This window comes from Lampetra fluviatilis, chromosome 55 (assembly GCF_964198595.1).
Source record: "Lampetra fluviatilis chromosome 55, kcLamFluv1.1, whole genome shotgun sequence".
NCBI classification, from domain to species: Eukaryota; Metazoa; Chordata; class Hyperoartia; order Petromyzontiformes; family Petromyzontidae; genus Lampetra; species Lampetra fluviatilis.
Window position 1 is genome coordinate 7655306 of NC_136329.1, and position 72089 is coordinate 7727394.

Consider the following 72089-nt stretch of genomic DNA (forward strand, 5'->3'; position numbering starts at 1 on the left):
TAGGGTACGGGTACCCGATTGCGACCTCTGGGATGAAGCCATGTTGCAGGCGCGGGTGGGTTGATTCTAGGAACTTGAATTGTGATAAGAGACAAGACGTTGGGAAATGAGTAACAAACGGGGATTCACCAGTGACTCACGGCCTACCCGTACCCGGCCGCACCAGGATCGCAAACGGATACCCGTACCCGGCCGGGTACGGGTAGCCGGGTATCGGGTAGGGTACGGGTATCGGGTACCCGGTTGCGACCTCTGGTATCGGTGGTGGTTGTGGAAGGCGGCGGTGGTGGTGGTGGGGAGTGCACGCACGGCAGTAGAGGTAGTGGTGGGTGGCGTCAGTAGGGGTGGCGACTTTCACTACAACGACGAAACATTTCGCTTAGAGCAGCAATACAATAGTATTTCGATTTAAAGCTTTCGTGACTGCAGGGATTAATCTTCTTGGTTCTTTCGGTAAAGTCACCACGTAGAAGGGAAGTAATAAAATAATAAAAATAAAACATAATACAATAATTCTCACGACGTTTCGGCCACAACGCAAGCAGCCGTCTTCAGGTGAAGACCAGGTCTGTCCCTTCTACGTGACTTTACCGAAAGAACCAAGAAGATTAATACAATAGTAGCCGGCAGTTTCTATCATCGTCATCACCTCCGATTAGCACAATTGGCTAGGTATGGTGCAAAACAAGTTCAACATACAGACACACATCGAGTAATACAGTGAGAGGCATTCTGTATAGACATCACCCACGGTGACTGCAGCGGGAATCAAAGTAACCATTAGCGTTACTTTGTTGCGATGGAGATTGTAAATTACAAAATAGATAAACAAACCTCCTAAATTCTAGATTTGAAGTTTTCGTGACTGCAAGGGTCCATACTCTTTGGTTTTTTCGGTAAAGTCACGTAGGTGAAAAAATAAAATTAAAATAAATTAAATCACGACGTTTCCACCTGAAGACGGAAGCTTGTGTTGCCTCCGAAACGTCGTGATTTACTTTACTTTCATTAAATTTTTTACCTGCGTGATTCTACCGAAAAAAAACAACCTCCTGAACACACGCCCGTCCCTCCACGTGAACATAAACAACAACATTATTTCCTCGACATCCCATCAGCCACGTGCACGGGCTTCTGGAAGTGCCTCGTTTCAGCAGCACCGATTCAAGACAACCGCCAACTCTGCTGTCCAGACACTCAACGCCGAGACTCTGACGAGACAGCGGATGTCGAAACCGGTTTCGAGCGGTTGCTCGTCTTGTAATCAATGCTGTTGAAATGGCACACTCCCAGTAGGACGTACGCGTGTGGCCGATGGGATGAGTCATCAATCCTTTAATATTTTACGTGTGGAGAGGTGTCTACGTGAAGGAGACACTGACCCGCTTGTCACGTTGAGTGGACGATTGCTCTGTTGCACTAAAACACCCCGCGTCTGGAATGTAGTGACTTGTCGCATGAAGCGTCACATACTATATATATATTTCCTTTATAAAGTACCACGTGCTACCATCTGCTACGAAGGTCCGTCGCCCGAAACGTTGCCTATGGTATTGATATGCTTGTGCACCACTGCCAACGCAGCAGCATCACTGGGCGCCGCGGTGGTGAGATGCGTCTCACTCTCATCATCATCATCATCACGGTGGCTAGGAGATGTTGACTACCTCGCCTGGTGTGCAGGAGGTCGTGGGTTAGATCCCGACCTTGTCGATGCCTGCTGCTGTATATTTGGAGTCTGCGTCTCTCTTTCTCATCATCATCACGGTGGCTAGGAGATGTTAACTACCTCGCCTGGTAGAGGTGGTGGGTTCCATCCTGACCCTGACGCCTACTGCTTTACATTTGGAATTTACGTCTCTCTCTCTCTCATCGTCATGATCATCACGGTGGCTAGGAGATGTTAACTACCTCGCCTGGTATAGGTGGTGGGTTCCATCCTGACCCTGACGCCTACTGCTTTACATTTGGAATTTACGTCTCTCTCTCTCTCATCGTCATGATCATCACGGTGGCTAGGAGATGTTAACTACCTCGCCTAGTAGAGGTGGTGGGTTCCATCCTGACCCTGACCCCTACTGCTGTACATTTGGAGTTTGCGCCACCCGAGGACAAACTAGCATTCGCCGCCGCACCTGGCTGATCGCCTGGAATTTTCCTCCAGTGCCATGCAGAGCAAGGGTTGGTGGACCGCACACAGATGGGTTATGAAACTCCCCCTTATACCCGTGGATGGGTGTCATGGAGGAGCCGTACCCAGCTCACTCCCTCCTACAGCAGAGTGCGTGGATTAATCCCCATCTGTTGCATCTCAATCCCTCGTACAGCAAAGTGTGTGGACTAATCCCAATCTGTTCCATCTCACTCCTTCATACAGCAGCGTGTGTGGACTAATCCCCATCTGTTCCATCTCACTCCCTCCTACAGCAGAGTGTGTGGACTAATCCCCATCTGTTCCATCTCACTCCCTCCTACAGCAGAGTGTGTGGACTAATCCCCATCTGTTGCATCTCACTCCCTCCTACAGCAGAGTGTGTGGACTAATCCCCATCTGTTGCATCTCACTCCCTCCTACAGCAGAGTGTGTGGACTAATCCCCATCTGTTGCATCTCACTCCCTCCTACAGCAGAGTATGTGGACTAATCCCCATCTGTTGCATCTCACTCCCTCCTACAGCAGAGTGTGTGGACTAATCCCCATCTGTTCCATCTCGCTCCCTCGTACAGCAGAGTGTGTGGACTAATCCCCATCTGTTCCATCTCACTCCCTCCTACAGCAGAGTGTGTGGACTAATCCTCATCTGTTGCATCTCACTCCCTCCTAAAGCAGAGTGTGTGGACTAATCCCCATCTGTTGCATCTCACTCCCTCCTACAGCAGAGTGTGTGGACTAATCCCCATCTGTTGCATCTCGCTCCCTCCTACAGCAGAGTGTGTGGACTAATCCCCATCTGTTGCATCTCACTCTCTCCTACAGCAGAGAGTGTGGAATAATCCCCATCTGTTCCATCTCGCTCCCTCCTATAGCAGAGTGTGTGGACTAATCCCCATCTGTTCCATCTCACTCCTTCCTACAGCAGAGTGTGTGGACTAATTCCCATCTGTTCCATCTGTAATAGCAAGGTGTTGCCCCCCACCCTCCCACCCCGCGCGCACGTCTGGGGTTTTTGTTTTTGTCTAGGCGCTCCGGATTCCTCCCCAACACGAATATAAACGCTTATTTAATTGTCTGAAAACATCGGAATATTTAGAGGACTGTGAGAGCTTGGGGGGTTGCGGTGGGGGGGGGACACAACCGTTGGTGTCGCCAGCTCCTCACCACCACGCGGCTACCGCGGCTGCTACCACCGCTGCCTTCCCGCACCTCGTCCGAGCGGGTCCCCCATCGGCAATTGCGAAGAGAGAGAGAGAGACGCGCAGTTTGCACCGACCGACGACGAACGCCGCCTCTGCGCACGAAAACCGACACGTCGTCGTCATCGTCTCAACGTTGTCGCTCCCTGAGTAGTTCCATGGCTTCGTCTTCGGGCAGGCGGGAGAGAGATGAGCGAGAGCTCGTTACCCGCCAAGGCACGCCGATGCCCCAGTCTGGCACGCCCCCGCGTAGATGCGGGCTGAATGATTACTTTTGCCAAACGTCAAGGGAACCGAGTAACAGAAGCAAAAACAAAAACAGAAAAATCCACGGAAACGGAGTCCTCCCCTTCGCCGCCGCCGCCGTCGTCGTCGTCATCATCATCATCGTCACTTCCCATCTCCCATGCTGCCCGCCCGCCTCTCCTTGCTCAAGGCGCCCTCTTTGCCACGGCCGCCCTTGCCCGCCCCTAGCAGCGCCCGCTCTCCCACTTCCTCCTCTTCCTCCTGCGCCTCCTCGTCGCCACCGTCCTCTGTCACCTCCTCGCCGCACGAGCGGCACTTCCCGTGCGTGGCCAGGTGCGGCGCCCGCGGTGACACCAGCAACGAAGCCGCAGGGGACACTGGGGGAGGAGAGCAACCTCCTCCACCACCTCCACCATCGCCATCGCCCATCTCTATTGCCTGCATCCGTGTCACGCCCTTCTTCTTCCTGCCGGCCTTGTCCTGCGCTTCTAAGACCACGACGCACCGCCCCGGAAGCACTCCGTTTGGCCGCCCCGCGCAAGCCGAGCTCCGGCTGCCACCACCGCAGCCACCGCCACCGCCGGAACCGCCGCCGTCACCGTAGCTGCCGCCGCGGGTGAGTTCGGCCCTGCCGCGGGCCGGGTGGCACGAGCAGTCGCAGCGGCAGCTGCAGCAGGCTGCGGCCCTGTCGTCGGGGGCCGAGCGCGTTGAGTCGCTCCGCACTGCCGAGAGGGGCGGCTCGCGGAGGTTGACATTCCTTCGCGTGCTGCAGAATAACGGCCCCAGCCAGTACTTGATGGGGATGTAGAAGAGCTCAATGAGGTTGAGGAAGAGGCAGATCTGGGCGGGGCGAGAGAGAGAGATGGTTACGTCGCGACTTAAGCAATGAGGAGCTCTGATTGTTTAGCGAGAAAGACGATCACGTCACGACTTAAGCACGTGGCTTTTACATTGAGACACTCTGATTGGTTGGTGAGAAAGACGGCGACGTCACGACTTTAGCACGTGGCTTTTAACATTGAGACGTGGCTGAATACACAGAGTGGCCAAAAAGTCAGGACAAGTAGGATTATTATATTGGGTGGCCCTAAATGAGGACAAGTAGGGTTCTTGTTATACAGATGGCCTAAAACTGAGGACGAGATGGGTTCTTGTTATACAAAATGACCTAAAAGTGAGAACAAGATGGGTTCTTGTTATACAAGATGGCCTAAAAGTGAAGACAAGATGGGTTATTGTTATACAAAATGGCCTAAAAGTGAGGACGAGATGGGTTTTTGTTATACAGGATGGCCTAAAAGTGAGGACAAGATGGGTTATTGTTATACAAGATGGCCTAAAAGTGAGGACAAGATGGGTTATTGTTATTATTATACAGGATGGCCCAAATCTCAGAATTTTTGGGGGCAAGTGCTCTTCGCGAGTAGCAGCACCTAAAAAGGCTGGCACGGCACACGAGAGGGTGGTTGGCCAGCACCACGCCCCAGCAGTGACGTCTACTACACACCACACCCAGGCACTCATAGGAATCGGGGGCCGAGTTGACCTCCGAGGAAGCCCGGCAGCTCTGAGCGAATGTCCGAGTGTCGGCATCTTGTCACCTCTCATGCACCCAGCTACTCTCGCCGTCGTAGCCGTAAGCCAATGCGGCGGGTTACACAACGACCCCCTCCTGACTCTCCCCCCCACCCCCACCCCTGTGCCACCCCCCTGGGCGACTGGCACCGACTTTGCACAAATGGCTGCCAAGAAGTCGGAGGCCACCTAAAAGCTCGCCGAACCGGTTAAGGCAGCGGCCGCGTGACGATGACTTCACGGTGCCGGCTGTTGCGTTACCTGCATATGCATGGGCTTGTGTGTGTGAGTGTGTGTGAGTGTGTGTTTTTCTGTGTGTTTGTGTCTCTGTGTGTGTGTGTGTCTAAAGGGGAGCGGTTAGTGCGCTGCTGCGCTGTGAATCCGGCGGCCCAAGTTGGATTCATAGCAGTGACGCGGTCCTGGGCCTCCCCTATGTCTATTCGGCCTCAAATGAGTACCTGGTGCGGTGTGTAGTAAACATCGCCACTGTGGAGACAAAGGCAGCCAGGCGTGGTGCTGGCCACCCACCACCCCCTAGTGTGCCACAGTGCCGGCCTTCATAGGTGCTACTCACTAACAGCACTTGCGCTAAAGAGTCTATTAAGGCTACACGGGGGGATCTTTATCTTTGCATGTCCGCGTGTTTCCCTGATGGCTGCTGATGATGGTTACCAAGGCTGCGTTGGCAGCGGGTTTAACGACACGACATTTATATATTTACACGATCTATCACAAAAAAACATCTATTATGGATTAACAACACACAAACTTGTGGAAAAACATGCAAACAAACATGGTCTGATAATAGATGACATTGTCTTTGAAACCGATTGGCCTACACCAGAGACAGCAGCCTTCTTTATGGCCTTGTCTCACCACCATTGTCAGACCAGAGAACAGTTCCAAAAGGCGAACAGCACATTATCAGAGCCTGCTGGTTTGCATGCTTTGCCACAAGTACGTGCGGTTACTGCGGGTGCCGCTCTGATGTTGGTGCCCGAAAACGGAAATGTCCGAAGTACGAATGGACAAACGGGCGATCTGACGGTCCGACGGACGGGCGATCGGGCGCTCGCACGCCGTTTGGACGGACGATCGGCCAATCGGACAAGCGAACGGAGAAAAAAAAGAGAAAATGGCCGATCGGAGACACACAAACGACAGCCGGTCAGACAGAGGCGGTGGCACGGATCCGCCGGACGGCCGGCCGGACGGACGGACAGACGGACGGACGTCCGAGCACTCACCCCGGACACCGTGAGCATGAAGATGATGAAGACGGTCTTCTCGGAGGGGCGCGACACGAAGCAGTCGACCGAGTTGGGGCACGGGGCCACCGAGCACTGGGCCACCATGGGCAGGATGAGGCCCAGGGGCGAGCAGAACCTCCAGAAGAGGTAGGCGGAGCCCACCTCGACGACCACTCGGCATATCACGCTCAGCTGGTAGGTCCAAACCAGGCCCCCCTCCATCTTGTCCAGGTCCTCACGGCCTGTGGGTGGGGGTGGGGGAGACATTGAGAAGGGGAACACGAGAAGAAAGAAACGCAAAACAGAGAGAGATGGAGAACAAGAGAGAGAGAGATGGATACATTGAAGAGAGAGGTGGATACACTAGACAAAGGTGGATACATGAGAGAGAGAGATGGGGAACAAGAGATAGATTCACACACTAGAGAGATGGGGAACACGAGATAGATTGACACACTAGAGAGATGGATACACGAGAGAGAGAGAGAGAGATTGATACACGAGAGAGAGAAGGGGATCACAATACGAGAGATGGATACATGAGAGAGAGATGGGAAACAAGAGAGAGATATTTTGATACACGAGAGATGGGGAGCAAGAGAGAGATGATACACGAGAGAGAGAGAAGGAGGTTCACAATACGAGAGATGGATACATGAGAGAGAGAGATGGGGAACACAAGACAAGAAATATGATGCTGCCAACAATTTCCCAAGCTCTGCGGGCCTCTATGTGGTGGCAGTGCCAGATTATCCCCGAAGCAAAAGTAGCTACAAATGCTACGGGCCCCGCACTTTCAAGGGCCCCGCGCTAAATGCTTTCACGCTATCAATTCCGGTTCAGTGATTCTGCACTTACTATAGTACTATACCGCCTTCAACTTTAATGAACGACTGGTTGTATAGCAAATGACAAAATACAATCACTTTACTATGCAAGTAAAAAATTTGTGTTTTAATATTTACGTGTTTTTTTTATGTATGCCCCCTTTATAACAACATTTGCTACAGGCCCCGCACAAGCTTCATCCGGCACTGCGTGGTGGGAGTGAACCGGGTCGCCCGGATAGAACCTCACGCGTCGCGAGCGGGTGACGGGTTGGCGAGTTGTGGAGGGGGGGGGGGGTCAGAGGGAGCAACGCTCGATCTCCCGCGGCCGTCACCTTTGAACTTGTTCCGGAATCGTCGCGCCGCCACGTGCATGAGCACGAGCATTGTGGGCGTGGACACGAGCACCAGCTGGATGGCCCAGAAGCGGATGTGCGACACGGGGAAGAAGTAGTCATAGCACACGGTCCTAGGGTGGGGGTGGGGCGGGGGGCAAGGAGGGACAGAGGTCGCAAACGGGTTTTGATTCCTTACCTGTACCCGTACCCGGCCGCCCCAGGGTCGCAAATGGGTACCCGTACCCGGCCGGTACGGGTAGCCGTTCCCTACCCGTAACCGTACCCTACCCGAAATGAGTGACAAACGGTTACTCACCAGTGACTCACGGCCTACCCGTACCCGTACGCTACCCGAAATGAGTGACAAACGGCCTACCCGTACCCTACCCGAAATGAGTAACAAACGGTGACTCACCAGTGACTCACTGCCTACCCGTGCCCGTACCCGGCCGCACCAGGGTCGCAAACGGCTACCCGGCTACCCGTACCCGGCTGGGTACGGGTAGCCAGGTATCGGCTAGGGTACGGGTATCGGGTACCCGGTTGCGACCTCTGGCGAGGACGTGAGGAGGGGCAGATAGACAGAGTTCAGGAGGAGGCGGGGTTGGGAGCGATGGTGGGCGACGGCTGTCTGGGTGTTTGGCGGGGCAACCTGGGCAGTTGGCTGGGCTAGCTCAGTGGTGGGCGGGGCAACCTGGGCAGTGGGCGGGGATAGTCCAGTGGTGGGCGGGTCTAACTGAGTGGTGGGCGGGGCCACCTGAGTGGTGGGCGGGTCTAACTGGGTGGTGCAGTAGCACAAATAACAACACTGGTTAATTGCGTGCCTATGCAGGTTACCATGTGTTGATTAACTGTGCCTAATCCAAGCGGTATTATGTGCTGCATGTTCTCCAATTTCCTCCCAAAGCTAAAACCCTCACACAAAGACCAAGAGCCCCCGTATCAGGTACTCGTTTAAGGCTGAGTCGACCTAGTGGAGGCCCAGGACCGGTTCAAATAATCGTCACCGGTGTTGGCCGTGAGCAGGAATCGAACTCGGGTCGCCGGGATTGTAGCACAATGTAGCGCTAACCACTACACTACCTTTCGATTTAAAGCTTTCGTGGCTCCAGGGATTCATCTTCTTGGTTCTTTCGGTAAAGTCACGTAGAAGGGAAGTAATAAAATAATAAAAATAAAACATAATAAAATAATTCTCACGACGTTTCGGCCACAACGCAAGCAGCCGTCCTCAGGTGAAGACCAGGTCTGACAGGGAGACGCTGTCTCCCTTCTACGTGACTTTACCGAAAGAACCAAGAAGACACTACACTACCGCTCCCCACCAAACTGGGATGCCACACACAGCAGCAGCAGCAACAACAACATCGCCCCTCAACTGCAAAAAAATAAACTTGGCAGGACACTCGTAAATAACAAAACACAGTCTTGGGACTCATTGCCTACCTTTCATATACTTTACACTCCTATCGTGTTTGTGTGTTCTTTGTTATTTCTGACCCCGTGCCCCAACTGGGACATCTGTGACTAAAAACAAGAGTTTCATTGATCATCCGATTGCTCCAGGATGAAGAAAAGATTAATCATTCGGATACATCTTCCCTGGACGAATAAGTAAATATAAACAGAGTCGTTTGTATTCCACTATGAGTTGGCCATTAATGATGCACGCTGCCAGGGACGGCTACCAACAATTGGCACAAGCATCTACATTGTGGAAAGTGTAAACCGGAGTACAGACAGTCCTCGACTTGTGAACACCCATACTTACGAACGCCCGCTCTTACGAACGCCACCCGCATTTACGAACACCACCCGTATTTACAAACGCCACCAGTACTTACCTGCACTTACCAATGCCCGCACTTACGAACGCCACCCGTGCTTACGAACGCCAGACTTACAAACGCCCACACTTATGAACACCCGTATCTACGAACACCCGTACTTATGAACGCCACCCGTGCTTACGAACACCATCCGTACTTACGAACGCCCGTACTTATGAACACCCACACTTACGAATACCCGTACTTATGAACGCCACCCATACTTATGAACGCCACCCATACTTACGAACACCATCCATACTTACGAACGCCTGCACTTATGAACACCCGCACTTACGAATGCCAGACTTACGAATGCCCAGCACTTACAAACGCCCGCACTTACGAACACCCTGCACTTACTTACGAACCAATTTCCATGAAAAAAAAGAAAAGGGCAAAAAAACATCAACTAAAAAAACCCTCCAAATTGCGACAAATAAAAGGCGGAACTATTTTGCTCAGAGGAGCAATCCTCCGCCAGATGCAGTGAGTCAGCCTCGTGGGGTTGGGGTCGTCATGGGGGTCAGGTTGAGTGATGCTTTCTCTGTGTGCGTGTGTGTGTGCCATGTATGTGTGGCGTGTGTGTGTGTGGCGTGTGTGTGTGTGGCGTGCGTGTGGCACGTGTGTGTGTGGCGTATGTGGCGTGTATGTGTGTGTGTGTGGCGTGTGTGTGGCACGTGTGTGTGTGGCGTGTGTGTGTGCCGTGTGTATGTGTGGCGCATGTGGCGTGTATGTGTGTGGCGTGTATGTGTGTGGCGTGTATGTGTGTGGCGTGTGGCGTGAGTGTGTGCCGTGTGTATGTGTGGCGCATGTGGCGTGTATGTGTGTGGCGTGTGTGTGTGGCGTGTGGTATGTGTGTGTGCCGTGTGTGTGTGGCGCGTGTATGTGTGTGGCGTGTGGCATGTGTGTGTGGCGTGTGTGTGGCAAGGAAGCGTGACCGCTGCTGCACATCGCATGCTCCCGCTTGCGTACTTGCATCCCGGCTGCCGCGTGTTGCACTCGAACTCCTTCTGCTCGTCCGAGTAGACCTTGTCCGCCACGGCGACGAGCACCAGCAGCCGGAAGATGAGCAGCACCGACAGCCAGACCTGCGCAGCGCACGCGGCGGACAGCGACGTCGACGATTGCCCGTTGAACAACGGCAATAGAACGTGATTGGGGCTACATAGACGATGCCAATTGGACAACGCCGATACCACGTGGTTGGGGGTACATAGACGATGCCAATTGGACAACGCTGATACCACGTGGTTGGGGACACGGACGATTCCCATTGGACAACGCTGATAGCACGTGGTTGGGGCTACATAGACGATGCCCATTGGACAACGCCGATACCACGTGGTTGGGGCTACATAGACGATGCCCATTGGACAACGCTGATACCACGTGGTTGGGAGACACGGACGATTCCCATTGGACAACGCTGATAGCACGTGGTTGGGGCTACATAGACGATGCCCATTGGACAACGCCGATACCACGTGGTTGGGGCTACATAGACGATGCCCATTGGACAACGCCGATAACACGTGGTTGGGAGACACGGACGATGCCCATTGGACAACGCCGATAACACGTGGTTGGGAGACACGGACGATGCCCATTGGACAACGCCGATAACACGTGGTTGGGAGACACGGACGATGCCCATTGGACAACGCCGATAACACGTGGTTGGGAGACACGGACGATGCCCATTGGACAACGCCGATAACACGTGGTTGGGGCTACATAGACGATTCCCATTGGACAACGCCGATAACACGTGGTTGGGAGACACGGACGATGCCCATTGGACAACGCCGATAACACGTGGTTGGGGCTACATAGACGATTCCCATTGGACAACGGCTGATACCACGTGGTTGGGGACACGGATGATTCCCATTGGACAACGATGATACCACGTGGTTGGGAGACATGGACGATTCCCATTGGACAACGCTGATAGCACGTGGTTGGGGGTACATAGACGATGCCCATTGGACAACGCTGATAGCACGTGGTTGGGGCTACATAGACGATTCCCATTGGACAACACCGATAACACGTGGTTGGGGGTACATTGACGATGCCCATTGGACAACACCGATAGCACGTGGTTGGGGACACAGGGATACTTTAAACGAATTTTTATTTTTTATTTTACCAGGTGAGGCCAACTTGAGACTACGTAGCTCATTCTAACAAGCGACCCTATCACAAATGATGACTCAATCAAGTGGGCTTATCATCGTCAGCATCATCATTACGTGGGAATGTATAGCAGCAGCCCAATACTCTTAGCGCGTGGTGACGTTGATTCCAAATGTGTAGGGAAATCCCGGAGGGACCCATAGAGAAATCCACGCGACCAGGTGTATAGAGAGAGACACTCAAACTCCAGACATCGTCAGGGTCGGGATCGAACCCACGACTTCCTGTATACCAAGCGAGGTCGTTAACATCTCCTGGCCACCGTGATGATGATGAGAGAGAGAGACGCAAACTCCAAATATACAGCAGCAGGCGTCATCGGGGTCGGGATCGAACCCATGACCTCCTGTATACCAGGCGAGGTCGTTAACATCTCCTAGCCACCGTGATGATGATGATGAGAGAGGGAGACGCAAACTCCAAATATACAGCAGCAGACATCATCAGGGTCGGGATCAAACCCACGACCTCCTGCACACCAGGCGAGGTAGCTAACATCTCCTAGCTACCGTGATAATGATGAGAAAGACATACACATTCCAAATATACAGCAGCAGCAGGCATCAGGGTCTGGATCGAACCCACGACCTCCTGAATACCAGGCGAGGTCGTCAACATCTCGACAAAAGGAACGAACCTTTCCGACTGCCGTTTCATACTTGGCCACATTCTTAAGGACATCGTTGAGCAGGCTCCAACTCATGCTTGCGGCAATCCGCGACGGGCAGGAATCTGCAACAGGAGGAGGAAGAATGGGCGTTCGCATCATCACCATCACCATTGGAATCATTTTTATCATCGGTAGAGCGCTGTCCACAATGGTGGTATCGTTAGCGGGACACGTGTGGTAGTGGCGGTAGTAGTAGGGGTAGTGGTGGTGGTAATAGTAGCGGTGGTTGTAGTGGTGGTAGTAGTAGTGGCGGGAGTAGTAGTTGTAGTAGGGATAGTAGTGGTAGTAGTAGTGGTAATGGTGGTAGTAGTGGTGGTAGTAGTGGTGGTAGTAGTAGTAGTGGTAGTAGTGTTAGTAGAGGGAGTAGTAATGGTAGTAGGGATAGTAGTAGTAGTGGTAGTAGTATTGGTGGTAGTAGTAGTAGTGGTAATAGTAGTAGTAGTGGTAGTCGTGGTAGTAGTAGTGGTAGTAGTGGTGGTAGTAGTGGTGGTAGTAGTCATAGTGGTAGTAGTGGTGGTAATAGTAATGGTGGTAATAGTAGTAGTGGTAAGAGTAGTAGTAGTAGGGGTAGTAGTAGTGGTGGTCGTAGTCGTAGTGGTAGTAGGGATAGTAGTGGTAATAATAGTAGTAGTAGTGGTAGTCGTGGTAGTAGTAGTGGTAGTAGTGGTAATAGTAGTGGTAGTAATAGTAGTGGTGGGAGTAGTAGTGGTAGTTAGTTGTAGTAGTGCTGTGTGTGTGTAGGGCTGTGTGTGTGAGGGCTGTGTGTGTATAGCGGTGTGTAAGTGTATTTTAGCCGCTCGGCGCTCTGCTTGTTGTGAGCGTCGATCCTCTGCCCTTAGTTGTGTGGCGAGTCTTTGGATATCTGCTGATGAATCTATGGGTCTCTATGTGGTGAGTTTATGGGTCTCTATGTGGTGAGTATATGGGTCTCTGTGTGAAGAGTCTGTGGGACTTTGTGAGTCTATGGCTCTCTGTGTGTGTCTATGGCTCTCTGTGTGAGTCTATGTGTCTCTGCGTGAGTCTATGGCTCTCTGTGTGAGTCTATGGCTCTCTGTGTGAGTATATGGCTCTCCGCGTGAGTCTATGGCTCTCCGTGTTAGTCTATGGCTCTCTGTGTGAATCTATGGGTCTCTGTGTAAGTCTACTGGTCTCTGTGTGAGTTTATGACTCTTTGCGTGGCGAGTCTATGGCTCTCTGAGTGAGTATGTGGCTCTCTGAGTGAGTTTATGGCTCTCTATGTGAGTTTATGGCTCTCTGTGCGGCGAGTCTATGGCTCTCTGTGTGAGTCTATGGCTCTCTGAGTGAGTCTGTGGCTCTCTGAGTGAGTCTATGGCTCTTCATGAGTCTATGGCTCTCTGTGTGAGTCTATGGCTCTCTGTGTGAGTCTATGGCTCTCTGTGTGAGTCTATGGCTCTCCGCGTGAGTCTATGGCTCTCCGTGTTAGTCTATGGTTCTCTGTGTGAATCTATGGGTCTCTGTGTAAGTCTACTGGTCTCTGTGTGAGTTTATGACTCTTTGCGTGGCGAGTCTATGGCTCTCTGAGTGAGTATGTGGCTCTCTGAGTGAGTTTATGGCTCTCTATGTGAGTTTATGGCTCTCTGTGCGGCGAGTCTATGGCTCTCTGTGTGAGTCTATGGCTATCTGAGTGAGTCTGTGGCTCTCTGAGTGAGTCTATGGCTCTTCATGAGTCTATGGCTCTCTGTGTGAGTCTATGGCTCTCTGTGTGAGTCTATGGGTCTCTGTATGAGTGTATGGGGCTCTGTGTGAGTCTATGGCTCTCTGTGTGAGTCTATGGCTCTCTGTGCGAGTCTATGGCTCTCTGTGCGAGTCTATGGCTCTCTGTGTGAGTCTATGTGTCTCTGCGTGAGTCTATGGATCTCTGCGTGAGTCTATGGCCCTCTGTGTGAGTCTATGGGTCTCTGCGTGAGTCTATGGGTCACTGCGTGAGTCTATGGATCTCTGCGTGAGTTTATGTCCCTCTGTGTGATTCTATGGGTCTCTGCGTGAGTCTATGGGTCTCTGTGTGAGTCTATGGGTCTCTGCGTGAGTCTATGGTTCTCTGTATGAGTCTATGGCTCTCTGTGTGAATCTATGTGTCTCTCTGTGAGTCTATGGCTCTCTGCGTGAGTCTATGGCTCTCTATGTGAGTCTATGGTTCTCTGTGTGAGTCCATGGCTCTCTGTATGAGTCTATGGCTCTCCGCGTGAGTCTATGACTCTGTGAGTCTATGGCTCTCTGTGTGAGTCTATGGCTCTCTGTGTGAGTCTATGGCTCTCTGCGTGAGTCTATGGCTCTCCGTATGAGTCTATCGCTCTCTGCGTGAGCTATGGCTCTCTGTGTGAGTCTAGATATGACACTCAAGAACCCGGTTTGAACTCAGGTGGGTCCAGTCTGAACCCGCCACCGCATTGTCTACGGGACGGCCACCGTGACAAAGCAGTCTCGTCTCTGGCATCGTTGTTTCTCGTCTGTTAAATCCTTTATATTAAGTTCACTTGCTTGCTTGCGCGCTTACGACCGTGCAAATCTTTCGGTCGTTTTTTAACCCACTTCCCGTGATCCAATCGAGCTGACATTTTCCACACAGACTCGTTGTGCGTGACAATTTATTTTCGTGAAATTTTTTTTCCAAAATTTTACACTTTTTAGGAAAAAATAAAGTATATTTAATTACCAATTGCTTAATGGTGGCAGGCAATCATCTGACTCATATGTGGCAGCCATCTCAAGCCAGAGGACGAGAGGACTCTAGCCGCCACGCATATAAAGGATTTATAGTGAAAAACTTTGTTTTTACGGGTTAATTTTTTTTCTCTTGCCAACCAACAGCTCCGAGTCGACCGTTCCCACAATTCCCCCCACTTCCCACTACGGGAAATGGGCGGTCCGTGACGCCATTTGCAAGAAGGCCGCTGCTGCTGTTGTTGTTAGCTGTTGTTGGCTGTTGTTGTTAGCTGTTGTTAGCTGTTGTTGGCTGTTGTTAGCTGTTGTTGTTAGCTGTTGTTGTTGGCTGTTGTTGGCTGTTGTTAGCTGTTGTTAGTTGTTGTTGTTAGCTGTTGTTGTTAGCTGTTGTTGGCTGTTGTTGGCTGTTGTTGTTAGCTGTTGTTGGCCGTTGTTGTTAGCTGATGTTCGCTGTTGTTAGCTGTTGTTGTTAGCTGTTGTTGGTTGTTGTTGGCTGTTGTTAGCAGCGGCAGCGCCAGCACCACTGGTCTCAAATTACACATTTCTATGGCCGGGGAAATTCCATCCATAATTAATGCGACCTGATTTGACTGTTGCTGCTCGGGCACATGGCCAACACATTTCATGTTCTCGTCACCATGGAGACCGGTCATCACCGTGGAGACCCATCATCACCATGGAGACCGGTCATCACCATGGAGACCGGTCATCACCGTGGAGACCGGTCATCGCCATGGAGACCGGTCATCACCATGGAGACCGGTCATCACCGTGGAGACCGGTTATCACCATGGAGACCGATCATCACCATAGAGACCGGTCATCACCGTGCTAACCGCTGCACCACCGCTCACCAAAGGTCCCCCATGTAGCCTCTGATAGGCGGTAAGGGCAAGTGCTGTGAGCGAGTAGTGAGCTATGAAGGCTGGTACGGCACACGAGGGGGTGGGTGGCCAGCACCACGCCCGGCCGCCTTTGTCTCCCTATACACACGCAGACAACACGCACACACAGCGACTATAGATACAGACAGAGAGAGAGACACACTCACCCACAGACTTAGAGAGAGACACTCACATATACTTAGAGACACACTCACACAGATCTATACTTAGAGAGACACATACACTCACACAGACTTAGAGACACACTCACACAGACTATATACACACAGACAACACACTCACACAGACTATAGATACAGACAGAGAGAGAGACACACTCACACACAGACTTAGAGAGAGACACTCACATATACTTAGAGACACACTCACACAGATATATACTTAGAGAGACACATACACTCACACAGACTTAGAGACACACTCACACAGATATATACTTAGAGAGACACATACACTCACACAGACTTAGAGACACACTCACACAGACTATATACACACAGACAACACACTCACATAGACTATAGATACAGACAGAGAGAGACACACACTCACACACAGACTTAGAGAGACACACAATCACACACTCACACAGACAACACGCTCACATAGACAATATATACAGACAGACTTAGAGAGACACACACTCTCACACATACTTAGAGACACACACACACAGACACACACACTCACACAAACTATACATACACACACACACAGCGACTGCATACATATACAAAGTTAGAAAGACACAAGACAAAGATCCCCCGTGTAGCCTTAACAGACTGTTGGGGCAAGTGCTGTTAGCGAGTAGCACCTATGAAGGCCGGAACGGCACACGAAGGGGTGGGTGGCCAGTACCACGCCCGGCCGCCTTTGTCTCCCTAGTGGCGATGTTCACTACACACCGCACCAGGTACTCATTTGAGGCTGAGTCGACACACACAGACACACACACAATAGGGCAATGAGTGTACACGTGTGCGTGTGTGATCACTCAGGGTGTGGTTATATCTCGTATTACTCTCGGTGTATGTGTTGTGTGTGTGTAGTGTTGTGTGTGTGTGTAGTCGGTGTGTGTGTGCTGTGTGTGAGTGCTGTGTGTGTGTAGTTTTGTGTGAGTGTAGTGTGTGTGTAGTGTGTGTGTGAGTAGTGTTGTGTGTGTGTAGTGCTGTGTGTCTGTGTGTAGTGTTGTGTGTGTGTAGTGTTGTGTGTGTGTAGTGTTGTGTGTGTAGTGTTGTGTGTGTGTAGTGCTGTGTGTGTTGTGTAGTGTGTGTGTAGTGTTGTGTGTGTGTAGTGTTGTGTGTGTGTGTAGTATTGTGTGTGTAGTGTTGTGTGTGTGTAGTGTGTGTGTAGTGTTGTGTGTGTGTAGTGTTGTGTGTGTAGTGTTGTGTGTGTCGTTTTGTGTGAGTGTGTGTGTGTAGTGTCCGTGTGTCTGTGTGTAGTGTGTGTGTGTGTAGTGTTGTGTGTGTGTGTGTAGTGTTGTGTGTGTGTAGTGTCTGTGTGTCTGTGTGTAGTGTGTGTGTGTGTGTAGTGTTGTGTGTGTGTAGTGCTGTGTGTGTGTGTGTAGTGCTGTGTGTGTGTAGTGCTGTGTGTGTAGTGTTGTGTGTGTAGTGTAGTGTGTGTGTGTAGTGTAGTGTGTGTAGTGTAGTGTGTGTGTGTAGTGTGTGTGTGTAGTGCTGTGTGTGTAGTGCTGTGTGTGTGTAGTGCTGTGTGTGTGTGTAGTGCTGTGTGTGTGTAGTGCTGTGTGTGTGTGTGTAGTGTTGTGTGTGTGTGTAATGTTGTGTGTGTAGTGCTGTGTGTAGTATTGTGTGTGTGTGTAGTGTGTGTGTAGTGCTGTGTGTGTAGTGCTGTGTGTGTGTAGTGCTGTGTGTGTAGTGCTGTGTGTGTGTAGTGTGGTGTGTGTGTAGTGCTGTGTGTAGTATTGTGTGTGTGTGTAGTGTGTGTGTGTAGTGCTGTGTGTGTAGTGCTGTGTGTGTAGTGCTGTGTGTGTGTGTAGTGTAGTGTGTGTGTAGTGCTGTGTGTGTGTAGTGCTGTGTGTGTGTAGTTCTGTGTGTGTGTAGTGCTGCGTGTGTGTAGTGCTGTGTGTAGTGTGTGTGTAGTGCTGTGTGTGTGTAGTGCTGTGTGTGTGTAGTGCTGTGTGTGTGTGTAGTGCTGTGTGTGTAGTGCTGTGTGTGTGTAGTGCTGTGTGTCTGTGTGTAGTGTGTGTGAGTGTAGTGTTGTGTGTGTGTAGTGTTGTGTGTGTGTAGTGTTGTGTGTGTGTAGTGTTGTGTGTGTGTGTAGTGCTGTCTGTGTGTAGTGTTGTGTGTGTGTAGTGTTGTGTGTGTAGTGTTGTGTGTCTGTGTGTAGTGTTGTGTGTGTAGTTTTGTGTGAGTGTAGTGCTGTGTGTGTAGTGTCTGTGTGTAGTGTGTGTGAGTGTAGTGTTGTGTGTGTGTAGTGTTGTGTGTGTGTAGTGTAGTGTGTGTGTAGTGTGGGTGTGAGTAGTGTTGTGTGTGTAGTGATGTGTGTGTGTAGTGTTGTGTGTGTGTAATGGTGTGTGTGTGTAGTGTAGTGTGTGTGTAATGTGGGTGTGAGTAGTGTTGTGTGTGTGTGTAGTCCTGTGTGTGTGTAGTGTTGTGTGTGTGTAATGTTGTGTGTGTGTGTAGTGTTGTGTGTGTGTAGTGCTGTGTGTGTAGTGTAGTGTGTGTGTAGTGTTGTGTGTGTGTAGTGCTGTGTGTAGTGTTGTGTGTGTAGTGCTATGTGTGTGTGTAGTGTTGTGTGTGTGTAGTGCTCTCTGTGTAGTGTAGTGTGTGTGTAGTGTTGTGTTGTGTGTGTGTAGTGCTGTGTGTGTGTAGTGTGGGTGTGAGTAGGGCTGTGTGTGTGTAGTGCTGTGTGTGTGTAGTGTTGTGTGTGTAGTTCTGTGTGTGTGTAGTGTTGTGTGTGTGTAATGGTGTGTGTGTGTGTAGTGTTGTGTGTGTGTAGTGCTGTGTGTGTAGTATTGTGTGTGTAATGGTGTGTGTGTGTAGTGCTGTGTGTGTGTAGTGTTGTGTGTGTGTAGTGCTGTGCGTGTGTAGTGTTGTGTGTGTGTAGTGCTGTGTGTCTGTGTGTAGTGCTGTGTCTGTTAGTGTCTGTGTGTTGTGTGTGTAGTGCTGTGTGTGTAGTGCTGTGTGTCTGTAGTGCTGTGTGTGTGTAGTGCTGTGTGTGTGTAGTGTGTGTCTCTCTCTAAGTCTGTGTGAGAGTGTCTCTGTGTGTGTGTATACAGTCTGTGTGAGTGTGAGTGTAGTCTGTGTGAGTGTTGTCTGTGTGTCTCTCTCTAAGTCTGTGTGAGTGTGTGTGTGTAGTGCTGTGTGTGTATAATGTGTGTGTATACTGTGTGTGTGTATACAGTCTGTGTGTCTGTGTGTGTAGTCTGTGTGTGTATATACTGTGTGTGTGTAGTGTGTGTGAGTGTGTATACTGTGTATATGTGTATACCGTGTGTGTGTAGTCTGTGTGTATATACACTGAGTGTGTGTGTAGTCTGTGTGAGTGTGTATACTGTGTGTATGTTTATACCGTGTGTGTGTAGTTTGTGTATATATACTGAGTCTGTGTGTAGTCTGTGTGTAGTCTGTGTGTATATATACTGAGTCTGTGTGTAGTCTGTGTGTGTATATATATACTGTGTGTGTGTAGTCTGTGTGTAGTCTGTGTGTATATATACTGAGTGTGTGTGTGTAGTCTGTGTGAGTGTGTGGACATATAAACACTCACAGTTTGTGTGTAGTCTGTGTGTGTATACTGTGTGTAGTCTGTGTGAATATACTGAGTGTGTGTATACTGTGTGTGTGTAGTCTGTGTGTATACACTGAGTGTGTGTGTGTAGTCTGTGTGAGTGTGTGGACATATAAACACTCACAGTCCAATTCACGTTTGCGACTCTTCAACACAGACCGGACAGGGCTCGTCCATGCCTCAGCTGCCTCTCGCTTCGTCTCCCCCCCACTCCCCCCCTCACTCTACCCCCCCCCCATTCCACCCCCACCCACTCTACCCCCCCCCCACTCCACCCCCCTCACTCTACCCCCCCACTTCACCCCCCCCCTCACTCTACCCCCCCCCACTCTACCCCCCCCCACTCTACCCCCCCTACTCTACCCCCCCCACTCTACCCCTTCCTACTCTACCCCCCCCACTCTGCCCCTCCCCTACTCTACCCCCCCCCACTCTACCCACCCACTCTACCCCCCCACTCTGCCCCTCCCCTACTCTACCCCCCCCCCACTCTGCCCCTACCCTCCTCCTCCTTCAAGCTCAGAGGCACCAGCGGCAGCTCCGCCCCGCCCCGCCCACGCCTGTGACGACTCACTGGGGGTGTGACCACCTGTGACGGTGATAGGCGTGTTGGCGTGTCTCTGCGTGTGGGCGTGTCTCTGCGTGTACCTGTGTGTGTGCGTGTGTGTCTGTGTGTGTATGTGTCTATGTGTGTGTGCGTGTGTGTCTATGTGTGTGTGTCTATGTGTGTGTGCGTGTGTGTCTATGTGTGTGTGTGTGCGTGTCTATGTGTATGTGCGTGTGTGTCTATGTGTGTGTCTATGTGCGTGTGTCTATGTGTCTGTGTGTGTGTATGTGCGTGTGTGTCGATGTGTGTGTGTATGTGTGTGTGTGTGTATGTGCGTGTGTCTATGTGTGTGCGTGTGTGTGCGTGTGTGTGTGTGTAGGCGTGTCTCTATGTGTACCTGTGTGCGTGTGTGTGTGTGCGTGTGTGTGTCTATGTGTGTGTATGTGTGTGTGTCTATGTGCGTGTGTCTATGTGTGTGTGTCTATGTGTGTGTGTGTATGTGCGTGTGTGTCTATGTGTGTGTGTCTATGTGCGTGTGTCTATGTGTGTGTGTGTGTATGTGCGTGTGTGTCTATGTGTGTGTGTGTGTGAGTGTGTATGTATGTGCGTGTGTGTCTATGTGCGTGTGTCTATGTGTGTGGGCGTGTCTCTGCGTGTGCCTGTGTGTGTGCGTGTGTGTCTATGTGTGTGTGTGTGTGTGTATGTGCGTGTGTGTCTACGTATGTGGGCGTATCTCTGCGTGTACCTGTGTGTGTGCGTGTGTGTCTATGTGTGTGTGCGTGTCTCTGCGTGTGCCTGTGTGTGTGCGTGTGTGTGCGTGTGTGTCTATGTGTGTGTGTGTGCGTGTGTGTCTATGTGTGTGTGTGCGTGTGTGTGCGTGTGTGTCTATGTGTGTGGGCGTGTCTCTGCGTGTACCTGTGTGTGTGCGTGCGTGTGTGTTCGTGTGTGTGCGTGTGTGTGCGTGTGTGTGCGTGTGTGTGCGTAGGCGTGTCTCTGCGTGTACCTGTGTGTGTGCGTGTGTGTGCGTGTGTGTCTATGTGTGTGCGTGTGTGTCTATGTGTGCGTGTGTGTCTATGTGCGTGTGTCTATGTGTGTGGGCGTGTCTCTGCGTGTACCTGTGTGTGTGCGTGTGTGTGCGTGTGTGCGCGTGTATGTGTGTAGGCGTGTCTCTGCGTGTACCTGTGTGTGTGCGTGTGTGTGCGTGTGTGTGCGTGTGTGTGCGTGTCTCTGCGTGTACCTGTGTGTGTGTGTGCGTGTGTGTGCGTGTATGTGTGTAGGCGTGTCTCTACGTGTACCTGTGTGTGTGTGCGTGTGTGTCTATGTGCGTGTGCGTGTGTGTGTCTATGTGCGTGTGTGTCTATGTGCGTGCGTGTCTATGTGCGTGCGTGTACGTGTATCTCTGCGTGTATGTGCGTGTGCGTGTGTATCTATGTGTGTGCGTGTGTCTCTACGTGTACCTGTGTGTGTGTGTGTGCGTGTGTGTGTATGTGCGTGTGTGTCTATGTGCGTGTGTGTATCTATGTGTGTGCGTGTGTCTCTGCGTGTACGTGTGTGTATGTGCGTGTGTGTATGTGTGTGTGTGCGTATGTGTCTATGTGCGTGTGTCTATGTGTGTGTGCGTGTCTCTGCGTGTAGCTGTGTGTGCGCGTGTGTATGTGCGTGTATGTGCGTGTACGTGAGTGTGTGCGTGTGTCTATGTGTGTGGGCGTGTGTTTCTGCGTGTACGTGTGTGTGTATGTGCGTGTGTCTATGTGTGTGCGTGTGTCTCTGCGTGTACCTGTGCGTGTGTGCGTGTTTGTGTCTATGTGCGGGCGTGTACGTGTGTGTGTGTGTGTATGTGCGTGCGTGTATGTGTGTGTGTGCGTGTACGTGTGTGTGCGTGTGTGTATCTATGTGCGAGTCTGTGCGTGTACGTGTGTGTTTGTCTTTTTGTGTGTCGATGTGCGTGTGTGTACGTGTGTGTGTGTGTGGCCTCAGGGTGCACATGGCCTGGCACAAGCGTCGTGGTGACGTCACCGCCACTTAGTGGCGAATGGCGGTTGTTGTTGTTGTTGTGTGTGGGGGGAGCGGTAGTGTAGCGGTTAGCGCTATGCTGTGCTATGAACCCGACGACCCGGGTTCGATTCCCGCTCACGGACAACACCGGTGACGATTATCTGAACCGGTCCTGGGCCTCCCCTAGGTCGACTCAGCCTCAAATTAGTACCTGGTGCGGTGTGTAGTGAACATTGTCACTGGGGAGACAAAGGCGGCCGGGCGTGGTGTTGGCCACCCACCCCCTCGTGTGCCGTGCCGGCCTTTATAGGTGCTCGCTAACAGCACTTGCCCCTACAGTCTGTCGAGGCTATATGGGGGATCTTTATCTTTGTTTGTGTGTGCATGTGTGTCTGTGTGTGTGGACGTGTGTCTGCGTGTGTCTGTGTGTGTCTGTGTGTGTACGAGTGGGTGTACGAGTGTGTGTGTCTGTGTGTGTACTTGTGGGTTTGTCTGTGTGTCCGGCAACATATCGCCATACCTCCTCATTGGTGCCGGACGGTAACGCTGTGGTGAGCAGTGCCGTGGGGGGGAGGGCCAATTGCAATTGGCCATTCCCCTCATGGCGTTTGTAGCCACCACAGCGGCCTAATTAGGCTCTGGACGGGTGCAAGGGGCTGGTAACCCCTCCACCTTCAATCCAAGTACCAGTAAACCACGTAATAAAAATCTCATTAAGCTTGTGCCGGAGGCCCTGGGGGGACAGGCATTTATGACGTCTCCTGGCCAAACCCCGTTTGGCGGAGCCAGGAGACTGAATCCTTACCCTCGAGGCTCCTCCAGAAACAGCAAAAAGTTACTGCGGGTGATCACGTGGAATGTTCGAACGCTCACTGCGGAGGAGAGGCTGCCACTCCTCTGTCGGGAGCTGGACCGGTACCGCCTGGATCTCTGTGGCATTTAGGAGGTCCGGTAGACTGGCTCTGGCTCCTGCCAACATGAGGGGTGGACAGTCCTCTACTCGGGGCAGGAGACTGCCAAACAACAGGAAGTGGGTCTTCTGAACAAAGCGTGGCAGTGAGGTGTGGGAAGCCGTAAGCCCCAGGCTACTTTGGGCTCGCCTTCCCATCAACCAGAGGTGGGGAGTGGTGGTCGTGGTTACTTATGCCCCCATCGAAGATGAAAATCCGTGGAGGGATGCAGGCAAGGATGATGAGTCAGATCCCTTGTATGACCTGTCACAGGTGCTGGCTAAAGTGGCCCCCTCGGGATAGAGTCATCTTGTTGGGTGACTTCAATGCCCGAGTTGGTCATGATGCTGGCACCTGGTCTGGAGTGATTGGAAGGCATGGGCCAGATCAGCTCAATAACAACGGTAGGAGGCTGCTAGATTTTTGTGCAGCCCATGGGCTTGTAATTACCAACACGCTGTTCTGGCATCGGCGCATCCACACAACATCATGGATGCATGCTAGGTCCAAGCAAGAATATCTGCTGGACTACATAGTGACGGAACAGTGGATGGGGTCCCATGTCCTTGACACCAGGGCCTACCGTGGAGCTGATCTGTCCACTGACCATCGACTTGTCATCTGTAAGATGCGCCAGCCATTCATCCACTTCAGTGGTGGGTGTCCACCCAGGACCCCATTCAAACCCAAAGTGGCCTGGTCTCAGCTAGTTTATGAAAGTTGCAAGCGAGAATTTCATCGTCCCCCACTCCTCCTGATGTCGAGGGGAAATGGGCGAGGTTTAGGACTGTGGCTCATGCTGCTGTAATGGCTGCTTTCGGTAGACGGTCCAGACCTCCCCAGAGACCCTGGCTGACAGAGGAGGTGTTCAGGATAGTTGAGAAAAAGCGACAGACACTACGCATCGGGCAGAGATGATCTCCCTAGCGAATGCTGAGGGTGGCGTTTGTGCACAAACTGCCCTACATGACATCATAACAACAGTCTGGACCACTGGACAGGTTTAGCAGGATTGGATGGATGCCCTGGTGGTCCCCCTCTTTAAGAAGGGGAACTACACAGACTGTAACAACTACAGGGGCATCTCACTCCTCAGTGTGACGAGAAAGGTCCTGGCAAGGATTATTCAACATCGCCATGCCAGGCACGCTGAGGAGAGGCTTGTGGAGCCCCAATGCAGCTTCAGGAAAGGGTGGTCCTGCACACATGCCATATTTTCTGTCCGTCTGCTACAGCAAAGGTGTAGGGAATTCCAACAAGACCTACATCTCTGCTTTATTGACCTGGTCAAAGCCTATGATACCACCAGTAGGCCTGGGCTCTGAGTTGTTCTTCGTGCTTTCGGGGTCCCTGACCCTCTGCTCACGATCATTAAGGACCTTCATGATGGTGAGCGGGTCTGGATAAAACTACATGGCCGGGAGTCAGAGCCATTCCCTGTTCACCTTGGGGTGCAACGTAGTGTGTAGTGTAGTGTGTATTGTAGTGTGTAGCGTAGTGCGTAGTGTAGTGTGTATTGTAGTGTATAGTGTAGTGTGTATTGTAGTGTATAGTGTGTAGTGTAGTGTATAGTGTAGTGTGTAGTGCATAGTGTAGTGTGTATTGTAGTGTGTATTGTAGTGTATAGTGTAGTGTGTATTGTAGTGTATAGTAGTGTGTAGTGTATAATGTAGTGTATTGTAGTGTGTAGTGTATATAATGTATAGTTGTAGTGTATAGTGTAGTGTGTATTGTAGTGTATAATGTAGTGTGTATTGTAGTGTAGTGTATAGTAGTGTGTAGTGTATAATGTAGTGTATTGTAGTGTGTAGTGTATATAATGTATAGTTGTAGTGTATAGTGTAATGTGTATTGTAGTGTATAATGTAGTGTGTATTGTAGTGTAGTGTATAGTAGTGTGTAGTGTATAATGTAGTGTATTGTAGTGTGTAGTGTATATAATGTATAGTTGTAGTGTATAGTGTAGTGTGTATTGTAGTGTATAATGTAGTGTGTATTGTAGTGTAGTGTATAGTAGTGTGTAGTGTATAATGTAGTGTATTGTAGTGTGTAGTGTATATAATGTATAGTGTAGTGTATAGTCTAGTGTGTATTGTAGTGTATAATGTAGTGTGTATTGTAGTGTAGTGTATAGTAGTGTATAATGTAGTGTATTGTAGTGTGTAGTGTATATAATGTATAGTGTAGTGTGTATAGTGTATGTATGTTGAACTTATTTCGCAACGTTCGTAAACAACCGTGCTGTGTTCTCGTTTTCCCAGAGGCGACTGCGAGGAAGGTGATGCCTCGCCTCAGGTGCGATCCTAAAGTGGTCATAACTCATGCTACACCCAGAATAACTCGATAAACACACTCGTGAAGACAAAGATCCCCCGTATAGCCTCGACAGACTGTTGGGGCAAGTGCTGTCGGCGAGGCCGGGACAGCACACGATCCGGGTTGGGTGGCCAAGACCACTCCCGACCGCCTTTGTATCCCCATTGCTGGCGACGTTTGCACACGGCCTTGGCAACCGCACTCGTTTAAGGCTGAGTAAACATAGGGGCTGCCCAGGACCGGTTCCGATATTCGTTACCGTGAGTGGGAATTTAGATTCGTGCACGGCCCTTGTTGAGCAGGAATTGAACTCGATTTTGCGATTCTCAGAATCGAAATGAGAATCTTTGAGTCGTACCGAAGAAATCCGATGAGCTATAAAGCGCTTTGTTTCCATAGCCGAGCAACTGGCCAAACGGGACTCTCATCCGTGTGGTGACAGGGACAGGACAATAAACTTTAACTCGGGGCGCCACGGTGGATAGGAGATGTTAACTACCTCGTCTGGTGTACAGGAGGCCGTGGGTTCGATTCCGACCCTGACGATGCCTGCTGCTGTATATTTGGAGTCTGCGTCTCTCTCTCTCTCTCATCATCATCATCACGGTGGCTAGGAGATGGTGACTACCTCGCCTGGTATACAGTAGGTGGTGGGTTTGATTCCGACCCTGACGATGCCTGCTGCTGTATATTTGGAGTTTGCGTGTCTCTCTCTCATCATCATCATCACGGTGGCTAGGAGATGTTAACTACGTCGCCCGGTATACAGGCGGTGGTGGGTTCGATCCCGACCCTGACGATGCCTGCTGTTGTATATTTTGAGTTTGCGTGTCTCTCTCTCCCCAAGGTCGCATGGACTTTTCTCCACGTCCCCCGGTTGTATTCTCTCCACATTTAGAAACACGCGTTCAGAGTTAGTTGACTGTTATTGTTTATGTCCACACGATGATAATGAGTCCACTTCGTTGGACTATCATTTGTCATGAACAGGGTCGCTTGTGAAACATAGCAGCTGAGTGGGACCTTACACCTAGTGAAATATTTGTTCTTTATCATACAGCGAATTCTCTACTTACGAACGAGTTAGGTTCCTGAAATCTGTTCGTAAGTGCATTTGTTCGTAAGTCCAACTTTACTCCTGTCGATTTCAAACATATTGTACGGCTTGTACACTAAAAACAGGGAATGGCTTTAAAAGTTGTATAATCTCCTATAAATGTAGATACCACTGCTTATTTCCGTTCTGCAGATAGAGATGCCACTGGTTCTTCACGTTCTGCAGATGTAGATGCCACTGGTTCTTCACGTTCTGCAGATGTAGATGCCACTGGTTCTTCACATTCTGCAGATGTAGATGCCACTGGTTCTTCACGTTCTGCAGATGTAGATGCCACTGGTTCTTCACATTCTGCAGATGTAGATACCACTGGTTCTTCATATTCTGCAGATGTAGATGCCACTGGTTCTTCATATTCTGAAGATGTAGATTCCACTGGTTCTTTATATTATGCAGATGTAGATGCCATTGGTTCTTCACATTCTGCAGATGTAGATGTCACTGGTTCTTCGTATTCTGCAGATGTAGATGCCACTGGTTCTTCACATTCTGCAGATGTAGATGCCACTGGTTCTTCACGTTCTGAGGATGTAGATGCCACTGGTTCTTCACGTTCTGCAGATGTAGATGCCACTGGTTCTTCACGTTCTGCAGATGTCGATGCCACTGGTTCTTCAAGTTCTGCAGATGTAGATGCCACTGGTTCTTCACGTTCTGCAGATGTAAATGCCACTGGTTCTTCACATTCTGCAGATGTAGATGCCACTGGTTCTTCACGTTCTGCAGATGTAGATGCCACTGGTTCTTCACATTCTGCAGATGTAGATGCCACTGGTTCTTCACTTTCTGAAGATGTAGATGCCACTGGTTCTTCACATTCTGCAGATGTAGATGCCACTGGTTCTTCATATTCTGAAGATGTAGATTCCACTGGTTCTTTATATTCTGCAGATGTAAATGCCACTGGTTCTTCACATTCTGCAGATGTAGATGCCACTGGTTCTTCACATTCTGCAGATGTAGATGCCACTGGTTCTTCATATTATGCAGATGTAGAGGCAATAGTAGCGCGGGTGACGCTAACCATTGCGCCACCACTCCCCCTAAAAACGTCCACACGACCACGGCAATAGCGACCCCTTGCGTCTCCTGACATCCCTTAGAATTCCGTGCCTCTCAACAGGGGTGGGGAACATGGACCCGTTGGTGTGCGTGACAATGTTCCAGAGCGGAGGGGGGGGGTGTGAGATTAGTTTATAAACAGTAGTAAACGTGTTGAACTTATACCACACATGTCCGGTGTGGGTTTCCCCTACCCGTTCATCACGCTTCTTACTGACTATACACTACACTACTATATACATTACACCGTACACAACACTATACACTACACTACTATATACATTACACCGTACACTACACTATACACTACACTACTATATACATTACACCGTACACTACACTATACACTACACTACTATATACATTACACCGTACACTACACTATACACTACACTACTATACACTACACTACTATACACTACACTCATAATAGAGGTTTTTTGGTTAGATCGCGTAAATATATAAATGTGTCGTTAAAACCCGCCACCACCCGACACAGCCAACTAGTAAGGGTCGTCACGTAAACAGAACGTGCCAATTCGTCACTAGTACAGCACTAGTGTGTAGTGTATAGTGTAGTGTATAGTAGTGTATAGTGTAGTGTATAGTTTAGTGTATAGTGTAGTATACTAGTTCAGCACACCGGTTGTGTGTTGGAGAGCCAAGCCACAACATTTACAATCTGAGTACGACGTTTCGCCAGTAATTACAACTAGCTTCATCAGGCAACAGCCAGATTTGTGAAGTCCACCTGTTTCGATTTAAAGCTTTCGTGACTGCAGGGATTAATCTTTTTGTCTACTTGACAGACCTGTTCTCCACCTGAAGACGGCTGCTTGCGTTGTGGCCGAAACGTCGTGAGAATTATTTTATTATGTATTATTTTTATTATTTTATTATTTTCCTTCTACGTGACTTTACCGAAAGAACCAAGAAGATCCACCTGTTTCGTTCCTTATATAGAGGCGTAGATGTGGTGACCACGCTTTTGCGCTCTTGCGCAAAGTGTGGGGGGGGGGGATTAGTGAGTCAACGTACATGATGCATGTGCATTATGCGAGCCCTTTGAACTTGTCTTTCCTGTCTATTGTGTTGATTAAAATAGCCCTACCAACGGTAATACCTATTGAAGTACGCTGCCCTTTGTAGGCAAGCATTTAAAGAATGTATTATTTGATGATTCGCTTCCACGCAGCACTCAGACAGTAGCTATCCGAATTGGTTAAAGTTATTTTGATTTGATAATAGGGTTTTCCCCTTTTTTCTGGCAACAAAACAGCTGTGTTAAGATGTTATTTTGATTTCTTTCATTTTCGATAGATTCTCTAATTAGTCTTGGCCAGTAGTAGCTAGTTTTGCACAGAACTTCAACATTAAACATTCCTGCGGAGGGAGCTGGTAGGAACGTTGGGTTGCTCGGTCAATGGCCAGGGTCAACGGCGGCGTGGTGTATTCCGCAAATATGCCCGACTGTGAGGGCGGGCACAAGCCGGCGTGAGTAGGTTAAACGTTGAGTTTTATACGGGCACCACGGGGTGACCAGCCCCTCCCCACCCAGCCCCACCCTCCCCATCCAGCCCCTCCCCACCCTCCCCTCCATACCCAGCCCCACCCTCCCCACCTAGCCCCTCCCCTCCCCACCCAGCCCCTCCCTCACCACCCAGCCCCTCCCTGCACGACGGACGGACGGACACAATAATCCCCTGTGGGCTGGTGTAACCAGGAGGTTCCTACCAGTATCAAAGTAAATTGAGTGCCCTTGTTGGCACGCGTGTTCTGCTACTGCCGACAGTTGCATTTGGGAGTATTTAATATTTCGATTTGAAGCTTTCGTGCCTGCAGGAATCCATACTCTTTGGTTCTTTCGGTAAAAGTCACGTGGGTAGAAAAAAAATTAACCCGTAAAAACAAAGTTTTTCACTATAAATCCTTTATATGCGTGGCGGCTAGAGTCCTCTCGTCCTCTGGCTTGAAATGGCTGCCACCTATGGGTCAGATGATTGCATTGCACCATTAAGCAATTGGTAATGAAATATAATATTTTTGTCCTAAAAAGTGTAAAATTTTGGAAAAAAAATTTCCCGACCATTAATTGTCACGCACAACGAGTCTGTGTGGAAAATGTCAGCTCGATTGGATCACGGGAAGTGGGTTAAAAAACGACCGAAAGATTTGCACGGTCGTAAGCAAGCAAGCGAACTTAATATAAAGGATTTAAAAAGTAAAAATATATATGTAAAAAAAATAACAATTTAAAAAATATATAAAATAAAAAATCACGACGTTTCGATCGCAACACAAAGTGGAAAATAATAATATTTTATTATTTTATAATTAATGTTAAGTATATGTTAATACATGCTAATTAGTAAACATTACCGCCTGCTTTATGTTAATGAGTTCGCGTGACGAACCAAGCCCACCCCACATTCACCCCCACCTCACCCTCCAAAAGCGCGCGCTGCATTGTGGGTTGCCCGCGCCTCCATCTGCAATCGGTAGGCTTTACTCGCTCGGTCTCGCTTTCCCTCTCTTCTTATCCTCCCCTCCCGTCCGTGTTTGTCTCCCGAGGTGGTCCTCTAGGTCCCCCCCTCCTCTCCCCAAGGTTCTCTCGGGGTCCGAGGGGACCAGCAGAGAGACCGGCGAGGGAGAGTTCCCCGAACATTTCCCCGAGCTCGACTTACCCCTGACCCACGTCGGCCTTGTTTTGCCTGCCCGCGCGAGTGCGGCGTTTCCCGCAGGGTGGTCAGGCGAGGGGGGGGTGGGGGTTTTAGTGGCGGCGTTCTGTTTATAAACAGCATTGTTGCTTACATCATTTGGACCTCCCTTGCCAGTATATCATAAGATAAGAATAGGTTTTACTGGCCATAGTAAAGCAGGAGTTGTGTTAAGGTGTTATAAACACCAAACTGAAACCTTTTGCAAGGAATCGCGTCTGCATATTTAGACACTAGATTTGAAGTTTTCGTGACGGAAAGGATTCATACGTAGGTAAAAAAAATTAAGTGGTTGTGCTTTCGCTAAGTTGTGCCCACCTGAAGAAGGACGCTTGTGTTGCGCCCGAAACGTCGTGATTTAATTTATTGGAAATGTTTTTACCTACGTGACTTTACCGAAAAAAAACAGAGTATTTTGATACCGGCAAGGGAGGTTTCATGGTGAAGCTGCTTCTCACCCCCAGCTCTCAATGTCCTGTGACAGTGGCATTGCCCTGGTGCTGGTCACATTTAGGCGTTGTCCTCTGGTCTAACGCCGTTTGAGACTCGGCTCGAAAGAAAGCCGTCTCTGGTGTGGACCAATCCGTTTCAAAGGTAATGCTAATATATTTACCAGAGCATGCTCTTTGGTTCTTTAGGTAAAGTCACGTACGGTATGAAATAAATCACAACGTTTCGGGCGCAACGCAGGTTTGAAATGGGTGTAGCCCAAGGGTCATAAAGAAGTGGCCTGGGCTATTGGAGAGCAAAGCCACAACATTTACAATCTGAGTACGACTTTTCACCAGTAATTACAATCGGCATCTAAACAATAGTTACTGGCGAAACGTCGTACTCGGATGTGTAAATGTTGCGGTGGATTTACTCTCCAACGCAAAGGTGTGCTGTGCTCGTAACGAATTGGCCACGTTCTGTTTACGTGACACTGAACCTCACTAATTGGCTGCGTCGTGTGTCAAAAAAATGTAAACACTTACGTGGGACTATCGTTTTTAATGGAAAAGGAACGGATAATGATACCCTGTAATACGATAACAAATGTTTATGTTAATAGCTTCAAAAACTCAAAGAGTCTCTCCCACTTGCTCGCCATCGTTGTCAACGCGTTGCCCGGAATCTTCTCCAGGTGGTCTCCAGAGCCCGGACGGAAACATCGTTGTTGTTGCAAAGTCTCAGAAGCGTTTACAATTTTTTTGAAGCACCCCCTCTACATTTACGCAATCTAACCCAACAAAAACCCAATGTATTATGGATGTAGATAATGTGGGTTTATTGCTACTTAGTGCGACTTTTTGGCTCCCCCCCCCCCCCCCCCGCAACTCTTCGTCTTAACCGTAACATCGTTTTTGTTTCTCTTGGGGTTCGATCACATGAATGGTCATGTGTTGATTGTCTCTCCGCAGCTCTCGTGATCGTGTTATTGTGTAGCCATGGCAACGCTTCCCCTCTCAAACCCCATGCCCGTGGCCGATGTCATCAGAGACCTGGACACCCAGATAGCGGTGAGAGTCCATTACCGCCGCCACCATCACTGCCGCCACCATCGCCGCTACCACCATCACCACCGTTGCCACGATCGCCGCGACCTTTGCCGCCTCCACAGTTGCCACCAACGTCGCCAACATCACCACCACCGTCACCACAACCATCACCACTACTATCACCACCATCACCACTATTACAGCCATCACCGCCACCATCACCACCATTACCACTACTATCACAGCTATAACTGCCATCATCACCGCTATCACCACCATCACCACCACCGCTATAACTATAACCACCATCACCGCCACTATCACCACCACCACCATCAGCACTATTACAGCCATCATCACAACCATCATCACCACCATCAATACTATCACAGCTATAACCACTATTACCATTACCACCATCATTGCCACCACCATCACCACTACTATAACAGCTATAACCGCCATCACCACCGCTATCACCACCGCTATCACCACCGCTATCACCACCGCTATCACCACCACTATAACTATAACCACCATCACCGCCACTATCACCACCACCATCACCACTATTACAGCCATCACGACAACCACCATCACCACTATCACAGCTATAACCACCATCACCACCAACACCACCAATACCAAAATCCAGCATTCGCCACTAAGTGATGATGATGGCACCACGGCGCCTGTGCCAGGCCAGGTTCAATTTGAGGCCACGTGAAGTGTCGAAGGTTCGTTGAAAGGAGGTCTCTGGACAGACCCAGCAGGTGCCATGGGTTTGCTGACTGAGATGACCATCACCGCGATGATCACCATCACTACCATCACCACCATCACCACTATTACAGCCATCACTACTGTCACCGTCACTACCACCACTATCATCACCGTCACCACAGCGCCGCTATCACCATCGCACACACACCCACACACACATACCCACACACATACTCACACACCCACCCACACACACATACCCACACACATACTCACACACCCACCCACACACCCACCCACACACACATACCCACACACCCACCCACACAACCACACACACTCACCCACACACCCACACACCCACACACCCACCCACACCCTGCGACTTGCCAGACGTCATTGGAATAGGGAAAAAGAGTGAACGGTGGTTCTAGTGGTGGTGGTGGTTGATGATCGCTCTGTTTTGTCTCTCCTGTCTCTCTCCCACCTCTCTCCTCCCTTCTCTCCATGTCCATTTCCCCTTCTCTCGACTCCTCCCTGTGCTGCCCTTCACCTCACTTCTCTCCAATCTCTTCCCTTGCTGCAATCTCTCCTCCTGCTCTCCCCTCTCTCTTTCTCCCCCTTCTCTCTCCTTGCCACTCCACTCCATCACTACCCCACCATCTCCCCTCTCTCTCTCCCCCCCCCCACTCTCTCTCTCTCGGTGTCTCTTCCCTTTCCCTATGCCCCCTCTCTTTCCCCTCTCCACCATCAGCTCATCGGACCTGGACCTCACAATCCTAAACAGAAGCAGGATCTGGAGCGTCTCAAAGACCTCAAGACGAAGGCAGTGCAGGTGCGACAAACGGTCTACAATTGTCCATAATTCATTTTTTTTGCATTCGATCGCGTAAATATATTAATGTGTCGTTAAACCCGCCCACCACCACCTGACAGCCATTTACTAATGTTTGTCACGTCGCCTGATGAAGCTGGTTGTAATTACTGGTGAAAAGTCGTACTCAGATTGTAAATGTCGTGGCTTTGCTCTCCAACACACAACCGGTTAGTGCTGTACTAGTAACGAATTGGCCACGATCTGTTTACGCGACAAACCCCTTACTTGTTGGCTGTGTCGGGTGGTGGCGGGTTTAACGACACAACATTTATATATTTACGCGATCTAACCCGAAAACCCCCCCCCCCCACCTCTATCATGGATAAATTAAAACCTGATTTCCGATTTCACCCGGAACGCTGCGGTTTGCCGCGCAGGTCCTCGCCAACATGGGCCCCACGGCTCTGCTCAACGTGTCCAGCCTCGCCACCCGCCTCGTCCCTCAAGCCCAACGCCGACACCTCGCCCGCCAACGTCGTCGCCGCCGGTCCGACGTCCGTCACGACCGCCGCGGGCATCTCCTGCTCCCCGTCCTCCGCCGCTTCCTCCGTTGCCGGTGGCGCGGCCGCCGCCACCGCCGTGGTTACGGGGGCCGTTGGCGGTGGTGCCGTCACCGTGAAGCGAGAGTCTCCGTCGGGGACGCCGGCCGGCGGGGTCGCCGGTGGCCCGCGCTGCGTTGTGGACGGCACGCAGGTGAGAGGAGCTGGCCGGGGATCGACCCACCCCACCAGCCCCACGATCTTCACAGGTACTGCTGCTACTCCTTAACACCTCCACCGCCCCTCTCTTCACCAGGTGCTGAGCAGGAAGAGGCTGCAGGACCTGGTGCGGGAAGTTGACCCCAACGAGCAACTGGACGACGATGTGGAGGAGGTAACGCGGGGTCACGGGGTCGCGCGCGTGTCCAGGGCTTAACGCACGTCGCTGCGAAATCATCTCGCTCGGTGGTGGCCAATCCATCGTGGGCGAGGAGATGTTAATTACCTCGCCTAGTGTACAGGAGGTCGTGGGTTCGATCGCGACCCTAACGATGCCTGCTGCTGTAGATTTGGAGTCTGCGTCTTTCTCATCATTATCATCACGGTGGCTAGGAGATGTTAACTACCTCGCCTGGTGTACAGGAGGTCGTGGGTTCGATCCCGACCCTGACGATGGCTGCTGCTGCTGTATATTCAGAGTTTGTGCATTTCTCTCTCTCCCCGTGGTCACGTGGATTTTTTCCCCAGGTCCCTCCGGGTTTTTATCTCCACATTTAGAATCAACGTCACGCGTTTAGAGTTACGTGGTGTGGACCAATCAATTTCAAAGACAATGCATCATATACTACCAGAGCCTGTTTTGTGTTTGCATGTTCACCACAAGTATATGTGGGGGGGGAGGGTGTGTTTGTGTGTGTCAATGCGTGAAGAGTTTGATAAACAAATTCGAAAAATTATTTTTTTAATCAGGGCAGGAGGCACTGGGGGAGTAACCACTGTACATATTTCGGAATTTGTAATAATTCAGCAAGGCCAGTGCCCAATATGCGTCGAATGAACAAGCATTAGCTGTACGGACATTGTTGTAAAGATATGGCAACTCCTGTAGTGTAGTGGCGATCGCGTGGATTTCGGATTAACCGGGGCAACGTATCTGCCCGGATTGAGCGTGCGCGTGCGACTTGCGATAAACATTTCACGAGAATAACAACGTACGAATGCTTCCTCGGTGATTAATTTGAGCTTGAGGGGAAAATCCACGGGATTTATTCATTCACGGTTTATCCGCAAATCGAGATAAACCGCATGCATAGGTAATCGTAGAAGTCGACTGTAGTTTAGTCAAGTAGATCAGGCGAGGGAGTTGACATCTCCGAGCTGCTATGGTTCTGACTGACCAATCCATCCCCCCTCTCCCTCCATGTTCTCCCGCCCTCCCCCCCGCCTTCCTCTCCCTCCCTCCCCTCCCTCCCCCCAGATGCTGCTGCAGATTGCCGACGACTTCATTGAGAACGTGGTGTCCGCCGCCTGCAAGCTGGCACGCCATCGCAAGTCCTCATCGCTCGAAGTGCGCGACCTGCAGTTGCACCTGGGTACGCTCGCGACTAACGCTCACGTACGGTGCGGAAGAAGTCCACCATACATACAGACACGGTCAAGGGTTGGCTACGTACGGTCCAACACCAATGGAGACTAGGCTCTAAGAAAAGCTGTCTCGGGTGTGGACCAATCAACTTCAAGGACAGTGCATATCATTATCAGAGTTGTTTCTTTTCGTTTGCATTTTGACTGCTTGTGTTGCGGTTATTGCAAACACGATCCCTTGTATAAAGGTGTCAGTTTTGGTACCAGTTGAAAGGGTTAAAACCTATTACTATATGGTGCCAAAAAAGTTCACCGTACATACAGACACGGTCAAGGGTTGGCTACGTACGGTGCCAAAGAAGTCCACCGTACATACAGACACGAGCCCCTTCCCACGAACCCCTTCCCTTTGCCCCTCCCCCCATCGTCGTCCACGCCACCCACAGTGGTGGGGTGAGGGGGGGTGGAAGCTGGGAGGGGAAAAGAAAAGTCACCGTGTTGAGCGCGACCTGACGCGTCACTGCGTCGCCCGTGTCTTTCGCGCAGAGAGGCAGTGGAACATGCGCATACCAGGCTTCGGCTCGGAGGAGATCAGGCCCTACAAGAAGTCCTGCACAACGGAGGCTCACAAGCAGGTGAGGGCGGCGAGCGCTCGCGCGGGGACCTCCTCACGAAGGGGACGTCCGCTACCGTGCGGCGCCGGGCTGGGTTGCAGCCCCCCCCCCCCCCCCACCGCCGCCGCGGCTTAACCGGGGGCTAAGCAGAGGTCGCAACCAGGTACCCGATACCCGTACCCTACCCGATACCTGGCTACCCGTAGCCGTTTGCGACCCTGGTGCGGCCGGGTACGGGTACAGGTAGGCCGTGAGTCACTGGTGAGTCACCGTTTGTCACTCATTTCCCAACGTCTTGTCTCTTCTCACAATTCAAGTTCCTAGAATCAACCCAACTGCGCCTGCAACATGGCTTCATCCCAGAGGTCGCAATCGGGTACCCGTACCTGTACCCTACCCGATACCCGGCCGGGTACGGGTAGCCGGGTATCGGGTAGGGTACGGGTACCCGTTTTCGACCCTGGTGCGGCCGGGTACAGGTAAGGAATCAAAACCCGTGTGCGACCTCTGGGGCTAAGTCGGGAGGCAGTCGCGGCCCTCCCCCCGACGACAGAGGAGCGTGCGACGCTCGCGACAACGAGCGGAGGTGGGGTGGGGGGGGCACGGCCGGTGGTGCATCTGCCGATCGTCTCATTCGGTCAACCCGTGGCGTCTCCCCTAGGTCTAGCCCGTAAGCTCCTGTCAGCAGCGAGCTTTCGACGCTTCACGTGACTGCTTAAGAGTGCACCTAGCCTTGCACAAGCGCCGTGGTGACATCACCGCCACTTGGTAGCGAATGGCGGTTGTTGTGTAATAGTGTGTCTGTGTGTATAGTGGGGGGGAGTAGTGGTGTAGCGGTTAGCGCGCTGTTCTACGAACACTGCGACCCAAGTCGCCGGATTCACATTCACAGCCACCACCAGTGATGATTATCTGAACCGGTCCTGGGCTTCCCCTAGATTGACTGAGCCTCAAATAAGTACCTGGAGTGGTATGTTAAGGAGACAAAGGCGGCCGGGCGTGCTACTGGCCGCCCACCCCCTCGTATGCCGTGACGGCCTTCATAGGCGCTGTTACTCGCTAAGCACTTACCCCAACAGTCTGTTAAGGCTACACGGGAGGATCTTTGTTTACAATGTCTGCATACACACGTGCGCCTCTTCCGTTTCTTTCTTTCCACAGAGGCTGGCTCTGATCCGCAAAACCACCAAGAAGTAAGGGGATGGTGGTCCCTCCTCACCTGCCCAGGGTAAAACTTTCTTTTTTCCCAAATGTAATTTCTCGAGTCAGCCGGATGGGTTCAGAGGGCTCACAACGGCTTTGCTGGAGACACTGCAGCGGGCACCACGGTGGCCAGGAGATGTTGACTACCTCGCCTGGTGTGCAGGAGGTCGTGGCTTCGATCCCGACCCTGACGATGCCTGCTGCTGTATATTTGGAGTTTGCGTGTTCTCCCCGTGGTCGCGTGGATTTTTCTCCGGGGCCTCCGTTTTTTTCCCTACCACATTTAGAATCAACATCGCGCATTTTAGAGTATTTGGCTACTGCTATAAATGTCCACGTGATGATAGGACACTTCGTTGGGCTATCGTTTGTGATAGCCAGTTCACTTCTGAAAAAGAGCTAAATAGTAGCTCAGTGGAGCCTTACCTGGTAACAATAAATAGAAAGAGTTTCCATAGTTTTGCCATTTGGTCACTGGGTGCGTTACGTGTTACAGCAAGTCCTCTGTTTACGTAAAGTGCGTCCGTCGGAAGCGCAACGTTGTGCCAAACGATGCAAAGCTATTGACCGTTGAATTTAGGATGCGTTCCCGGGAGTTGTGTTTTTTTTTTGAGTCAACATTTGCAGAAAGAAAAAAAAATGAAACCTTTCCGATTTACGCACACACGCGGAAGGGAAAAAAAGTTACTTTATCGTTACACTGAGGCTCCCACAAGGCCGTGCGGGAGTCCGTGTGGCTCAAGTTTTTTGGTGCCCAGCTCACGTCGAGTTGCGGCGATCGTGTTCGCTGCGTTTCTCCGCGTTGACGACGTCTTCATAAAAACAACGGCACTGCTGCCGCCGCTGCTACGCCTCTCTCTAAATACAACGAACGCCGAGCCGCTCGCGATGTTCTGAGATTCGGCCGTGAACGGGGGGCACCCACCCCACACCACCCCTGTGACTTGCAGCCGTCTCGGAACGGGGAAAGGAGTTAAAGAAATACCTAAAAAGATGTTGCGTAACAAGTCTCAATAAGTCATATAATGCATGAAGAGAGGGTAGTACAGTACACCGCATGGCGATGTTGTACATTATGCAGTACAGCGATGTTGTACAGTATGGCGGTGCTGTACAGCACAGTATACAGTGCGGCAATGTACAATTTTCAGTGTTGTGCGGTATACAGTGTGGCAGCGTTGTACAGTGCGGCGATGTTGCACGGTATGGTGATGCTTCACTGCAGGGTGATGCATAGTATGTCGTCGTCGTACAGTACACAGCGTAACGATGCACGGTGCACAGTAGGGCAATGCCGTGCTGTATACAGTGTGTCATACAGTGTGGCGTACAGTGTGGCGTGCGGTGCCGCGTGCGGTGTGGCGCTGGTGTACGGTGTACAGTGCGCTGGTGTTATGAACACTTGAGGCTTAAGCGCCTCCCCTGGGAACGCCGTGGTGGAGTCTGTTGCCCGTGCCGCGTTTCAAAGTTTTTCGATGCAGCGTCGCCGCGAGCCAACTTTCACTCGATTTGGAATTGCGCTCGTTGTTAGTGTCAACGACACGGGTCGTTTACGTTTGCTGAGCTTCTTTGGCAACCATACGTTAGCCAAACCGCGCTAATCGGCGGTGCGGGGGGTGGAAGGACTACAAAACTAAACGCAGCGACGACAAGCGGAGTTTGTCTGCATGGTGATCATTTAAAAGTGCGTCCGTAGCTCCCAGCGGCTTCCTAATTATCGGAAAGGAAGAGCATTCCAGACGGCCGCAGAAGCGCACCCGAAAGCGCCCCCCCCCCCCCAATAGCTAAGTCGAGATCCAGTAGCTTGCATAGAAGACCGACATATTTACATAGAGATGCGCCGACTGACTTTCGTAGACCGAACTGTGATTAAACCTTGTTTTTCAAGTAGCGTAGCGAGTTGGAGATCCCAGTCCGCTCCACCGGTGACTTGTAGAGAGAAAGAGAGACCCAAGAAGTCCCACATAGAAGACCCCCCGTGGACTCGCATAGACAAGAGTTGTGGTGGAGACCCCAGCGGTCTGGATAGTAACCCCATAGACACTAGTAGAGACCCATAGAGTTTTTGTGTGGTTTTTAGTTTCACCCCCCCTGACCCTATAGGCCTGTATATATTTCCCTTGAGCTCAAGGGGATTCGTAATCAGCCGGTGGGAATTTTGTTGTCATCGTCGTTGTGATGATCATCATTATTAATGTAACTTTTCACGTGCACCTGCGTTTCTTTTGTAAGTCATTGCTGCAAGGGAGTTCAATAAAAGTGCTCGGAGCGATGATGATCTGCTCGTGTGTGCGTGTGTACGTTGAACTTCTTTCGCACAGTGCGTAGCCAACCATGATAATCGGAGATGCGGGGGAAGGACAACAAAATGAACATATCAAGCAGTTCCAAAGAAAGTTCACGATGTTGTATAGTGGTGTTGCGTATATAGCCGTGTAGTGTGTAATAGTGCAGTGTATAGTAGTGGATAGTGTAGTATGTTGAACTTCTTTCGCACCGCACGTAACCAACCGTGCTCATCGGTGATGCGAGGGAAGGACAACAATCTAAACGTAACAACAAGCAGTTCTAAAGGAATGAGTTCACAATGTAGTATTGTGGTGTGTAACAGTGTAGTGTAGTATGTTGAACTTCTTTCGCACCGTACGTAGCCGGAGGTGCGGGAATTTTGTTTACCCGCGCTTTGACGATTGATCCACGCGTCGCGACCTGATCGGTTCTGCTTGAAAGATCCCGGCGGCGGCGCGATACAAATGAGCCAAATTCGAAAAGAGCACGGCGCAAATATGACTCCGTTGACTCGAGCTGGTTTAGAGAGAGATTGCGATATCTCGATGAGAGGGGAGGGGTTCAGAGTGTGTGTGGCTACACAAGCCACGTGGCTTACTGGAGACTCGAGCTAGTTTAGAGAGGTAGACATCTTCTTCTTGGTTCTTTCGGTAAAGTAACGTAGAATGGAAATAATAAAATAATACAAATTAAACAATAAAATAATTCTCACGACGTAGACAGACTCTGTCTACTCAACAGACCTGCTCTCCACCTGAGGACGGCTGCTTGCATTGCAGAGGTGTGGACTCGAGTCATGTGACTTGGACTCGAGTCAGGAATTTGATGACTTGCGACTCGACTTGGACTTGCATAACAATGACTTTGTCCCACCTATGAGATGTGGACTCGAGTCATGTGACTTGGACTCGAGTCAGACTCGAGTCATGAATTTGATGACTTGCGACTCGACTTGGACTTGCATAACAATGACTTTGTCCCACCTCTGTTGCATTGTGGCCGAAACGTCGTGAGAATTATTTTATTATGTTTTATTTTTATTATTTCCATTCTACGTGACTTTACCGAAAGAACCAAGAAGATGTCTACCTCTAAACCAGCTCGAGTCTCCAGTAAGCCACGTTGCTACACAAGCCACGTGGCTTACTGGAGACTCGAGCTGGTTTAGAGAGGTAGACATCTCTAGAGGGGAGGGGTTCAGGGTGGGCGTGGCTACACAAGCCACGTGGCTTACTGGTTTAGAGATTTAGGCTGCTAGATATCAAGTAAATATCACCGATCGTTCTTTGGTATTCAGCTGCAAATTGCGAGTGGGGGACCAGAGGATGTGCTCCAACTACAGAGGGATCACGCTCCTCAGCGTCCCAGGTAAAGTCTACGCCAGAGTGCTAGAGTGGTCAAGCCTCGGATTCAGGAGGAACAATGCGGATCCCGTCATGGTCGTGGAACAATGCACCAGCTCTTTTCTTTTCTCTCACAGATATTTGAGGGGTCAATGTAGTACGCTTCTCCAGTCCACCTCTCCTTTGTAGACTTGGAGAAGTCACGTGACCGTGCTCCTCGCAATGTCTTGTGCGAGGCGCTGCAGGAGGATGATGTTACCGGTGCCGCTTTTGTACGCTATCCGGTTGACGCTGGCAGGGTTGTTGCCGCTCCTGCTCCGCTCGCGTTTATATTTGAGTCTTTTAGCTTCAATTTTTTAAAAATATTTATTTAAATGAACTTGGGTGTGTGTTTTTAGACCCGGATTTTAACTCTGAAGCCCGCATTAGAAATGTCACCAAAACGGCTTTTTATCAACCTCAGAAATATTGCAAAAGTGCAGCCCTTTCTCTCGCGGGCCATTACCGAGAGACCGGTGCGTGCCTTTATCGCGAGCGGGTTTTACTACTGCAATGCTCTCCTGTCCATTCTTCCTAATGTTGAGGAGTTCCCAGGATGCACTCTGAGACGGAGGTAAGGTTATGGGCTTTCGCCAAAGGTTTATTAAAGATGTTAAAATCTAACACAAGGGTGTAACAGCTCCCAGGGTTTAGGGGGTCCTACACTGAGTCCTGGTGCCTGCCCGGCTAGCTCCGGTCTCTCTCTCCGTGTCGGATCGGGGACTCTGCCGACTCCACCGACCGGAGGGAGAAGCACCTCTTATCGGCTACCACCGGCGTCCTTCCAGACTCACTACTCGATCCCTCTCTACCCCTGGTTCCCTCTCTACACTTCTCACTCTACCCGTTCCCACAGTGACCCCCCGCTTTCATCACGGGGTCTCCCTTAAGTACTCCACGAGACATGACGTCATCGAGCCGCCCAGCGCGCATGACGTCACGTTCTGTGACGTCATCGCACTGGACGGCACACATGACGTCACGCCCCCATTTTACTCCTCTACACTAAGAAAGCAACGGGTAAACCACAGCTCGTTCAGAATGCTGCAGCACGAGCGCTGACCAAGACCAGAAGGAGAGCCGCGCACATTACACCGGTTTTAAAGTCTCTGCACTGGCTGCCTGTCAACTTGAGAATTGATTTCAAGATTTGTTTTTGCTATCGGTTTCTAAGTCGCGAAATGGACTGGGCGCCTGAATACATGTGAAATGGTTCGAGAGGTGCGCACACAGTGTTCTGGGAAGGCAACACTATTTATTTATTAGTGAACACAACGTTGACTCAGTGGACACACCGACTACTCCTTGGGGGCTATCTGCCCATGGATCGTGGTGATGATGATGATGCACTATATTAACCACTACACTATTATCCACTACACTATATACTACACTATATTCTACGCTATACACTACACTATATACTACGCTATACACTACACTATACGCTATACTATAAACTACACAATACACGACTATAATGTGCACGACTTGAGACATACTGGCACGACAAGACAGAAGAGGAAAGTGGAAACAACAAATGATGAAATGTAGCAGTGGACACACATCCTACTACTCGGGGGCTGTCTGCCCATGGATCGTGATGATGATGATGTACATCACGAGTACGGCGACTCGCTGTTTGCATCGCGACCTGTGTAACCTCGATCTGTACCATGTAGCAACACCTGCACCGTTGCAGGACACAAATGATCTCGTAGAGCCGAACAGCGCGTCCCGCTGAAATAAAATCCCTCGATGGGTCTGGCTCACCCAAGAGCCACCAATAGATGTTCTACACAGGGTGGCCTCAGTGTCTGACTTACTTGGCTCACACATGAGACAACTGATGAGCTACTGACAACGGTGATTCACCTGGGAGCCTCGCAAAAGTATGGACGGGTCTGGCTCATCGGAGCTACCACCAAACCCAAACCACCACTCACCACACCCCCACTCACCGACCCCTATACAGGCCTCACAACCACATTCTAGCCTGCACACCAAACCCACACCACCACTCACCTTCACACCACACCACCACACACCACACCACCACTCACCTACCCCGATACAGTCATCATAATCACACACCCCCAATGCCACACACCAATCCACGCCACCAAGGTCTTACACTTTAACTGTGTTAATCTCGTCATAGTTTAAACTTTTCTTAACCTTTGATTTGTTTTAACTCCACTCACACGCATCCCCGAGTCTCGATATCCCCATGGTTATTGTGACGTCACTTTTTTATTATTTGGAGCTACCACGTGCTGCCCCCTATCGGCCACAGCACGTGATGGCTCCAAATGACAGTGGACGTCACAAAACCCAATTTAATTTAGTGTTTGTTTACCCGATGACACTTTGACGCTGTGTTATACTGGTAGGAACCTCCTGGCTACACCAGCCCACAGGGGATTATTGTGTCCGTCCGTCGTGCATCCAAAAATGGGAGGGGTGGGGCTGGGTGGAGAGGGGAGGGTGGGGAGGGGCTGCGTGGAGAGGGTGGGGCTGGATGGGGTTGGGAGGGGTGGGGCTGGGTGGGGAGGGGCTGGTCACCCCGTGGTGCCCTTAAACATTGAACCTACTCACGCCGGCTTGTGTCTGCCCTCACACACGGCCATATTTGCGGAATACACCACGCCGCCGTTGACCCTGGCCATTGACCGAGCAACCCAACTTCTCTACCAGCTCCCTCCACAGGAATGTGTTTAACCGTGATAGTATTTTGACCACATCAAAACTTTGCCCATCGCGGGTATTTCCCATCGCGGATTTGACCATTCGCGCCAAGTTTAATGTTTGATCCGAACATTTTGAAGTTAATGGGAACTAGAGACATAGCCTGGAATGATGCAAAACCCTCAAACAATCTGTCTGGTTGGAATACCCATAGTAAGAAAAGCAATTTTTCAATATCGTAAAATTATTCTAAATTCACACAAAAAACCAAGACTCTTCGGGCAAACGTTCAATTCACTTGAAAGCAAAATGCTCTACCAACACAACTCTTGCTCAATGGCAAAGAACTGTTCACAAAACAGGGCATTGTCAGTGGATTTACTTCTCATTTTGGATCAGCAGGTTATACGTTTGACAAAACACACCAGAGTAAAATGCATCCAATTACACCACCGTTCACATCACACACCAACTTCTTTAAATGTGTGAAAGTCATCGTCCCTACCTCTCGTGATGTCCCATATCTGAAATGGACGTGCTGAAAAATCTATTTAATCAATCCATTAAAATACTTTCATCATCCACGGGAAAAGACGAGCCGCCTCCATTTACACTTGTTGCTGTGGCAGATCTCATCTATAAACCCCTCTCACACATGTTTTCAACCTCTCACCGAAGGTACATTTCCACTAGAGTGGAAATCTGCTCGTATGTGTCCAGTACATATATAAAAAAACAATACCCTAATAATTGTAGCCCAATCGCTGTTCTTTCACCAGTTACGAAAATATTCGGAAACATGATTAAATCACAAACCTCTACCTAAAAAGTCACAATCTCGTGCACAGTAATCATTCTGGTTTTCGTGAGCATTTACTGTACCACCAGAGCCATGGTGGATGTCTTTACATTTCCTCTTTAGTAATCTGGATAAAGGGCGCCACAACTGTGCACTCTTCCGCGACTTGTCAAAAGAACTTTGGACACACTTGACCACGACAGTCCACTCGCAAGACTTGGTCAACGAACATTTTCAGACGGTACAACGGAATGGTTTAAGAGCTACCTGTAAGACCGTTCTCAAAAGGCGCTAACATCGTGATAACATCTCGTCCACAAATATTGAAACAACAAAGCGTATTTGCATTTTGATTTAAAGCTTTCGTGACTACAGGGATTCATATTGTTGGTTCTTTCGGCAAAGTCACGTAGAAGGGAAATAATAAAATGAAATAAAAATAATCAAATTTTCCTGCTGTGGATTTCACACCTGATGACGATTGCTTGTGTTGCAGTCGAAACGTCGTGATAATTTTATTGTTGTATATATATTTTTTTCTTTTTTTTTCCCTTCTACGTGACTTTACCGAAAGAACCAATAAAGGGTATTTGCACAAGGTTCCTTGCTGGATTCAATTTTGTTCTCGTTACATTTAATTCAAAATCAATTGTCATTACTCAAATCGCCCCTAAATTCCCAAGCATACGAAGATCATGGTCCTTCCTCAAATACAAATCCAGTTTCATTCCCTTCACCTGTTGCGGATATCAGAAACAACATCAATGAACAGAGTGCTTTAAATACTTAGGTTCATTGATTGATTCAATACTTTTAATCAAGTCAAAAATAGGATTTTGTATACAGAAACAAACATTGGATTTCCGTTGTTGAAGTTATTATTCTATCACTGTTTGACTATGGCGGCGCTGCTTTGAGATCAGCTGCTAATGAATCACTCGACAGACTAAACCCGCTTTATCATTCTTGCTCTTCGATTTGCACTGGTTGCACCATACAGGACCCACCATTGTGACCTCTGCTTCAAATCCAATCTCTCATCGCTTGATGCAAGAGGACATCTACACTGGGTCCTGTCCATCCATAAAATCATCATTGACAAATCTGCACTATACTAAGCTACCATTGGAACCTCCTTTGCCAGTCGCAAAATATGATAATTGTTTTTTTACCCTTTTAACTGGCAAAAAAGGTGTCAGTTTTGTTGCCAGATAAAAGGGTAAAAAAAACTATTATCATATTTTGCGACTGGCAAAAGATTCCAATGGTGTAAATGCTTACCCCGAGCTCTCATACTCTGATGGTGCATTGTCTTTGAGTTGTGCGCCTTTTGGCGTCATCTGGTCCAACACCATGTGAGACTAGGCTTTAAGAAAAGCTGCCTCGGGTGTGGACCAATCAATTTCAAAGACAGTGCATACATTATCAGAGTTGTGTTTTTTGTTCGCATTCCAACCGCAGGTATTGTGGTCAATGCAAACTTGACTCCTTGTAAAAAAGGTGTCAGTTTTGTTGCCAGATAAAAGGGTAAAAAAACAATTATTATACTAAGCTAATTTATTATCACAATTGTAAAAGCCAAGAGACCGAACACGTCCGTCTGACTGCCTATGAACTATCCCTAGAACAAGAACTGGAATGGGTGACAAAGCCTTTGCCTTTTGCAGCAACGGTAACCTTTTGGAACAACAACCCAGTTTTTGATTCCTTTGCATCGTGACTATTCCTTCAAAATATATTCTCAAGCAGAAGATTAGTGCTGGATGCAGCCACATTTGCGAATGCGATCTGTAATTTTGATCATTGTCCCCCCCCCCGTGCAGCGATGGCCTAATTTTGACGTGCAATTCTATTGAGGGTCTACTGCACGTTATCTTGTTGTGGTCTGCCACCGTTGTTGTTGTTGTTGTTGTTGTTATTTTGCTGCCTTGCCCAAGCTTGCCTTTAGTGTTGAAAAATCGGAGTTGTATAGAGTAAGATTCTTGATTATCTGCACGGATAATTCAAAATTGCTGATAATCCAAAAATATAGCCTCCTTCTGCGGATCTGCATGCCACCCAAAATGAAGCACAACTGACGATTTCGATTGTTAGTCTTTCGAATGAGAACGAATCCGATCGATGCGCAAACTCGGTGATAATCCCTCGCTCCCGCCCAGCAGAAGACTCGGCCCACTGAGTGGATGACAGAGCCACGCCCAATCAACATCAATCAAACTCTGCCACCCACTGTTGTAAATATATGGCAACTACTGCACTGTAGTGGCGAACGCGTGGATTTCAGATGAGCCGGAGGAACAAAATTTTGGCTTGAGAAAATCCACGAGTTACTGCGTTTACGTCAAAATCGTAGGTGCGCGGTTAATCCGCAAATCGGATAAACCGCACGCGCGGATAATCGAGAGTCTCCTGAATTTAATTTGTATTTAGTAACTTGATTACCTTTTTCTATATTTTGCACTCCTATCGTTTTTTTTTGCTTTTGCATCGTTTGCTGTTGCAACTCGCTGACCCACCCCGACCTGGACATCGGTGACAAAAGATCTTCACAGCTCCATCGGATTCCTCCAAGTCGACATAGAGACTCCGATTGATTCTGAATGTGACGCCTATATGTTGTCCACAGTCACGTAGGCGATCGAATCGACCGAATCCGTCATGGACACAGTGACGCTGACTCCCAGCGTCTCGCATCTAATCTTGGACACGGTGCCCGCGTAATTTGTGGCATAATTATCGGACAGGTGGCTTCGCGGCCTGGTCATTTCGTTGAAGGTGATTTGGCCGATGTGGGGGAGGCCCTCGAAGTTCTCGACGGACACGGCGTACTTCCTCGGCATGTAATACAGGGGATTCCTGAACATCAGCACGACGTACTCGTCCGTGCCGCTGAAGCGAAGACCCAGAAGTCCGTGGCATCCCATCAACTGAACCTTGCTCTTGCAAAATCCGAACAGGATTTGTTTCCCGCACTCGACTGCCAATTGGGGAACATGTTCGGCGCGACCGGTTTTCATGAAGGTCCTAGTATGGATGGGGTTGTGGGGGGGGCGGTCACAAAGAAAATTTACGGTCGAAAACTCATTCATCCATCCAATCTCAGCAAAATGTAATTCCTCTTTAGCTTTTTTGCAAGGCTCGTCCAGCCTCGACTTCCCAAGGCGCCTGTGATCGTGTTGCCTCTACGCGAGTTTGGCGGAACGTTTCGACACGTCGGGAGGCTTTTGCGAACGATTTTGTATCCACGCGAAAGGCTTTCCTTGGGTTAGATCGCGTAAATATGAGTTTGTCGTCGAATCATTGGGTTCACCCGGAGCCGCCAGTGGCCCGTGGGGCCTTGCACTGAGGACCACTAGAAAGGCAAATCAACGTCTCACAACAGTGCAAATGCATTACTTTAAGACACAGTAGAATACAGGGTCATTGGAATAGCTTTACGCAACTGTTAAAACTGTGAACATTTTGTTATCTTACCAGGTAAGGGTCCATTGAGCTATTTTGCTCTTTTTCAGAAGCGACCAGGCTATCACAAATGATGACTCAACAAAGGGGGCTTCTCATTTTTGGAAATCTTAGAGTAGCCAAACACTCCAAACACGTGAGGTTGATTCTAAATGTGGATGGAAAAACCAGAGGACCCGTAAAACAATCCACACGACCACAGGGAGAGAGAGAGAGACACGCAAACTCCAAATATGCAGGCTGATCAAACCCACCACCTCCTGCATACCAGGCAATATAGTTAACATCTCGCCACCATACTTAAAACTCAAGTACGATACTTACAATGGGGATTCCAGTTTGTACTTCGAGTTATTTTTTACTTGGACAACGACTCTTCTCTCCGATTCTTCAAGCATATTCCACATCTTATTAATGTCTTCCATTTCCACGGCGTCTATACAACCAGAGACAGACGGACGCGCGCTCGCGCACGACGTTAATGAGGCGGTGTGGAGACGATTGCGATCGACGCACAAGACTCTCCAGACGACGAGTCCTCCATCGTGATGTCGCCAGCGAATTGAGGAACCTACAACATTCGATTTGAGGATGCGTCGATTCACGACCAACGTTGTCTCGGAGGGAAAATTTAAACGAAAAGAACGCGGCTAGTTTGGGCATGGCGTAGTGTATAATAGAGTAATGTATAGTGTAGTGTATAATAGTGTATTATATAGTGTAGTGTATAATAGTGTATTATATAGTGTAGTGTATAATAGTGTGTAGTGTATAATAGTGTAGTCTATAGTGTAGTGTATAGCGTCGTGTTTAAGTGTAGTGAATAGTTGTATATAGTGCAGTGCAAGGCCGTGGCCATGGAGTCAACATTGGGGGGGACCAAATCTTCCAGGGGGTCTGGGGTCCCCCCCCCCTCTCCACAAAAAAATATTTAAATTTGAAAACTCATTTCCTGCCTAAAATATAATAAAATTCACTAACACATGGGATGGACTTTTTATTTATGTTTTACAATGATGTCTAATAGTGGATTGTATTACATTGCTGGTTTTTTTACCTTTTATTGTTTAATTGTATGTAATGGCAGAGATATAAAGTACAACCATAACCACAATCATATAAACAGAAATCTATGCATTGTCCAGATATTGTGGCCAAGGTTTAGCAAATTGTTGTTTTTATTTCCAAAGCATCGCAATTATTTAATATATATATTTTTATAGCATTATATTGGAGGGGGGGGCATTTTGAGCAGATTTGATTATTGGGGGGGGATGTGTGTTCCCCAATATATATTATAATTACGGCCTTGGTGCAGTGTATAGTAGTGTATAGTGTAATGTATAGCGGAGTGTATAATAGTGCAGTGTGTAGTGTAGTGTATAGCGTCGTGTATAAGTGTAATGTATAGTAGTATATAGTGCACTGTATAGTAGTGTATAGTGTAGTGTATAGCGGAATGTATAATAGTGTAGTGTATAGTGTAGTGTATAGTAGTGCATAGTTTAGTGTATAACGGGGTGTATAATAGTGTAGTGTATAGTGTAGTGTATAGTGTAGTGTATAGTGTAGTGTATAGTAGTGCATAGTCTAGTGCAGGGGTCGGCAACCTACGGCTCCGGAGCCGCATGCGGCTCTTTACGGGCTGCTTCTTGACAATATGTACGTATGTACAGTATGTACTCAGATGCATTGCGGCTCTTGAAATACTGAATTTTGTACCGAATTGGAAAGAAATGGCTCTGCTTGTTATTTTGGTTGCCGACCCCTGGTCTAGTGTATAACGGGGTGTATAATAGTGTAGTGTATAGTGTAGTGTATAGTGTAGTGTATAGTAGTGCATAGTCTAGTGTATAACGGGTGTATAATAGTGAAGTGTATAGTGTAGTTCATCATCACAATCCATGGGCAGATAGCCGCCTAGTAGTAGTAGGAGCTGTCCACTGCTACATTTTGTCACTTTCCTCTTCTGTCTCGTACCAATATGGCTCAAGGCGTGGCACATGATAGTCGTGTATTGTGCAGTGTAGTGTATCGATCAATCAAATCAAAGTTTATTGATCGCGTACGCAGCTAAGCTTGATGTTACAGCGGGTGTAGCAAAATGCCTAGACGCGGCAACCAAGTCAATCCTTCTGCAGCCAATGCAGTTTGAGCGCCAACATCTCATCTCTGTCAGTCGTGTTCAATGTCCAAGTCTCTCAGGCATGCAACGCTGTGCTCAACACGCATGCCCTTAATGTGTTCAGATTGGTCGTGTAGCCGATTTGCTTGCTTCTGTAGTGGTTTAACGCGCGCCAAGGGGGGTAATTGTCCACACGTGCGGGTTGGGAACAGTGGTGTCCAATCGGGACATGCTGCTGTTGCTGGGGGCCAACGAGTGAGTCGGAGATGGCCCATTGGGCAATTATGATGCAGGGCAGTGATTGGCCGGTTGTTGTTGTTGAGTACAAGGTGGCGCCTCCAAGTCTGGGAATGGAGACAGGTGGCAGCGGGGGCCGGGGGCGCAGGGCGTTAGGGTGGACGCCAACTAATTAATTGGGAATTAATGAGGAGGGGGATAAATAAGGGAGCGTCAGAGAAAGACGGGGAGTTGTGCTGGGAGCTGGACGCAGTCGGTCGAGGCAGAAGAAGAAGAAGCATAGAGTAGCAGTGGAGTAGAAGAAGCATATAGTAGCAGTGGAGAGGAAGAAGAAGTGTAGGGAAGTAGTGGAGTGGAAGAAGACGTATAGGGAAGCAGTAGAGACGGAAAAGCTGAACGGGAGAGATAGTCGGAGTGAGACGGAAAAGCCGAGAAAGAGCGACGGCTGGAGTGGGACGGGGAAGCAGAGAAGGGAGTCGGGAGAGACGGAGAGAGAGAGAGAGAGAGGGAGGAACGGAGCGAGCGAGGCCGGCGGGGCGCGGCGAGCGAGCGGAGGACGCGTTAAAGGATGGCAGAAAAATGTTCTGTGTTGGACAAATAAAGTGACGACAGAAAATAAGGAAGTTGTCCACGTAAATTTCAGCACTACACTTCTACCAGACGCGATGAAATCCGGCCATTACTCATTTTGCCCTTTCGATCCTCGCCCCTATGTCTTATGTCACCAGTCTGTGACCTACTGATCTTGAACGACGAGTCCACGCCCCTCGTCAACTCTCGTATTGTTGCAACACTACGTTCCTACTCGGGGGGCGGGGGGGGGGTGGTTCCGACCAAGGTCTTGGGCCGACTGCAGCTGGTGCAGAACGCGGCCGCCAGGATGCTCACGTGAACCCCATTCCGTGAGCACGTCATACCCCTGTAGTAAAATCTCTGCATTGGCTTCCAATTGAATGTAGGGTCCAATTTAAAGCGTTGCTGCTAACATACGAGAGCCTTGAATGGCCTTGCACCATTTTAAAATTCAACATCCGGTGTCACTCGCACACCCAGTCACGACCTCTACAATCCGCCAAACGTACATCGGCTCCACGTGCCGAGAACTTGACTCTGCACCTGGGGCTGACCGAGCCTCTGCATGCGGCCGCGCCAACAACTACGGAATGCCCCTTTGCCACCTGTGGTCAGACGGGCGCGGTCACTCAACCCTGTATAGATCTTCTTTAAAGGCCTGTTTCGCCCGGCCTACGCTTCCCATGCACGATGACCCCACGGACTCTGGACATTGCACCGTCTATATTTCCTAACTCCGCGCTTAAATCCTTGGACGGGTTGCGCCTTCCACGTCAGTAGACTTGTCAAGTGCACACATTTCTGTGCTACCCTCTGTAAATTCAATCTCTGCCGCTCATGTCTGATGGGTACACTGCGGATTAACTGCTCACCTGAGATTTTGCCGTAAATTATGAATTCGTAGATTTTTCCCGTAAGCCAGAATGAATCATCTAAAAACAGCGATGCATTGTTATTATTGTCAAATATTATTACAAGTCACGTGATTAAACAGAACAAATATGTTGCTCCAGTTGATTCGAAATCCACACGGTCGCCTCTACAGTACAGTAGTTGCCATATCTCTACAACAGTGGGTGGCGTAGTTTGATGGATGTTGATTGGCCGTGGCTCTGCTGCTGTCATCCACTTAGTGGGCTGAGTCTTCTGCTGGGTGGGTAGGCAGGGAAGTGGTATCATCACTGAGCACGCGCATCGATCGATCGGTCGATCGTTAGGATTCCTTCTAAATCGAAAGAGTAACAATCAAAATCGTCAGTTGTGCTTCTTTCCGAGTGATGTATCCGATCGTTTATTTTGCGAGTTTTTGATTTGCAAAACTGTGCAATGGCAGAGAAACAGAAGCGTGTTGTTGTTGTTTTAAATTCAAATCAGAAACGTGATATAAATACGTACATTTTAAAACCCGTTTAAGTAAGTGCATGTGTCTTTGTATGGACTTCTGTAATATACCAATACATGCCTCACTACAAATTTTAGTTTTGTTCATTAGCAAACTCAATTTTTTTTCACATTGTCATAATTTATACCTACATTAGTGGTTTTTGGCATAGAGATCCGCGGAAAATTAATATTCTTGTGGGATTATCCGTCATTAGTGCGGATAATTGAGCGTCTGCCGTGTATCTTTTCTGCAAACACCAACAAATTAGCCCCCTCCCCCCTTGTTGTTGTTTTGTTTAGTTTGTTGCCCTTCCTCCACACCTGCGATTAACATGATTGGCTACGTACGGTGCAAAAGATGTTCAACATACCATACATATTACACTCTACACTACAATACACTATGCGATACACAACACAATAAACTGCAATACACTATACTATACACTAGACGACGGTGGGAAAGAACTTCAACATACATACTACTATACACTACTATACACTACACTATACACTACACTACTGTACACTACACTACTATACACTACTATACACTACACTATACACTACACTACTATACACTACACTATACACTACTATACACTACACTACTATACACTACTATACACTACTGTACACTACACTACTATACACTACACTACACACTATACACTACACTGCTATACACTACACTACTATACACTACACTATACACTACACTATACACTACACTATACACTACACTACTGTACACTACACTACTATACACTACTATACACTACACTATACACTACACTACTATACACTACACTATACACTACTATACACTACACTATACACTACTATACACTACACTACTATACACTACTATACACTACTGTACACTACACTACTATACATTACACTACACACTATACACTACACTGCTATACACTACACTACTATACACTACACACTATACACTACACTATACACTACACTACTATACACTACACTATACACTACTATACACTACACTATACACTATTATACACTACACTATACACTACTATACACTACACTACTATACACTACACTACTATACACGACACCACTATACACTACACTACTATACACTACACTATACACTACACCACTATACTGAATTGAAAACTAATTTCCTTAGAACTACTGCTGCTGCTTGTTCTTGTGTTTAGTTTGTTGTCCTTTCCCTGCACCTCCGATGAGCGTGGTTGGCTACGTATCGTGCAAAATAAGAAGTTCAAAACACAAACTATATGCTACACTATACACTACAACACATAGCAACATACACTACACTTTACGCTACACCACGATACTTAATTTAAAACTCATTTTGCTGATTGTTGTTGTTGTGTTTGTTTGTCCGCACCCCCCCGCCCCGCACCTCCGATAAGCGAGGTCGCCTACGTGGTGCGAAGGAAGAAGTTCAACACACGTACACTACACTATACACTACACTATACACTATACTATACACTATACTATACACTACACTATACTATACACTACACCATACACTACACAAAACACTACAATACACACTACACTACACACCACACTACACTATACACTACACTATACACTACACTATACACTACACAAAACACTACACTATACACTACACTATACACTACACTATACACTACACGCTACACTACACCACTACATCTTATTGAAAACTACAGTGAAGGAAAAAAGTATTTGATCCCCTGCTGATTGTGTACGTTTGCCCACTGACAAAGAAATGATCAGTCTATAATTATAATGGTAGGTTTATTTGAACAGTGAGAGACAGAATAACAACAAAAAAATCCAGAAAATCGCATGTCAAAAATGTTATAAATTGATTTACATTTTAATTAGGGAAATAAGTATATAACCCCCTCTCAGTCAGAAAGATTTCTGGCTCCCAGGTGTCTTTTATACAGGTAACGAGCTGAGATTAGGAGCACTCCCTTTAAGAGTGTGCTCCTAATCTCAGCTCGTTACCTGTATAAAAGACACCTGTTCACAGAAGCAATCAATCAATCAGATTCCAACTCTCCACCATGGCCAAGACCAAAGAGCTCTCAAAGGATGTCAGGGACAAGATTGTAGATCTACACATGGTTGGAATGGGCTACAAGACCATCGCCAAGCAGCTTGGTGAGAAGGTGACAACAGTTGGTGTGATTATTCGCAAATGGAAGAAGCACAAAAGAATTGTCAATCTCCCTAGGCCTGGGGCTCCATGCAAGATCTCACCTCGTGGAGTTGCAATGATCATGAGAACGGTGAGGAATCAGCCCAGAACTACACGGGAGGATCTTGTCAATGATCTCAAGGCAGCTGGGACCATAGTCACCAATAAAACAGTTGGTAACACACTACGCCATGAAGGACTGAAATCCTGCAGCGCCCGCAAGGTCCCCCTGCTCAAGAAAGCACATATACATGCCCGTCTGAAGTTTGCCAATGAACATTTGAATGATTCAGAGGACAACTGGGTGAAAGTGTTGTGGTCAGATGAGATCAAAATGGAGCTCTTTGGCATCAACTCAACTCGCCGTATTTGGAGGAGGAGGAATGCTGCCTATGACCCCAAGAACACCATCCCCACCGTCAAACATGGAGGTGGAAACATTATGTTTTGGGGGTGTTTTTCTGCTAAGGGGACAGGACAACTTCACCGCATCAAAGGGACGATGGACGGGGCCATGTACCGTCATATCTTGGGTGAGAACCTCCTTCCCTCAGCCAGGGCATTGAAAATTGGTTGTGTATGGGTATTCCAGCATGACAATGACCCAAAACACACGGCCAAGGCAACAAAGGAGTGGCTCAAGAAGAAGCACATTAAGGTCCTGGAGTGGCCTAGCCAGTCTCCAGACATTAATCCCATAGAAAATCTGTGGAGGGAGCTGAAGGTTCGAGTTGCCAAACGTCAGCATCGAAACCTTAATAACTTGGAGAAGATCTGCAAAGAGGAGTGGGACAAAATCCCTCCTGAGATGTGTGCAAACCTGGTGGCCAACTACAAGAAACGTCTGACCTCTGTGATTGCCAACAACGGTTTGCCACCAAGTACTAAGTCATGTTTTGCCGAGGGGTCAAATACTTATTTCCCTCATTAAAATGCATTTCAATTTATAACATTTTTGACATGCGTTTTTCTGGATTTTGTTGTTGGTATTCTGTCTCTCACTGTTCAAATAAACCTACCATTAAAATTATAGACTTATCATTTCTTTGTCAGTGGGCAAAACGTACAAAATCAGCAGGGGATCAAATACTTTTTTCCCTCACTGTACTTTCGCTGCCTGTTGTTGCGTGTTAGTTTGTCGGCGCTACCCCCCCCCCCCCCCCTGTGCGCCTACGCACGGCGGTGCGAGAGACGAAATTCAACCGGACAAATGTGAACGTGCACACTCATACCGGTTATCACCCTTTGCTGTCTCTCCCTCTTCTTTTCTCGCAACAAAGACTCCGCAGCGCCTCGAGCCCCGGCCTTCAAGGAGCAGTGGGCGATGGAGGAGGCCGTGTGCTCGGTGGCAGATGACGGGGAGCTCTGCATGCAGTTATGAGCTACCCGTCGGAGGCCGTAGGACTGCGAGAAGGGCTGCGTGCAGAACGAGAGAGAGCGAGAGAGAGAGCGAGAGAGTGAGAGAGCGAGAGAGTGAGCGAGAGAGTGAGCGAAAGAGTGAGCGAGAGACGAGAGAGTGAGCGAAAGAGTGAGCGAAAGAGAGAGCGAGAGAGTGAGCGAGAGAGTGAGGGGGGGGGGTACATAAAGCAAAGTTTTTAAAAAACGAAATGATGAACGAAGCAAAGTGCCGACTACACAGAGCACCTTCTTGTTTCCACTGATCGTAAAAAAAGAGGGAGAGAGGGCGAGAGAGGCAGAACATTGCGGGGGGGGGGGGGTTATGGGAAGGTTATTTTTTCTTATTCTTCCGAGAAATGGCCACAATTCCTTTACGGGGATGATGGGGGGCGGGGGGGTGTGTGCGTCATGCGTGGCCGAGTCCAAGGTCAGCGTCGGTTGTAACGCGGCCGTTAAAGGGTCCAGCCCAAGCCCCCGTGACTTTTGACGATGTCGATCAGCGTCCTGTCATCTTGAACCCCGTGCGTGGGCCGACCGAACGCGTCTATCGCGAGGTGCACAAGGTGGGGGGACTGCCAGCGGAGGGCCAATTGAGATTTTATTTATTTTTTATTTTCAAGGTGCGCAGCTCCAGTGGTGTTTCGCATCACTCACGGCGCGTCAAGGACGTGGCAGGTAACGACGAGGCTCTCAACGCGCTCCTACATGTTACAAATATCGTTGATTGTTACATTTTAAATCACAGTTCCTATGATCACCGTTACGTTGTTTTTTATGGCTTTATTTTGGTGATTTCGAAAACGTTTTGGTTAAGCCATGTTTGTTTGTTGTAGTACAGAGTTAGACTGATAACTTTAATCTAAATTGGCTTATGGTTGCTATTGTTTGACTTGCATCCCACTGGGATTTTTGCACACAGCGTTGAAATGCGGTGCTGTTTTCTGGAAGATTTTGCTGTTTTTTCCTGGATTTTTCTGTTGCGTGTAGCCAATTTAAGATGTTTCTTGTTCATGTTTTTTGTTTGTTGCGGTTGCACCCGAGTCAAGAGCCGAATGGCTCACAGGGCTATACCTAATAAATGAACTGAACAAACAAAATAATTAAGAAAATCTCGACTTAAAGCTTTCGTGACTGCAGGAATTCATATTATTGGGGCATTCGGTAAAGTCATATAGATAGGTTCAAATAGAACCGAGAATATAATTAAGGAATTCGTTTCGAAAAAACATATATAGCTTCAAATATCACCAGAGTGTACGCACGCAAGTACGCCTGCTGAACTTATTTCGCAAACGTAGGGAGCCGACCGCGCTAATAAAATTCATAATCAACGTTTTTGGGTTTAGATCGCGTTATTTATAAATGTGTCGTAACCCTCCACCACCCGACACGGCCAATCAGCAAAAAAGTGTCACGTTGACAAAAGACAAAATAATGCATTACTTTAGCCCACACAGTGTGTGTTGAAGAGTGAATCCACAACATTTACAATTCTTGAGTAGTACGACGTTTCGCTGGTAATTGCATCCAGCATCATCGGGCAATTCGCCAGAATGGTGAGGCTCTGCGCTTGCTTCCGTGGGTTCGATCCCGACCCCTGACGATGTCTGCTGCTGTAGATTTGGAGTTAGAGTTTCTCTTTCTCCCCGTGGAGATGTTAACTACCTCGCCTGGTATGCAAGAGGTCGTGGGTTCGATCCCGACCCTGACAATGCCTGCTGCTGTATATTTGGAGTTGACGTGTCTCTCTTTCTCCCCGTGGTCACGTGAATTTTTTATCCGGGCCCACCGGTTTTCCTCTCCACATTTTGAAGCAACGTCACACTTTAAAGGTTTTTGGTTGCTATAAATGTCCACGTCGCTTCTAATAAAAATAGCTACATTGCTCCGTGTGGCCTTACCTGGTATAATAAAATAGTTTAGTTTAAGTATGGGTCTCTTTGGGTCTCTGTGGGTTTTTTTGGGTCTTTGTGGGTCTTTATGGGTATTTATTGGTCTCTATGGATCTCTGTGGGTCTCTTTGGGTCTCTGTGGGTCTCTATGGGTCTCTATGGGTCTTTATTGGTCTCTATGGATCTCTGTGGGTCTCTATGGGTCTCTGTGGGTCTCTATGGGTCTCTGGGTCTCTATGGGTCTTTATGGATCTCTATGGGTCTCTGTGGGTCTCTGTGGGTCTCTTTGGGTCTCTGTGGGTTTTTTGGGTCTTTGTGGATCTTTATGGGTTTGTATGGGTCTTTATTGGTCTCTATGGATCTCTGTGGGTCTCTTTGGGTCTCTGTGGGTCTCTATGGGCCTCTATGGGTCTCTATGGGTCTTTATTGGTCTCTATGGATCTCTGTGGGTCTCTATGGGTCTCTGTGGGTCTCTGTGGGTCTCTGTGGGTTTTTTGGGTCTTTGTGGGTCTTTATGGGTTTTTATGGGTCTTTATTGGTCTCTATGGATCTCTGTGGGTCTCTGTGGGTCTCTATTGGCTTCTATGGGTCTCTATGGGTCTTTATTGGTCTCTATGGATCTCTGTGGGTCTCTATGGGTCTCTGTGGGTCTCTATGGGTCTCTATGGGTCTTTATGGATCTCTGTGGGTTTCTATGGATCTCTGTGGGTCTCTATGGGTCTCTGTGGGTCTTCATGGATCTCTGTGGGTTGCTATGGATCTCTGGGTCTTTATGGGTCTTTATGGGTCTCTGTGGGTCTCTGTGAGTCTATAGAAAAAACGCGTTTAGAGTATTTGGCTGCTGCTATGAATTCCCACGTGATGATGATGATGACGATGATGACGATGATCATGATGACGATGATGACGACGATGATGATGAAGCCCACTTCGGTTGAGCTATCGCTTGTGATGGCCAGTGTCACTTCTGCAAAAATAACCCATATCGCAGTTCGGTGGGACCTTACACCTGCTATAATAAAGTAATAAAATAAACTGTTGTTTGCTTACTGAACCACGTTTGAACGTCGCTTGCCTCCTGCACTCAAGTTCGCTCGGCGACAGAGTTCAGCTCCAAGTGGCTTTGGTGACGCGTCAGCGCGAACCGATTGTGTCCGTGCGCTGCAATAATGGCCCCGACCGCGTGCTTCCGATGCGCCATGTGGGCCGTCGAAGAAGAGTTGAAGGGTCCCCCACCTCCCCCACGTCTCCCCCCTTCCACCCCCCGCGTGCAAGGACCAAAGCCACGGGCGATGCCTTCCGTTCGCAAGGGCAAGACCCCGGAGACGATCCTGACGGGAATGGGCACGGATCTGAAGGTGGTCATCGACATCGACAACCAATCGCCCTACACCCTGTACAACCCATCGTGAGTGCATCTCAGTCGCGGCTTAACTAGCGGTGGTGCGACTGGGGGGGGGGGGGGGGGTCATCCAGTAAACACCGCGTGACGACGCAATGAGCCCCGATACGCAAATACCAAGGAGGAGACATCATCGCAGCGATGATGATGATTATTTTGATTTAAAGTTTTCGTGACTGCAGGGATTCATATTCGTGGTTCTTTCGGTAAAGTCACCACGTATAAGGGAAAAAATAAAATAATACAAATATAAAACAATAAAAATTCGCACGACGTTTCGACTGCAACACACGAGCAATCATCGTCAGGTGTGAAATCCAGTGGTGTTGGCCACCCACCCCCTCGTGTGCCATGCCGGCCTTCATAGGCGCTCGCTAACAGCACCTGTCCCTACTGTATGTTAAAGCTACACGGGGGATCTTTGTCTTTTTGTGTAATGAGTGCGACTGTAAATGTTGCTGCGATCCTGCCCGCTGACCGATTGCGAATCGTGGTGTTCTGGTTGTGGTCACCGTTTTCCTGCTGCCTAGGTGCTACATGGAAAGCGGCATCATCCGATATCCACCCCAATCGGAAATCAAGCCAATGGAGATACGAGCGTGCGGCTTCCGCAAGCACAAACTCGGCCTGCTGGGATGCGTCGGCATGGTGTGTTACAAGTTCGTGGGCAAGTCCAAGACGTTGAGCGTGCGGTTCAGCAACCCCTTCTCGAACGTTCTGTTCTATAGATCCTTGGCCATAATGCTGGAAAAAGGCACAAGCGCTTCGGCGCATCTCCTGTCGATATTGGATGGTCGTTCAGATAAGATTTTCTGCTGCGGCAATAACGCGAGCCGGAAATTCAACGACACGGACTTAGAGGTTGAGGCTAACATGATAAATGGGCGAGAGTGCATCATTAGATTAATTATCAGAGAGGCGAAAGTTAGCAACACTCAAGTGCATCATGACAACGTTCTTGCCAGTAACAATGTATAAGAATAGGTTTTACCCTTTCTGGCAACAATACAGGAAGTGTTCAGATGTTAAAACACCAAACAGAAACCGTTTGCAAGGAACCGTGTCTGCATTAGCCACACAAACTTGTGGTGAATGTGCTCACCCCAAGCTCTCAATGTCCTAATATAGTTGTATTGTCTTTGTGCTGTTCGCCTTTTTGGAGTTGTCCTCTGGGTCTAACACCATTTTGAGACGAGGCTCTAAAGAAAGCTGTCTCTGGTGTGGACCAATCCGTTTCAAAGACAATGCTTCATCAGGTCTTCACTTTGCTGTTGCGCCACGTACAATGCCGGTCGATGAGATCATTGCTGAAGTGGAATCAGCTGTTTTACATCTCCCCCATAATCAAGCCTAGATGACTAGGCATGAGGTTGCCAAAATGATTGAGAACAGCAAATTGCCAAAAACAATGATGAGATTATTGTTTTTTTACCCTTCTACCTGGCAATAAAACTGACACCTTTTTTTACAAGGAGCCATGTTTGCATAGACCACAATACCTGCAGCCATAATGCAAACAAAAACATAACTCTGATAATATATGCATTGTCTTTGACGTTGATTGGTCCACACCCGAGACAGCTTTCCTTAGAGCCTAGTCTCACATGGGTTGGACCAGATGACGCCAACAATGATTAACTTCAGTGAAGCAAAAGCCTTAAGAGAATTGAGAGCAAATAAAGATATCCAAATTCTTGCTGCTGATGATGGCCGATCGACTGTTGTGATGCCCCGTGAGGATTACAATTATAAAATATTTACTCGATTAAGGTGCCCACATTAAAATTGAACGAGACCCAACCAGCACCTTGGAACGTAAAACAACGGCAATCATTGGCAAGTCATCAATTCCCAAGGAAGAGCAATACCTGAGCAAGCCAAGGGCATCAAAACCACCAAGACTTTATGGGCTACCAAAAATGCACAAACCTGATGTCCCATTAAGACCCATAGTTAGCACAATAGGCTCTGCCACGTACAAATTAGCACAATACGTAACAAAACAAATACAGCCCTACATCGGTAGGACCTCTTCGTTCATCAAAAACTCTGAACATCTCGTAAATATTATTAAAGATATTAAGCTTAACCCCAATGATATTCTCGTAAGTTTTGATGTGACTTCTCTGTTCACCAGGGTTCCGGTCAACGTGTCAATTAAATTATTCGACACTGGTAACGAACAACGGTTTAGCCAAATATATCCCCAGACTAGCTGAACACCTTCTAACGAACACCTACTTCTTGTGGTAAGGTGACTTCTATAAACAAAAGGAAGTAGCAGCAATGGGCTCTCCTTTGTGTCCTGTGATAACGAATTTGTACATGGAAGATTTTGAAACTAAAGCAATAGCTTACAGCACACTAAAACCTTCTGCTTGGTTTAGATATGTGGATGAAACATTGGTGGTTTGGCCACACGGCAAAGATACACTGAACGCATTTCTAAATCACCTCAACTCGCAAAACCCATCCATCCAGTTCACCATGGAAGGGGAAGCTGACAGAACTCAATGATTTGTAGATATTCTGCCCGGACGGGGTCGAAATAGTAAAATAACACACAGCGTTAACCGGAATAAAATGCACACTGACGCCTATCTGAATCAGAGTCACACCATCACCCCGCACAGAAATCTGCTCATATCAAGACGATCATTCATCGAGCTAAGAAAGTGTCAGATGGTGACAGTCTGAGAAGTGAAATTGAACATGTTGAAGAAGCGCTGAAAATGAACGGTTACAATGATGCACAAATCAACGGGGCATTGAATGCCAAAACCAAATCAAATAACACGAGCATTTAAACTGCCCAAGTAATTAAAACGATCAAAATACCGTTCATTGCGAGAGTAACTGATGAACTAGCCAGATGTTTGGAAAAACAAAACATCAGAGACAGATTTGGCACGGTACATAACAAATACAGAATCTAATATCTGGTACAAAAGATATATTACTGAAGCTATCATTAGAAGGTGTGTACAGGATTAACTGCACGTGTGGCAAATGTTATGTTGGGCAAACAGGACGAATGATCAGCACGAGACTAGAAGAACATCAGAGAAATATTAAATACTCCCAAATGCAACTGTTAGCAGTAGCAAAACAGGCGCGCCAACAAGGACACCAAATTGATTTTGATAATGTTGAAGTTCTGTGCAAAACTCGCTACTACTGGCCAAGACTAATTAGATAATATATAGAAATTGAAATAAATGAAAAGAATTTTAACCGTTCGGATAGCTACCGCCTTAGTGCTGCACGGAAGCGAATCATCAAATAATACTTTATTTAAATGCACGTCTATACAGGCCACCATACTTCAATAGGGATTAATGTTGGTGCGGCTATTTTAATACACACAATGGACAGGAAGGACCAGATCAAAGGGCTCGCATAATGCGCATGCATAATGTACGTTGACTCAGTAATCCCCCCACCCCCACTTTGCGAAAGAGTGCAGAAGCGTGGTCACCACATCTACGCCTCTATATAAGGAACGAAACAGGTGGACTTCTCCACGAATCTGGCTGTCGCCTGATGAAGCTAGTTGTAATTACTGGCGAAACGTCGTAATCAGATTGTAAATGTTGTGGCTTGGCTCTCCAACACACCGGTGTGCTGTACTAGCATACTGCACTTTACACTACACTATACACTACACACTTCACGATACACTACACTATACACTACACACTACACTATACACTACACTATACACTACACTATACAATACACTATACACTAGTGCTGTACTTGTATACTCCACTATATACTACACTGCACACTAGTGCTGTACTCGTGACGAATTGGCCACGTTCTGTTTACGTGACAACCTCTTACTAGTTGGCTGTGTCGGGTGGTGGCGGGTTTTGACGACACATTTATATATTTACGCGATCTCACCCAAAAAAACTTCTACCATGGACAATGCATTATCATAAACTACCAAAGCGTGGTTTTTGTTTGCATGTTCACTACAATAAGCACGTGTGGTTAATGCAGCGACATGATTCCTTGCGAAAGGTTTCAGTTTGGTGTTTTAACATCTTAACACAACTCCAGAGAGGGTCAAACCAATTCTTACGACGCATAAGTGCGCCCCGTGATAGCGACTTTTAGAGCCATAGTAGCAGCGGCGATGATGGCTTGACAACGCACGCGCATCTGACGCTACAAACCACCGATGATTGGATGGATTATCGTGATGCGCGTGCCAGTTCGGTGACTTGTAATCATTCTCCGGTGTGATTTTACGTGTGTGCTGTTCTGCTGTTAAACATTCCTGCGGAGGGGAGCTGGTTAGGTTGCTCGGTCAATGGGCAGGGTCAACGGCGACGTGGTGTATTCCGCAAATATGGCCGACTGTGAAGGCGGGCACAAGCCGGCGTGAGTAGGTTAAACGTTGAGTTTTATAAGGGCACCACGGGGTGACCAGCCCCTCGCAACCCAGCCCCACCCTCCCCACCCAGCCCCTCCCCACCCTCCCCACCCAGCCCCTCCCCACCCTCTCCACTCAGCCCCTCCCCACCCTCCCCTCACCACCCAGCCCCAACCCTCCCATTTTTGGATGCACGACGGACGGACGGACACAATAATCCCCTGTGGGCTGGTGTAACCAGGAGGTTCCTACCAATATCAGAAAATATATCCAATGGTTATAGCCGAAGACTGACAAAATCATGACCATTATTTTTAACAGTATATATATGTACATGGTGTTGTTTGTCTCTTAACTGTGAGCCTTGAAATGTGTTTTGTTCGATTTAATGTTCTGGTTAGTGACACTCGGTCTGTGCTGTTCTCCATTTCCCGCGTGTTGCCCAATCCTGACCCAAATGGCTCTAAAACGTAATAAACAAACGAACATAGAAATACACAGAGATACACAGAGACTCACAGAGATACACAGAGACTCATAGAGATACACAGAGACTCATAGAGATACATAGAGATGCACAGAGACTCCTAGAGATACTCAGAGACACACAGAGATACACAGAGACTCATAGAGATACACAAAGATGCACAGAGACTCCTAGAGATACACAGAGACACACAGAGATACACAGAGACTCAGAGATACACAGAGACTCATAGAGATACACAAAGATGCACAGAGACTCCTAGAGATACATAGAGACACACAGAGATACACAGAGACTCATAGAGATACACAGAGACTCATAGAGATACATAGAGATGCACAGAGACTCCTAGAGATACACAGAGACACACAGAGATACACAGAGACTCATAGAGATACACAAAGATGCACAGAGACTCCTAGAGATACACAGAGACACACAGAGATACACAGAGACTCAGAGATACACAGAGACTCATAGAGATACACAAAGATGCACAGAGACTCCTAGAGATACATAGAGACACACAGAGATACACAGAGACTCATAGAGATACACAGAGACTCATAGAGATACATAGAGATGCGCAGAGACTCCTAGAGATACATAGAGACACACAGAGATACACAGAGACTCATAGAGATACACAGAGACTCATAGAGATACATAGAGATGCACAGAGACTCCTAGAGATACATAGAGACACACAGAGATACACAGAGACTCATAGAGATACACAGAGACTCATAGAGATACATAGAGATGCACAGAGACTCCTAGAGATACATAGAGACACACAGAGATACACAGAGACTCATAGAGATACACAGAGACTCATAGAGATACATAGAGATGCACAGAGACTCCTAGAGATACATAGAAACACACAGAGATACACAGAGACTCATAGAGATACACAGAGACTCATAGAGATACACAGAGATGCACAGAGACTCCTAGAGATACATAGAGATACACAGAGATGCACAGAGACTCCTAGAGATACATAGAGACACACAGAGATTCACAGCGATACATAGAGATAAACAGCGATACATAGAGATACATAGAGACTCGTAGAGATACATAGAGACTCGTCGAGATACACATAGACTCATAAAGATGCATAGAGACACATATAGATACACAGAGACTCGTGGAGACACAGAAACTCATAGAGATGCATAGAGACTGGGTGACAGGTTTTGCCCAATCCTAACCCAGCTGACTCAACAAACGAAATGAGAGAAAAGGCCGAGGCGTCGTCTCGCTCTGTGATGTTTAGGTGGCCCAGGTCGTCGTGCTTTTTAATCGGGTCGGGGCGAACGAGAGGGAGACTCTGTCACGCATTAGTCCGCATTAAAACTGGGGTGGACGAAGCTGCGTTCTTGCTCGTGTGTAGCGTATGTACGTTGAACTTCTTTCGCACCGTACGTAGCCAACAAACTTTGGGTCTCTGGACAACAGTCTATGGGTCTCTGGGTGAGTCTATAGGTATCTGTGTGAGTCTATGGGTCGCTGTTTGAGTCTATCATTCTCTGTGTGAGTCTGTGGGTCTCTGTGTGAGTCTATGGGTCTCTGTGCGAGTCTATGTGTTTCTGTGTGAGTCTATGGGTCTCTGTGCGAGTCTATGGGTCTCTGTGTGAGTCTGTGGGTCTCTGTGCGAGTCTATGGGTCTAATAGCAATGGTCAACTCCTCCTGGGAATGAGCTCAATGCATGGCTTCTCAATATCGAACCCTTTATATCAGCTTCCTTAACATCTCAAAACAACCGAGGTCAAAATATTGGCACTTGATCAATGACCTATCATTACTCGACAAAGTTATTTAAAAGACATCTACATCGCGCGAGCAATGAGAGGTGCTATCGGTGAGACTGACCATTGCCTGGCGAGGTCAAAGATTAAACCTTCACGTAAACACCCCAAAGCGTAAGACTTTGCCACGTCTTCCACGTAAACTCAACATAGACAAGCTGCAGGCTGAAGAGGCCCAACTCTCCTTCCAACTGAATCTTGGGCAATCGTTGAGAAACCCAACAGCACGAAGCGAAAGGCATTGAGCTGCGTGGGACTGGTTTCAAGGACACCGTTCTATAAACGTCTCATCAAACGTCCTTGGAATTTCAAGTCGAAGACTCGAGGACTGATTTGATGAGAATGACCCACACAGATCCAGGAGCTTCTGGATGCAACAACTTGATCTCATAACACCGTACTTCAAGGCACTCCAGCCAGTAGGAGGAAAATTGGCACATTGATCAAAATGCTCTAGAAAGAAAAGAAAAAACCTAAGCGAAATCGGAAATAAATTATGGCACAACAAAGCAGCTGAAATGCAAAAATGACACAGAAACGAAGCAGTCGCAGCAGCAGCAGCAGCGACGGCGGTTCCCGTCGTTTTCATCAAGACGTCGTTACTCACCGCGGAGAACCGCAGCAGCACGACCGCTGCCTCCCTCCCCCCCCCACCCGTGGCCGTCGTGGTGGGGGCCTCGGCGTTGCTGCTTCCTGCGTACCGTTTAACGTCATCCGAACGGAATCGGAAGGAAAACCGACGACGTACGCGTGCAGGTGCATGCGTGCAGGTGCGTGCGTGCAGGTGCGTGCGTGCAGGTGCGTGTGTGCAGGAGCGTGCGTGCAGTTGCGTGCGTGCAGGTGCGTGTGTGCAGGTGCGTGCGTGCAGGAGCGTGCGTGCAGGTGCGTGCGTGAAGGTGCGTGTGTGCAGGTGCGTGTGTGCAGGAGCGTGCGTGCAGTTGCGTGCGTGCAGTTGCGTGTGTGCAGGTGCGTGCGTGCAGGTGCGTGCGTGCAGGTGCTTGCGTGCAGGTGCGTGCAGTTGCGTGCGTCGTCGTAACGGAAGAAAGGGGTTCGATGCGGCATCGGTGATTAAAACTTTTATTTTGACGCTGCGATGCTCTTCATTGCCTTCAGGGTCCACTTGTCGCGTCGCGAATAAGCCGCGGCGTGACACTAAAGCGTGGTGGTGTTTCATTCAGACGCTGTCTCCCCGACAGACCTGGTCTTCACCTGAGGACGGCTGCTTGCGTTGTGGCCGAAACGTCGTGAGAATTATTTTATTATGTTTTATTTTTATTATTTTATTATTTCCCTTCTACGTGACTTTACCGAAAGAACCAAGAAGATGAATCCCTGCAGTCACGAAAGCTTTAAATCGAAATTTAAACTAAAACCCCCGCGTGGGTTTCATTTTTAAATCCTTTATATTAAGTTCACTTGCTTGCTTGCTTAGGACCGTGCAAATCTTTCGGTCGTTTTTTAACCCACTTCCCGTGATCCAATCGAGCTGATATTTTCCACACAGACTCGTTGTGCGTTACAATTAATGTTCGTGAAAACAATTTTCCCAAAATGTTACACTTTTTAGGACAAAAATATTATATTTAATTACCAATTGCTTAATGCTGCCATGCAATCATCTGACCCATAGGTGGCAGCCATCTCAAGCCAGAGGACGAGAGGACTCTAGCCGCCACGCATATAAAGGATTTATAGTGAAAAACTTTGTTTTTACGGGTTATACTTGTTTGCGACCGATTACGGTTCCTGCTGCTGCTGCTGCCGCGAGCGAAAAAGCACAAAGCCACAACGGGCACGGAGCCTCGGCGACCAAGCCGCGCGACGAACGCAAACGGACGACGCGGAAACCGTCAAATCCCTTCTCCCGAAAAGCCAAAAGAGACGTGAAATTCCTGCCATGTGGCCGCAAATCATCGCGTCTCCACAACCACCCACACAACCACCCACACAACCACCCACGCAACCACCCACACAACCACCCACGCAACCACCCACACAACCACCCACCCACATCGTGCCGTACGAAAGAAGAGGAAGGCAACTGGACATTGTGGAAACATTTAGCGGCGATTGTAGGGAAGGTCATCGTCAATCGCCGAGTTCCTTTTAAATGACAACTCGCTGTTGCTGACGATGATGATACCGAGGGTGGCGATGATGACGATGATGTCGATGATGATGACGACGATACCGAGGGTAACGATGATGACGACGACGATGATACCGATGGTGGCGATGATGACGATGATGTCGATGATGATGACGATGATGACGACGATACCGAGGGTAACGATGATGACGACGACGATGATACCGATGGTGGCGATGATGACGATGACGACGATGATGACGACGATGATGACGACGATGACGACGACGATGATGACGATGATGATGACGATGATGATGATGACGAAGTCGTCCTTCCAATGAATCGCAATCGGACGTTTTGTTTCCCGACTAAAGCCCATAGAGCTAAAAAGCTCTTGACTTTTCGGGGGGGGTGGGGGGTGGGGGCAGTGTTGATTGGGGGGGGGGGCGACTCGGCTGGCAGGCGACGTCAAAGCATTCCACAATTACAGATTTAACCTAGAAAAAATTAACCCGTAAAAACAAAGTTTTTCACTATAAATCCTTTATATGCGTGGCGGCTAGAGTCCTCTCGTCCTCTGGCTTGAGATGGCTGCCACCTATGGGTCAGATGATTGTCTGCCACCATTAAGCAATTGGTAATTAAATATTTACAAAAATCCCTAAACAGTGTAAAATTTTGGAAAAAAAATTTCACGAAAATTAATTGTCACGCACAACGAGTCTGTGTGCAAAATGTCAGCTCGGTTGGATCACGGGAAGTGGGTTAAAAAACGACCGAAAGATTTGCACGGTCGTAAGCAAGCAAGCACGCAAGCACGCAAGCAAGCAAGCGAACTTAATATACAGGATTTAAAAATAGCCACGATTAATTATCGCAATTGAGCTGTAAATGATGACACGGTGGTTATTACGATTATCGATGAAGCTTCTGCTGCAACTTATAACGATGATACAACTGCTGATGAAGATTATGCGACTTGTATGATGATGATGACGATGTAAATTACAATGACGATGCAGTTTTGTCTACACGCGACAGTGAAGATGATGCTTCGTCGATTCACGATGACGATGGCGCAGTTTGGTCTCTACATTATACTGGTAGGAACCTCTGGTTACACCAGCCCACAGGGGATTATTGTGTCTGTCGTGCAAGGAGGGGCTGGGTGGGGAGGGAGGGGCTGGGTGGGGAGGGAGAGGCTGGGTGGGGAGGGGAGGGTGGGGAGGGGCTGGTTGGGGGGTGGGAGGGGGTGGGGAGGGGCTGCTCACCCCGTGGTGCCCTTATAAAACTCAACGTTCAACCTACTCACGCCGGCTTGTGCCCGCCCTCACAGTCGGGCATATTTGCGGAATACACCACGCCGCCATTGACCCTGGCCATTGACCGAGCAACCCAACGTTCCTACCAGCTCCCTCCGCAGGAATGTGTTTTGACGATGACAATGAGGTAACTGATGAAGATTTAGTTTGGTCTAAAGATGACAATGATGACGATAACGTAACGAACGATGGCGCAGTTTGGTCTCTACATTATTACGATGACAATGAGGTAACTGACGACGATGATTTAGTTTGGTCTCTACATGACGATGATGATGTTTGGTCCAAACAACAAGCGAAGACGAGGTGTGTTTACTGACCCTCATCCTGCTACCTCCCCCTCACTCGGCTCTCTCCTTCACAACTTATTGACTCATTTCTTCTCCACCAAATTCCACTCATTCCCTTTCTCCATCCCTCCCTCCGTCTTCCCTCCCTCCCTACTCTCCTACCCCCACTCCTTACCCTCCCCTTCCCTGTCCTGCCTCACTCCCCCCTCCCACCCCCCTCCCACCCCCCTTCCCCTCCCTCCCACCCCCCCTTACCCCCCTCCCACCTCCCCACCCCATCCCTCCCCACCTCCATCCCCCCTACCCCTCCCCCTCCCAGCCTTCCCCTTACCCCTCCCCCTACCCCCCTCCCTCCCCCTTCCCACCCCCCTCCCACCCACCCTCCCCTCACACCTCCTCGCCGTGTATGAACCTCACCCACTGCCACCCCCCATTCTCCCCCCCCCTCCCCACCCAGCCCCCCCCCACCCCACCCAGCCCCCCCTTAAGAGGTTTTTGTCTTGAGGCGACCCCCAGTGGCCACCGGCTCCTTGGGCTTGAGCAGCAGCAGCAGCAGGAGGAGGCAGACGGTGGCGGGGAGACACTGAACCAGGGGGAGCCCCAGGGACAGGAGGCTGTAGATGGCGCCTACCACACGGGGCGGATAGACGGACACACTTGTAGACACCGTTATAACACAGAACACAGTGTTATAACGCGCGCCTCCATTATAACGCAGAATAGATAGTGTTATAACGTGGAACGAGCACAATTAGAACGCGGTTTATGAGCGGTCAACGATTAACCACTTTGTTGAACTTGCGTGGCTGAGTAGGATATACAGTAAAACCTCTGGTCACGACCATAATTCGTTCCATAACGTTGGTCGCAACCCGATTTGGTCGTGACTCGAACCTAATTTCCCCATTGGATTGTATGTAAATACGATTAATCCGTTCCAGACTCCTACGAACTGTATATAAATATTGTTTTTTTTTTAATGTAAGCACAAAAATAGTTAATTATGCCATAGAATTCATAGTGTAATAGTAAACTAAATGTAAAAACATTGAATAACACTGAGAAAACCTTGAACAACAGAGAAAACTAACATTGCCGCGTCAAGGTTTAGAATCGTTCAACAAGATGATTGTTTCGTCTGCTACATCAGTCGGTCGATTCTGAGAGAGAGAATATTCGTACGTGCAATTCATGTTTCTATTGAAAGTAAGTTAACAGTAATATTTTGGTACAGTATTGTTTTTGGAAGCATTCACCGTAATATCGTATGAACGTTTACTTCACTGCATCATCGTATGAATTTTCTGCAATATTTTGCTGTCTTTTCTTGGATTTTCTGTTTGCACTTAGTCACATATTCACTTTAAGATGTTTTTTGTTCATGTTTTTTGTTTGTTGCGGTTGCACCCAATTCAAGAGCCGAATGGCTCACAGGGCTATACCTTATAAATGAACTTGAACTTGATGCAAAATTAATGCAAAAATACACAAAATACTGCGCAGAGTTCACAGCGAATGAGCGCACGTCTGACCGAGACCGATTACTAAGCGAGACTGACTGAGCAAGCGGCCACACGTGGGTCGCTGTTGTATGTTGAAAACAAACAACAGGAAATTTGGCGCTTACAAAAAAAAAATGGCGCGGAAGGGGAAATCGGCCGCGGCCATGTTTGATCGCCACCTGAGTTTGTGTTCGTGACCAGATTCAAAATTTTTTGTGAATTTTTTGGTCGGAACCCGATTTGGTCGTGGTCAGAAGCATTCGTGACCAGAGGTTCTACTGTAGCACGGAGAACGGTACAGTACGGTACAGTACAGGGAACGGTAGTTTGCGGAATTATACATAGTACAGTTTGCGGAATTATACAGTATGGTACAGTTTGTGGGATGGTACAGTATGATACAGTTTGTGGGATGGTACAGTAGGGTACAGTTTGCTGAACGATACAGTATGGTAGTTTGTGGGATGGTACAGTATGATAAAGTTTGTGGAATGGTACAGTATGGTACAGTTTGTGGAATGATACAGTATGGTACAGTTTGTGGAATGGTACAGTATGCTACAATTTGTGGAATGGTACAGTATGGTACAGTTTGTGGAATGATACAGTATGGTACAGTTTGTGGAATGGTACAGTATGGTACAATTTGTGGAATGATAAAATATGATACAGTTTGTGGGATGGTACAGTATAGTACAGTGTGTGGAATGATAAAATATGATACAGTTTGCGGAACGGTACAGTATGATACAATTTGCAGAAAATAGAGTAACGCAGCGACAGCGTACCCTCTATCACTTGTCCCGCCATCTCAGCAGCAATAACAGAAGTAGCAGCAACATCAACAGCAGCAGAAGCAACAGCAGCAACAACAGCAACAACAGCAGCAGCAACAGCAGCAATAGTAGCAGTAGCAGCAACATCAACAGCAGCAGAAGCAACAACAGCAGCAGCAGCAATAGCAGCAATAGCAGCAGTAGCAACATCAACAGCAGCAATAGCAGCAGTAGCAACAACAGCAGCAGAAGCAACAGCAGCAACAGCAGCAGTAGCAGCAACATCAAC

The 72089-nt window shown here is 48.7% G+C and overlaps 4 protein-coding genes across 6 annotated transcripts in view; 1 reads left to right on the plus strand and 3 right to left on the minus strand.

The window, feature by feature from the left end:
• Nucleotides 1-3744: 3744 nt before the first annotated feature.
• LOC144949966 (gap junction beta-6 protein-like) lies at nucleotides 3745-19827 on the minus strand. Its single transcript, XM_078879956.1, has 6 exons — nucleotides 19753-19827; nucleotides 12259-12353; nucleotides 10395-10510; nucleotides 7588-7721; nucleotides 6423-6667; nucleotides 3745-4440 (listed from the first exon to the last, which is right to left on the minus strand). Exons 2-6 carry the CDS (start codon nucleotides 12322-12324, stop codon nucleotides 3745-3747), a joined length of 1257 nt encoding a protein of 418 aa, XP_078736082.1. The 5' UTR covers nucleotides 12325-12353; nucleotides 19753-19827.
• Nucleotides 19828-30054: 10227 nt separating this feature from the next.
• TAF12 (TATA-box binding protein associated factor 12) lies at nucleotides 30055-39571 on the plus strand. The gene is given in 9 exon segments (XM_078879874.1): nucleotides 30055-30113; nucleotides 31736-31834; nucleotides 33291-33371; nucleotides 33791-33931; nucleotides 33933-34106; nucleotides 34209-34286; nucleotides 35370-35484; nucleotides 36023-36111; nucleotides 37252-39571. Coding segments are annotated over 8 exon segments (786 nt in total). The 5' UTR covers nucleotides 30055-30113; nucleotides 31736-31762; the 3' UTR covers nucleotides 37288-39571.
• Nucleotides 39572-45739: 6168 nt separating this feature from the next.
• Nucleotides 45740-55984, minus strand: LOC144949873 (uncharacterized). The gene is made up of 3 exons (XM_078879863.1): nucleotides 55670-55984; nucleotides 48238-48349; nucleotides 45740-47475 (listed from the first exon to the last, which is right to left on the minus strand). The coding sequence occupies exons 1-3, from the start codon at nucleotides 55806-55808 to the stop codon at nucleotides 47061-47063; spliced, it is 666 nt and encodes a 221-aa protein (XP_078735989.1). The 5' UTR covers nucleotides 55809-55984; the 3' UTR covers nucleotides 45740-47060.
• A 14022-nt stretch (nucleotides 55985-70006) lies between these two features.
• TMEM35B (transmembrane protein 35B) overlaps nucleotides 70007-72089 on the minus strand; it is a 7660-nt gene continuing 5577 nt past the window's right edge. For all 3 annotated transcript variants that reach the window (XM_078879869.1, XM_078879867.1, XM_078879868.1), the window contains exon 4: nucleotides 70007-70149. In XM_078879869.1, the coding sequence (XP_078735995.1) occupies nucleotides 70007-70149 (143 nt within the window). The remainder of the gene's footprint in view (nucleotides 70150-72089) is intronic.

Coding starts and splice junctions, on each gene's coding strand:
- LOC144949966 (XM_078879956.1), bottom strand. CDS start 12,324: ATGAGTTGGAGCCTGCTCAACGATGTCCTTAAGAATGTGGCCAAGTAT. Junction 10,511..12,258: donor ATGAAACGGCAGTCGGAAAG/GTTCGTTCCTTT, acceptor TGCGCTGCGCAG/GTCTGGCTGTCGGTGCTGCT. Junction 7,722..10,394: donor ACGCGGCAGCCGGGATGCAA/GTACGCAAGCGG, acceptor CCCCCACCCTAG/GACCGTGTGCTATGACTACT.
- LOC144949873 (XM_078879863.1), bottom strand. CDS start 55,808: ATGCAGAGCTCCCCGTCATCTGCCACCGAGCACACGGCCTCCTCCATC. Junction 48,350..55,669: donor ACAGCAAAGGGTGATAACCG/GTATGAGTGTGC, acceptor CTGGTTGTATAG/ACGCCGTGGAAATGGAAGAC. Junction 47,476..48,237: donor TACAAACTGGAATCCCCATT/GTAAGTATCGTA, acceptor CATCCATACTAG/GACCTTCATGAAAACCGGTC.